Genomic DNA, 60360 nt, shown 5'->3' with positions numbered 1-60360 from the left:
CTGAACCAGATACATGAGTGCAGGTAAATTGTCTGCTGCTGGCTGAATAAAGCTTCAGCTTTGTGTAAATTTTGACTTCTATGGAAAGGAATGTTGCTTTGTAAGCAAACCTGACAGGAAGCTACTGCACTTTTTATGGTTTGTAAGGCAAAATATTGTGTGTGTGTGTGTGTGTGTGTGTGTGTGTGTGTGTGTCTTGCTTTTCTGTAAGAAGAGTTTCAAAAGTGTGTCTCCTGTGATTTGTTCTGCTTTTCTTGTAAAGGAAGGGTGGATGAATTAATGTGAAACAAGTAACCCTCTTGTTACACTTAGTAGAGCTTTTTTGTTTCTACATCTTTTAAGAAAGAAGCCAGGCTCTGATTTACTGAAGTGGGTAAGAAAAAAACTGAAACGTATTTTATAAACCCAATTCCCAAAGAGTGTTTCCATGTGCATGAAACAAATGCCAGCTAGTGGACTTTACAAGCACTCATCAGATAAGGTTTTCAGCAGATCATTTTACTGTGAGTTGTCAAATTTCTCAAAGAGTAACTGAATTTAAAAAATTATTTATAATAGTTATGGATTTGTTATAACTGAAATACAAGCACAGCCTGAGATATGAGTAAGTCTATCAAGCCTCCATATCTGCTACATATTCAGTCTGCACGATTCAGATCAAACATAGTATGAAATATTAACCTTAAAAGTGCAAAATCCCTGGTATTAATAGAATATCTAAGTGATGTCCAGAGGTCCCTTCCAACCCCTACCATTCTGTGATCTATGAGCAGAATTTCCTCATTATGGTGCATGAAGCTTGTGTTCTGAAAACAAAACCAGGGAATGTTTTGGGGTGAAAGATAACACTTGATAACAGTGAGATGTTGCCATGCTTTGATGTTGTTAGCTAAGTAACTCAGAGCCAAGCAGAGCTTCAAGATAGTGGGGACAAATGTGTCCTACCACAGAAGGGTAGTTTCTAAAGACACCATCAGTGGCTTGGCATCCCACTGCCAAGGGAAAGGTAGCAAACCCAAGCAAATAAGGATGTTGCTGGTTAAGGTTTAGAGATCACTGGCATTCTGTGACAACACTGCAGGTGTATATCAAACCCATGGTAGGAAAACCCGTCAGAGGTTATATGTACCAAGATGCTGTCTTCAGTTTGGGAAATCTCTGTTGAAATCCTTGGAGGCTGAGAGAGTAGCAGGGCAAATATTACACTGGGAACCTTGTTGTACACTCTGTCCTGGCTTCCATTACTGGCTGCTGTTTGAGACAGGCCATTTAGCAAAACTCATTCTCAGTTTGACCTGATACAGCTACTCACGTGCTCTGTGACGTATCTGAGAACAGAACTGCTCCATATAGTTCAACAAGGACGTTTGCTTCTGTTTAAAGGCAGGTTTGGTGCTGAAGGAGTTATCATCTGCCTTGTGCTACTGCACCTTGAAGTGTCACACTTGTTTCTGTTCTCCATCACCAGGCTGAGTAAGCTGGAGACCTTCCAGAAGATTGTTGTTGAAGAGCTTGCTAGCCTTGAGAAGGAAACTCAAATCTTGGCAAACATGGAAAAGGAAGCAATGGTATGTACAACTTCTCATGTGCCAGCCCACAAAGGTAGCCCTTCTCAAGTAATGGGGTTTTTCTTTGGGGCTCTCTTCAGGACTTCTGGAATGTGCAGTTGCTGAAACTGAATTCTTTCTGCAAGGAGCAAAAGCAAAGGTATGTCTTGCTCACAAGTCTTCTGATGCTCAAAGAGGGCACTAGTTAGGCTGGTGGTACCCTCACTGATATACCAGGAAGTGTTCTGAAGCCAGTATGGCATCTCCACTCAGTGTCCAGTGATGGAGCCTTTGCAGCCTCATGAGGGTTTGGAATTGGGAATAAGGTCCAATGAGGGAGTCCCTTCATGGGAAGTTGCACAGGACAAGCGCGTATCTCAGGAGATTTGGAACAGGATGCACCCTCTAGTCACCTCTTCATTGAGAAGTTAGAGGAAGTGGAAGGAGGTGATCCTTTCCTATATAAAAGATAGTGTTGGTACAAATGATGGCTAAAAAGCTGCAAAAGAAGGAATACTGAGGTTCATTTTCATTGGTAAATATTTCTGCATTTCATCAGTAAGTACTAACGCTTCAGAGACAAGCTCACTTTTCTTCCAGAATTCAGTCTGTTGACTCAGCCCTGGGTGAAACAGCAAAAAGTGTTGTGGATGCTATCCAAAATACAACGGTACGTGCAATACATGAACAGCTCTGAGCTGTGGTCTGACTGGTAAGTGTTTGAAGTGAAAAAGTGAAACTGAAAACCTGGGAAGAGAAACCTGCAGTTAGCTATCTATGGGGCTGGTTCTTTATAGGGCACCTGCTCCTGATACATGGAAAGCAACAAAAAGTAGTGTTTGACCTGCTAAGGACTAGGGAAAGTGGTCAAAAAGCACTTACCTAAGGCAGAATGTAAGGACAAAGACCATCAGTGATGCTTTTCCTGGATTTCATATCACAGGGAATCATTCATCCTGAGGCTTTCTGTATAGTTAGTTGACCTTTAATGTAGTTCTCTTCTGTCTCTTTGTCTCACTTGCCCTTAGAGTTGTGCATCCATGACATCCTGTGGCTTAGAGCTCTGCAGTCTAATAACACCTTTCTTGCTTTCTCTCATCTGCTTTTTGGGTCTGACAACATCTAGCCTTGATGACTCCAAGTTTGATTTCTAATGAATTTCAAACTTATTCATTTACCTTGGATCCCAGTTAAATATTATGTTAAGCTCTTAAACTCTTCAGAGTCTAGTCACTAACTTTGTCCTCATTTTAATTAGTATCTTAAGAATAATAATCTGTTAACTTTGATACAGCGGTTAATTTACATCTTGTCCATCCCACCACATGTACCTGCACATGTAAATTTGCTACTGGCACTGTTCCAGCTTTTTTTGAACAGACCTGGTGGCTTTGGAGTTTTAATAAGATTGGAGTATTGCTGTGATGTGTGTGATGTTGTGTGTCTGCGCAGAGCTGAAGAAAGCTCCCTGTGTCGAAGGGACAGCCATGTCTGTGATCACCACAGTAGACTGGGCCTGATTTTAGAAAAGGTGCTGAAAATTGATCTTGTTTCCCTTAATTGTTAAAGCTGAGCCTTTCTAGAGGGAAAAATTTCCATTAGGAGCACTGAGTTGCTTGGGGACACTGGTCTTGCTGTTACCACCAGTGTACCCAATGAAGGACACCTTTAAAGACGGGCAGGGTTGAGGAAGGAGCAAATGTATAATGGGAGCTGCTTGTCCTGCAGCACCTTGTTCCAGGCTGGGTGCTTGAAAATTGAAAGCTGAATCTAAATGTGCTCCTAGGGTCTCTACAGTTCCTTTCTTTTTTTTTTTTTTTTAATTGAATATAAATGTTTGTATAATGTGTTGAAATGTTTTTCATTATCTTTTTTCTTTTCCTGCAGCATGAACACCCAAAGGAGAAGACAGTAGAAAACAATGTGTTCATTGTTCCTTCTGACTAGCAAACTCTGAATTCATTACAGCTCTTAACGTTTGGTCACCTTATGCAGCATAGAGAAGACTGTCCTGTGAAGCATGTTAATCCATTTTAAATGGAATGAAAATAAAAAAGAGAGGAAAATAACATTGATATTGAGCCTTTTTTGCTTAAAAAGAATATACACGGCTGAGTCGTCCAGATTTTACTCCTGTGTTGATAACATAAATCTTTTCTGTAAATCTGCAAGGGGGTCCATTAAATATCAAAGAAACAGACAATTAACTAAATACCATGATTTAGCCACCAAACTGATGCATATACTGGCTTTGAGTATTCTGTTAATACCTTTATCAAATGTAAAAGCATTTAATAATTGATTCAAAGTAAAATCTTGTTTGTATAGGATAACAATCTCCTAATTTCTTTTGGATTGATAGACTGTGCATGTCTGTAAAGGTACTCCAGATTCTTGTATACCCTACATGAAATGTGTTAGGAGTAGGTTTTCTTGTATGCATGCAGCAGTGTGGGAGCTGCTGGCTTGAAAGCAGAGCCACTCAATTCTGGATTGCAGAGGTGAAAGCACAGAGGGATCTACTGAATATTGGCCAGATGCCTGCTACTAAACTGGAGACTGTGGAGGGCAAGCAACTTGGAGCATTGCACAGCAAATGACAAGAAGCTGGAGAAATTATTTTGAAAACCAGTGACTATTGGCTTCTAGGAGAGCTCAAAGTTAGGATGAACAATGTTATTATTAGATAAACTAGCATCAAAGTGAGCTCTTGAAAGCGAGCAGCAGATAAACTATGCTATTTAACATCATCTTCTGCTTTGACAGAGTTCCCTAAATCATGGTTGCTCTTCACAATCTGCCTGTAATGCTGTGACAGGCTTCACACATGCTAGTGCATCATAATGAATTTGTGGGAATGTGTTTCCAAGCTCTGTGTTTCTATCTACTTACCTTATAAAACCAGCTTCAGCTTGCTGTGTGGGTTGGAGTGGGGAGAATCACACTCTGCACACAGTGTACCTTCATGACAAAAGATCAGTTCTGCCAGGGTTTGTTTCACCACTGAATGTCTTCTGGGGGGCTCAAACTGTTCATTCTTGAGAAGATCATGCAGGGTAGTGCTAGTGCAGAGAACAGTGAGAAGCTGCTGTTGCCATGACTTAAAAATTTTCTGGAGATTATGCTAATAACTTTAAGTAGTCCTGCCTAGAGTTGACAGGAGTTACGACTCTACCTTCATCCACGTCAAGGGACAGTTGGCTCTTTCCTTCTGGGTTGGCTTAAAAGAAAAGACCTTTTCAGCCCTGCCCTTCCCAAAGCTTCAGATTCACTAGTCTGCCCTCTCCTATGCACAACACAAAGGGCTGAATTGATTATTTCATATCCTCTAGCTTGTACTTATTTTTTTGAAGGCTGACCCAGCTGATCTGACTACACTGCATCCTCCTGTGGCTCTTCAGTGTCTTCCCAGCTGCCATTTGAATCCAGTCTCTCAAAGTACTCAGCTGAAGTGGCTGTGTCTTTTGGGACATGAAGCTGTAAACCTCTGTGAACAGCTCTGCTTGTGCTTGGTAAGGCTGTTTAGTTTTGCAGCCCAGTAACAGAGTTCTCAGTATGCTTTTTGTCCCAGTGATGTGGTGCTATGCTGTGGTTGCACCAGCAGTGTCATTAACCAAAACAGGCTTTAAGATATAAGCCCGAGTAATCTGAGCATCCCTCCCTATTGCCTAAATGTACCAAACGTGTCATGATTTAGGCCCAGTGCATAACTGAGCACCATGATGCCCCCAAAAAAGGGCTAGTCAAAATAAGGACTGGGAGGCTTCTCACCACAGCTCACAGGCAAAAGATAGACTCATCAAAAGGAATAAAAAACAAAACAATTTTAATTTGTTACCAACATCAGAGTAGAACAATGGGAGATACAACCAGATCTTAAAATCAAAACACTTTCCCCACACCACTCCCTTCTTCCCAGGCTCAGCTTTTGTTCCCAGTTTCTCCACCTTCCCCCTCCCCCTTTGCCTTCAGGCGCAGGAAGATGGGAGTGGGGGGGTTTGCGGTAGGTCTTCCGCAACGTGCTTCTCAGGAGTAGGAAAATAACTCAGCCCAGTGTCTCTTTCTCTGCTTCTACGTGGCCCCCTTTCTATAGGGGAAAAGTCCACTATGGGTCTGCCCACAGCTACAGTTTCCCTCACACACAAACTGCTTCAGCCCAAGTCCACAAAACTCTAATCTGGGTCTGCCCATGGTCATAGTTCCCTCACACATGACCAGTCGACCCGGTTCCTGCTGCAGGCTGCAAAGGGGAAACCTGGGTTCTACATCCTCCTTCCTCTCCTTTCTTTTCTTCAAACCGACCTTGGTGTTCTTCAAAGCTGTTCTCCTCAGGCCCCACTCCTTTCTCTGCTGCAGGTCTCCTTAGGGGGACCCTGCCCCTCTCCCTCTCTTTTTTTTTTTTTCCGGGATGAAGCTGCAGCAGGGCTTAAGCTTAAGTTGTGATTGGGTCTGGCCAAGCCCAGCTGGGCAAGGCCGGGGCCATGCCACCCGCACCTGGGGCCATGCTGGTCAGGGCTGGTGCCAGAGAGAGAGCGAGGCATGCCCTGCACCCCCCTTAAATACTTTAATTCGCAGGGGTGCTGATTGGCTTGGTCAGAGGTGGGTCTGACAAAGGAAAAGGGGGAGCTTTTCAGGTAGCTTCTTAAAGGGCCATCTCCATAGCCCTTCCCCTATTACCAAAGACACAACCAAAAACCCCTCACAGAAAACCCAATACACAAGTGCAAAATAGAAAACCATTTAAGGCTTTTGTTACCTGAGTAGTAATGCAAAGTCCTGGGCCTAGGAGCATGGTAAGGGCTTGAACTGCCCTGATTCTTCTTCTTGTAACCCAGAGTTCACACTAGGGAATGTGAAGGGAAGCTTTGTGCAGTGCTGCTCCCAGTTCTACGTACCAAGGTAAGCATTCTAGTAGTTCCCGGGTAAATGCCTACATCCTGTGGTTTTATTCCCTGTGACCTGGCCAGATGTGATGATGCAACCAAGCCTAACAAGGTGCTTGATGTGCCAAGAATTGAGAGGAGCTTTCCATACTGCAGCTGATCTTGTATACTGAATTCTGCAAAGCCACAGAAACAGTGTTGATAACCTGCATCAATGGGGTATGTGTCATCTCCTTCAGGGTGGATGTTGCCATGACTGGTTTAGCCTTGCTTACCCCATCTCCAAGGACTTTACTGCCCAGAGGGAAGATTTGAAATAGGAAGAGAATGAGATGCAATGCCTCTTTAAGGTTTAAGGATTTTTTTTTTTCAAACCACAACAATAACTGTTGATCTTTCATTATGATTTGTTGTTTGATGGCTTCATTGGTCTCAAAGTTAAAGCTGGCAAGCATTTAAGCTGTGTCAGCACAATAAAGTAGGTGTGTAGCAAGTCTTATTTCCCTTTATCTTCGACCCTTCATGTGTGTTGTCAGAATGCACTCTTGATGTCTCTCATGACAAAAAATTTAAAAACCGTTTTCATCCAAGTATCTTTGCTAGATAATTTACAGAATTACAGAAGCCTCATGTACACTGTATCTCTTACTGTTGAATCCTCATGTAACATGTCACTACAAGGCTTGGAAGGTGAATGTTGAGCACTTCAGAGGGCATGAATAAAAAAGAAATCAGAATCTCTTGCATACAATATTATGATAATTTTTAGTAAATATCTACACTTGCCTTTATCTGTTTTATTGTAAAAGCCTGAACTGTAAAAGGCTGTTTCCAGTGATAGGTACAGAAGAGCAGAAAGAGATGTCATACAGCTTAGATGTCTCTTGCACTCTCTTGCACTTCTATTTTCTGTCCCTTCATATAAGACACTTTACCTATTGAGGAGCTCAGTGAGTTCTAGTTTGGTAACCTGTGAACTGCCTAAGCTGGGAGGACATGCTGAAAGTTTTGGTCATTCCATCTGTAGTCAGTAGCAGTTGTGTTTAGAGACAGTGTCTGGGGCAGGAATGACTTTTCTGACCTTGGACAGCCCATCTCAAACCACTTCTGTACTGTCAGGTCAGCTCAATATGTTTGAGTTGAAACCACTTTAAGGTCTCGAGTCCATTTGCCTTCTACAGATGCTATCTTGGCAACACAGACCTGTAACTGGGTTATCCTAATGTTTCCTTTCGGAAGGTAGGTAGTCGACTATTGGCATGTTTCCTTTGGCTGCTCACTTACACTCTTTTAAGTGTTGTTTATCTAGCTATTTCTTTTATTTTCTTCCTTTCAGTGTAAATAGAAAAGCTCAATTTTCAACCCGTTCTTCTGAGTCAGAAAAACAAAGATGATGTGGGTGCTGAAGTGCAAAAACCATGTATCGGTACTCAGAAAAAGAAATGGGAAATGCAAAGTGCAAGTTGAGGACAGCTGTTTCGTGCATTTTAAGTTCTTTAATGGGGTTTAATATTAAACTCTGTTATAACCCCTGCTATCTTTATGCCCTGTCTCTTTCAGGGGATAATGCTTTGCCAAGTGCTCGTTTACCTATGTGTTTTGTATCAATACAGTGGTCTATCCAAGGTCTAGAGGGCTACTGTTACCCAGTAACATGGCTACCTGAAGGCTGTACAATGCCAGTGGGAGGGATGTTCTCTGTGGCAGAAAATGGGCAGAGTGACCAGAGGAACTAAGTGTGTGTGTTTGCCCTGTGGGGGCGGCTCGCCCTGCTCTCAATAAGGTGTGCTGATGTGTGCTGGAGCATGTTGGGACAGGTCCTGCTTCTAGAAGTGGTAGGACTGCGTCTAAAAGAATGGGCCACTGGAAGAATAAACAGATTTTCAGGAACAGCTGAGAGATGATGTATGTTGGAAACAAACACAGCAGCAGAGCCTTTCTCAGTCATATACTGTAGAGTGTTTATTGTGAGCAAGAGTTGAGAAAGCATTGCTTATAGCCAGACTGTGAAAGGAAGCCTTATAAAGTTGAACCTGGGAAGGCATCAGCAGCCTGATTTTTCTCCTTTAATTCCAATGTTCATGGAAGAGCCTTAGTAAAGCTCATTCCTTCCTCTTCATCCCTTGGGAGGCAACTAACATAAAAAACCAGTGAATCAAACTCAGTCTCTTTCTCTCTTCAAATTTACTTCTCCGTCCTCCTGCACATACCCTCTGGTAAGCTCAGAACAACAGGGTCAAATGTTTGCACATCTTCACCTCTCTTTGTGTTGTCAATTTTGAAATAAACTATATTTTTGAGATTTGATTTCTCTATTGTCTCTCCTCTTAGTTTTCTACCATCAGATTCCAACTGAGAATCAAATAATGACTTGATGGGAAAGTACATGCTTTGAATGAACAAGTTATTGCAATATTAGCTTTGTTCAAAAACCAGTTTTTTTAACAGGTAGTGCAGATATGTAGTTCCCAGCTACATTGCTGTGTAATAGAGAAAACAAAACAAAACAAAAAGCAACCAAAAAAACCCCACATCAAAGCACACTAATTGACTTGGTAGTTAAGTTCTCTTTAAAGTTAAGTCAGGAGAGATACCATGTGTATGGCATTTCAATGGTACCATATATAAGTTTAGAAAGTGTGAATTGTTCAGGGGTATGAGTGTTAGTTAAATTCAACTCCCCAAGGCTCTGGTATCTTGTTGGAGAACAGCTCTAGTTCCTGATAATCTTAACTCTTTGCAGTGGTAACTAGTTAGGTGTTAGACTGTGAAGCTGTCATTCTTGTGCTGCAGCTTCTGATATTGCAGTCTTTACAGAAAATGCTAGCTATCAGCCAGCCTGCCTCACCTGAAGGAGCAGACCTACCTTGGAGCCCACTACAGTGGCAGAGATATTTTGTGATGAGTGTCTTATTCTGCAATAAATGAGTTGGAAATATTTTCAAATCTTGTTCTGGTGTACATTTGACTGTTTCAGCTTTCACTTACAAGGGTAGGAAGTGCTGCTGAACTTGTGTTTCATGCTGATTATTTGTGGCTGAAGGAAGCTTAAAGCTGCAGTATCTGGTCCTTTCATCAGTTCATGATCTCTGCTTGGCTGCTGTTGACACCTAACCAAGGGACTCATTTATCTGAGAGTCTTTAGGCCTGCCATGGGTTTGAGCACCTTTTCTAGGTTTGGGTGCTCTGTAGGACAGAGGAGCTGCTGGCAGCATAAAACTCTTGTTGTGTCTGTTCAGAGGAGAGGCAATGTCCTGAAAGCACATTAGAAAGGTGATTGGTGCTGCCCATTGGTTTAATTTTTCTTGCAGTTCAAGTGGCATGTGGAAAAACCTGATTTCCATTCTCTTCTCTGGTGAAACAAACTAAACCCTGTTTCTTCTGTCTTTCAGGATAGTGGCTAACTACTAGTCTAGTGTGTTCGTGTGCATCAGCACGAGCATGATATGCAGAAATGCCACCTGCCCAGTCAGTAAACAGGGCAGAGCACAGTCAACAACCATGCAAAAACCACTCGTGAGCTTTGTATCAACACCAGTGCAGCTGGTGTGTAATGTCATGGCAATTGTTTCTCAGTCTGAGAAATGTTTTTAAGAGCTTTCTGAAAAAGTTTCACAACAAAAGTGGTCTCAGATGGCCACTTCCCAGGAATTCAATACCTTAAATAAAGGAGAGTGGAGACAGCCTGATAGTAAAATTTCTTTATTTACAGTGTTATGTATTACAGGAAAATCGGTTTAAAAAGTCAATGCTTCTCTTTCTTCAAAGTTGCAGCATTTTTTAAGATGTTAAGACAGATCTGAAGAATTTAAAACACCTGATTCCAGCCTTCCTGGCTGGTCTGGATCTGCAAAGTGAGACCTTCTTGGTTTTTTCCTTATTTTTTTTTCTTATCCTTTTTTATTTTTTTCCCCCCAGCCCTTTGAGTTTCAAGTAAGGCATTCATTTATTTATTTTTTCTTTTTAAATGAGGATACAGAAAAACAAAAGACAGTATTTGTGGGTTTGGTTGCAGTAGTAGTCTTGAACACTTAGCATGCTGACATTGTCTACCTCGATAGTCAAATGCATGCCTTGCCGTCAGAAAGGTCATGGACTCTGCTCAGCCTAAAATCCATGCTGGGCCACATGACTACTTTGTTGCCTACCTTAGATAAATGGATAATTTAGTTGCCTTGTGAGCTACCTTGTCAGCTCTTCCAGTTCCTTCTGTATTTACCCTGGTTTCCTGTGTCAAACTAACATCTGCAGAGCTCTGAAGCTCTGTTGTTACTTAGACTCATATACAACTCCTTCAGTCGTACCTGCTAATTTCTTAGGACTTGTGAATTTTGCAGCATAAACCAGAAAGATCTATAAAGTTTCTGGAAGGCCTAGTGATATCTAGTATACACACACAGTCTAGGCTTTGTAACTTTTTTGTAGGTTTTCTCCTGTTGTTTTTGTGTTTGCATGTTTGTAGCTGCCTTCACTCCTTATCAAATGTTAAATAAAGCAAAACACTTTTGTTGTGCCCAGCTTCCTGAAGCACAAGCAAATGTGTATTAACACCAGTTAGTTGTATGACTGTGCTGGTTGTGTTAGTGTTCAAAAATTGCAGTTATTTTGGTCACCCAGTTCATGATTACACAGCTTAGCAGCCAAGCTGTTCAGTTGTACTGCCTGTGCTGCAGCGTTGTGGGGATTTCAGTTTTCTGCTGGAGCAGAAAGGTTTTGTCCACATTGTATTGGAGCAGGAACTGGAACTATCTGGAGACAGGTGGGATCCAATAGGACTTTCAAGCACAAATTTGTACTGAACTTTGATTCACGCCACTTTCTCCTCTTGCTTTTGCTGGACAAACCCATCTGATCTTCCCTCATCTTGTACCACTTTCTCAGCCCTTCCCCCATCTTGTACCACTTCCTCAGCCCCTTTCCTTCCTATCTGTGAGCCCTTGTGGCTATAGTCTCTCAGGCTGCTCCCAGCTAGGCTGGCTGCTCTGCATCCATCCTGGGACAAACTTTCCTGCCTCTGCACCTGCAGCATCCAGGACCCACTGATGACACATCATCTAGAGAGGATAAGTGACCCAGGAGATGTGAAGAACTGGAGGAGCAGGATTTGGGACAGCTTCCTCTCTCTGTAGGCCCTCTACAGCTGCTTGGTCCCTCTGTGCTGGCTGCACACTTGGTTTGTCCCTGGGGCTCCATGGGCTGATGGATGGGAGAGCTCTAGATGGGTCCCTTTACAGAACTGCTTAGGTCTGGGGGTCTTGATGGGCTAGGGTGACTCCGAGAGGAGTTTTTATTGAGGAAATTTGTACACATGAGATTGGAAGAGACCTGAACCAGAAGAAGAGAGGGCAAAAAGCCCATGTCCACTTTTAGTAGAGATTTTGAAGGGGGTTAAATTAGAAAAGAATGAGGGCAGGTCTCCAAAGCTAACCTTGGGTGTTCTTAATTTCTAATCATTTGAGTGGGAGGTAAACCCAGCTAACTCGAGCCGTGAAAATGGTGACTAGTCTTGGTATGACACACACTATTACAGCTGCAGACAGCATCTACTTGGTTTGCCTGCAGAGGATCATGCTGCAATCCCATCTGTTTCTCCAGTCAGAGACCAGTCTGAATAAGACCAACCTAGCACAGAAATTCCTATATAATGTACATTGCCCATTGCTGAATTTGCTTATATTTGCTTTTTTTTCCTGCATCTTCCAGTCTATTAATGTTTGGCATGTCAGTTTGCTTCAAATTAGCAGTGTTTGTATAGGATTAACTTTGTGTGCATTTATACTCAAAGGATTTATCTTCATTAAGTTGCTGAGCTCCCGTTTCTTTGAAAATTTAGTTAGTCAGAAGTCCTATTAGTTTAGCACATCCAAAGTATCTTGTTTTGCTCTAAGTAGAGCTCAAAACCCCATGTAATCATGTAATATAATGTATTCTAAATACCATACCGGGCAGCCCCAGCTCCCTGAAGTAGCAAGCTCCTGACAGCCTTCGTGGTGTCTGAGTCAGGTTGCACATACATCAAGTGAGTGAGCACCTGGGCCCTGCTCTGTTATGTCCTTCCTCAGGGCTCCCAAGTGACAAAAAGGATGGCTGCATCTCACTGGTGTCCACAGAAGGTAATGTGTTTGGGGAGTTGCTGGGAAGAAGCAGAGAGGGGTATAGTGATGGAAAAGGTATGGCTCTCTTACCCCCTCCTTCCTTTTTCTGACCTTGGCCACAGTTTAGCTGAGTGTGTTGGGTGCACTGTGAAATCTTGTCTCTCATGTGCACAGTGTTCAGCTCATTAGTCTGAACAGAGTTCCAACCTTTTGAAGGCATTGATGGATTTATCCATCAAGTGTATTATAAGGCGTTTTTGTGTCAGCATTGGAGATCAGAAAGATTTTCTTTTTCATATGAGAAAGATCTTGGCCTTCTTGTTCCAATGGTGATCTTTGACAGGACAAGTAATTCTGTTTGTTTTGTTAAAACCTAAATAGCAGTACATTAATAAGTGTCTGGTACAAAGAACTGATAAATGTAATCAAATAGGTCTTAAGCTAAAGCTTGTAATTCAGTCTTTTTTCTTCTTGGAAAAAAACATAGGAAATATTATACTTATTGTGCTTTCTTATTGTTCAGGAATCCATTGGCAGCAGCAAAGTAGTCCTTATGGAAACCATTCTTGATTTCTGCTGTGATATGGGTTTCCTTTGTAGCTGTTCTTGAAGGTGCTTTCCTGTATGTCTGTGAAAGCAAAATCCAAAGTAAATACTTACATTTATTTAGTGCCCCCCAAACACTATTTATGGTTGACTGTAAAATGGAGGTTTCTGGTGTTTGTTGAGGCAGATGTACGTATTTGTTTCAGACTGCATTAAGGGAACTGTATTATTGTTACTTCCAAGGGTGATATTACTTTACTAGTATTACTGTAATACTTCTTGGTGTCAAAAGAGATTTTTAAGCCTTTTTCACTAGAAGCTTTATGTTTGCAGGCAGGCTGGAGCAGTCCTTGCAAAAAAAGGTTGAAATAAACACTGCAGAGGCAGAGCTGCCTGTTTCTTTTTTCCAAGGAGAGGGAGGAAGACTCAAAAATTTGCCCAACAGAACAAATTCAGGCCTTTTAAGTTCTGAATGTGGTATCTGACTGATATACTAGTGCAGAAGAGCTGAGCTGCAATGAGGAGGTCAAAATTACTGAATAACTGTCTCTTGCAGACATTACTCATCTATAATTCTTAACTGACATGTATATTTTAATACAAACATATTTTAAGCACTAATACTTGTTCTACACATGAGTTCATCAAGACTGCTGATGAACCAAAAAGTTATTTTGTTTTTTCCCCCCACCCTTGTCAGAATGCTGTTGGAAGACTGTTTACCTTAACATAGAAGTTTACGAAGAGAATGACCAGTGTGGCCATGTAGGAGGACTGGAACATGAGGCAGCCAAATGGAAATCCACATGGCTTCACAGCTGCGCTAAGTGTGTGCACAATAGTGAGCAGAAACTGGATCTAGGGAGGAAAGATCTTGCATGAATATTTGCTGAGAAAGTGTCAGTGCAAGCTAAATCAGATATAACAATGTCACCTAGTTCTGCTCTTTAAAAGTCTAAGTACTTTTGAAAAATATCCCTTTCTGAACCTGTGAATGTATTGTGAGGGTTAAGTTAAAACAGCACTCTTATGAAATTATAAAAAACCTAAGGGATCAGAGACTTGTAAAAATATGGATTTATAGGCCTAGTTGGCAAAATGAAAGCTCTTTTATTTTAATAGAGGTTGTTCTAACTTCCAGACCATGTCGTGCCAGCTACAATTTTATTACTGGTCAGAAACTCAAGATAACTCTGAAGACTCAAGGCAATAGCTTCAGAAGTCTGAACTGAATGTGGAAATCTCCTAGGCCCGAAGAGAAGTTCAAGTATGCTGGCGTTTGCATTAACGGAGTTAAGATGACAAGGCGACAAATGAAGCAAAAATGAGCTAAAGAAGAAATTGCAGAAGGCTGGCTGTATTTAGGACTGCTAACCACAGCCCACACTGGTGCATCTGATTTTTCCCACTCCACTGAGGTCACCCTTGGTCCAGTGTGCTGGGGTGCATTTCCAGCAGAGCAATGAGTTTCAACTGCAGGGATTGTCTCAGCTCAGAGAAAAGAAGCTTTTGCTAAACATTTCTACACAGGTGTTTTTAAGCTCACTGCAAACAGCTGAACTCCCGAATAATATGAAAGGGCCCTAAAAGTTTAAAACAAAAACAAAAACAAAAGCAAAAGCAAAACCAAACAAAAACAAAAAAAAACCACACAAGAGAGAAAGAAACTTTATTCCACATCAAGCCTTATCTTGTTGGTAGAAGCTATTGATGTAGCTCACCTCTTCAGGTGTAACAACTGCTGGAGTGGACTTCTGGAATTCAGACAACCTCTGTCTTGTCTAAGAATTTGCTTACATAATTTTGCATTTTATAGCTGGACCATGGTGTGGTGGGTTAACCTTGGTTGGCTGCAAGGTGCCCACCCAGCTGCTTTCTCACTTCCTCTCTTCAGTGGAGTAGGAAGAGAAAACAAGATGAAAAACTTTGTGGTTTGAGATAAGGCCAGGGAGGGTAATTGATAACATTTACTGTCACAGACAACACAGACTTGACTTCAGGAAGATTAATTTAGTTTATTGCCAATTAATAATAATGAGGAGGATAGTGAGGAATAAACCTAAACCAATAAGCCAAAACCACCTTCCCCTAAGCCCCTGTTTCTTCACAGGCTCAACTTCACTTCTGACTCTTCTACTTCCTTCTCCCAAGTGGTGCAGGGGAGTGGGGACTGCAGTCAGTCCACATTGCTTTGGATCTGCTGCTTCTTCCTCCTCACACTCTTCTTCTGCTCTAGAGAGGGGCTCCTCCCACAGGAGATAGTCATCCATGACCTGCTCTAATGTGGGTTTTTTCCACGGGGTGCAGTCCTACAGAGACAGACTGCTCCAGTGTGGGTCCCTCACAGGTTCTGCCAGGAGACTGATTCTGTGTGGGGTCTTCTGTGGGCTGCAGCGTGGATATCTACTTCACTGTGATCTTCCATGGGCTGCAGGGGCATAGCCTGCCTGACTGTGGTCTTCTCCAGGGGCTGCAGGGGAATCTCTGCCCCTCTTCCCCTCCTTCTGCTCTGACCTTGTCAGAGGTCTGTAGGGTTGTTTCTCTCCCTTTCTCACTCTTTTCTCACAGCTGCTCTGCAGCATTTTTTACACTTTATCATATGATATCACAGAAGTGCCCTCCACTTTGTTGATGGGCTCAGCTTTGGCCAGTGGTGGGTCCATGTTGGAGCTGGCCCTGTCAGTTTTTGTAATTTTTTTAATCTGTCTATTTGCCATGATTAAGCAGTGTCCATTTTCTACACAAGAGATCAAAAATAATGGAGATTTATGGACTGCAGAGTTTCTGCTGTATTGTGGAAAATATGTCTGAGCATCATTTTCTTTATTAAGTTATACCAAGCTGTACTAGTGACTTATTCTGTGTGATAGCTTTGTTATATTTTAATTCTAACTGGCTTAACTCTGCAAATGACAATATTTATCTATCATTCATTTTGTCCTCTCTGGCATTTTGAAGGATTTCTGGTAATTAAAAATGAGGTTACAATAGATACATACCAATTGTGCCTGAGTGAGGTATTTCTTCCACCACAGATACTTGCGCATAGAAGGGATGACTGACAGTCCATAATAAGAATACATGAGCACGTGGATAAAGCTATTCAAAGTGGGTCCAAAGAAACCTATAAAAATCCAACCAGAGAAACGTTGTATATACTAACCACTAAAAAGTGAGAGAAGATAATACTGTTGGCAATGTTTCCTGCATATGATAGGACTTCCCTCTGTGCCTATCCTTTGCTAAAGACATTCCTTACGTGAAAAGATGCTGTTCTAGGTACAGACAAACTGGGTTTTTTTCATGCTGAATATTGTGTTTTCATCATGTATTTTTCATTTTCTCCACTTTATTTTTCTATTCTGTAGTTTACAGGTTATTGCTCTTGTTCTCCTCCCAAATGTGTCTCCATTATTGCTGTAAGCTTTAGACGCTGCTGATACCGTATCTTAGCTCCCTGGGAGACACCTGATCTGCTCCTTGAAGCAGTAGCAAGGGCTTTACTCTGAATTAAACTAACCTCGTGTGACTGTGAGCACCACTCTCATTTTCTTCAGTGATTCTTCTGCTAGATGCAAATTTCCAGAATTTCACCCCAGATAATACCATGTCACTCTAAATAGCTATACTTAATAAATACTAATTCTAGAGCAAATGAATTACCCTCTGTACCTTTCATACTACTGAGAAGCAGCAGCACTGCTTTTACCTGCTGTATGCTCACGTATTTGATGGCAGTGCTTGACAACTACAAGATGGTCTCACCAATTGTTTAGATTTTTAAATTGATTAATTACTTAATTACTGAATAATTACTTATCTATTGCTTTTTTCACTCTGTTTATTATAGTAGAGCAAAGCTAGTGCAACATGTAGGGAATCTGTTCTGACACAATAGAAAACACGAACGCCCACTAAATTGTTTACGCCTCTGTAGAAATAGCTCCTAACTGCCATGAAATCCTTGATCTCTGCTTCTATCTATAACAGTGATTTACTTCGATTTTGTGCTGTCCATAACAAGTGACAACAAAGGTGATTTCTTTTCTTTTTGTTTCAAAAAATGCCTGCAACAAGTTGCTTTACAAAATATTACAGTGGACTGAGGTGACTCCCTTTACTAGCTCAATGTAAGAAAACGGATTTTTTTTTTCCTCAACTCTGATAAGTGTCACAGGAAGCCTCCCTCTGGATGTATGATGCCCTGGAAAAGCATGCATGTTGTCAGACACCTGCAGTAGTTCTCTGCTGCTTGGACTTGGAATACAAATACCAAAGGACCAGCCTGTGTCACTGTACATCTTCCCCACCTCAACAGAGGAGATGATGACAATTATAATATCCTCCTAAGAGCCAAGTTGTTTAGAGATTTCTATTGTGAAATATATTGAACCCAAAATAGAATAAAGCAAATGATGCTGCTGCTTCTGCTATTTCAATGTGAAATGTAAGACCATATCAATCGGTTCTGGCTGTCCGGTAGTTCTACTACTTGAATGAGATGCATTCTCATTTAAAACAAGACAAACTTGAACTGTTATTTTAATACCATTCTCCCACAGCATCCTTCTGGAGAAGCTGTCTGGGCATGGCTTGGACAAACATACATTTTGCTGGGTTAAAAACTGGCTGGATGGCTGAGCACAGAGAGTTATGGTGAATGTTTTTGTGTTCCTGTGTGACCTAGTCTAGGTGATTCTGCTCTGGCAGGGGGGTTGGACTGGATGATCTTTGGAGGTCCCTTCCAACTCCTAATATTCTGTGATTCTGTAATTAGCAATTATACAAGTAAATTATCTTTTTAAAGCAGAATGTCAGATTGATGCATACAGGAGTCAAACTTGTAAAAATGTTTCTGAGTTCATTTGTCATTATTTCCTCCTACATCTGCTTTTGGAGCAAATCTTGTATGTGGTCACTCTTGTGTACTACTCAGTAGTGTTATCCTGCCTAAAAGTGGTTTGAAGAGCAGTAAATACAAGAGATTGTGGCAGCCAAGTGGAAAATCTATGACTTAACACTCAGTTATTTTTGGCCTGAACTTCTAACTGTACTTTTAATTTTACTGTAGCCTGCAGATGTTCAGCAGTTCTGAAAGGTTATGAACCTTAAAGGTGCTGTCATATGGCAGAGTGACAAACTTGCTTTGCATGGTGATATGATGCCCCTCCAGCAGCAGGTGACTTATACCCCAGGTGATGAAACGAACAGAGACTTACTTTGCCCACAAGGTATCCAGTTCAGAACACACCACCAAATGTTGAACATAGTGGCATGGTGATACACATGGAGGAAGGTGATCTGGCTGGTTTTCTTTCTCAGTACAAAGAAGATAGTGTCCATGAATTCAATTACTTTGGAAAAATAATACCACCACAGCACCTTGGCTACCTGTACAAGCAAGAACAAAGGAGCAGGAGATCAATATCTGTCCACAAAAAGGCTTAAATATTGCTGTACTCCTTCAGTCCCTAGGCATGCAACTTCCCAAAAGGCATTAACGTCCTATTGAAGGAGAAGCACAAACTCTGGCTTCAATTTTACTTCCCTTTCAAATGAATCGCATCATTGTTAATGCGTTTGTATAAATATTTAATTATCTAAATATAATTTAAGAAATATAAACTTACAAGAAAGGTTTTCTAATTGTTCTACAATTGATACAGTTTTGTGGCAATTTTTGTGGGTTTGCTATCTTTTCTTTTTATGGTGTGGTGTATCTCCTGGCACTGAACACATTTTGCTGGCAGCAGTACTCCAAATTTGACATTCAAAACAATGGAGCAGACCTTCTTCTAGAGTTGAAGACACTTGATCAGAGCTCAGGATATGTCCCAGGACAGCCAAAGACAGTTAGATAAAACAGAATGGGGAAAGATATCTTGTTGATGGGAAAAGGTATTTAATTGACCAGTCTTTCTGCCCTTGAACTCTAATGTTATCTGGAAAGCAATCCTGATGTGGGGGATGACACAGTGTTAATATATGGAATTGCTGTGGTGCAGAAATAAAGGTTGAAACTAGAGATGAGCCAAGCCAGCACGTGTCTGTCTCTGCAGTTTTTCAAAGTCTTAAGTTGGGCTTAAATCAGTTTCAAGTTAGATCCTAACAAGTGTTACATTTTAGATGACTGATTTTTCTCCCAATTTCTTAAATAATCCATGTTCTCTATTGTAATACTTGGACAACACTGTTTGGATCACAGATCTTGGTCTATGGCTTTTCAAAATATTCCCTGTTGTGCTTTCTACAGAAAGGATGCATCTGCATTGAATCAGAAAGGTAAAACTTCTTGTTTGCTACCAACTGCTATGCAAGTTGATTAAAGCTCTCATGTTTAAAGATGTCATTGTTAACACCCTTCTAGCTGCCGTGAACACAGAAGCATTGCACTAGGGATGTGGAGGGCGGGACTGCCGTGGATGCTGGGGACTGAGCTGTTGCTGTCTCTCACCCGGATGTCGGCCTCCCCTGCGTCGTGGAGATTCTGGCACTGCAAGTTGTATCCTCCTTCCCATGTGGCAAGGATGAGCTGGAACAGAAAACACCGCAATTATGTTTACGAACAGATGTAGCAAGTTTTACCCCTCTGGTTGTTCTGCTGTTATTGAAAGAAGCAGAATGGAAGTATGGTAGGTTCCCATTCCTTCCGTAAACTGATGCTCTTAAATTGGAGAACTTGCTAAGATCTTCTATTTTGAAATGGGAAAGGCATCAGGTTGTGTTGGGGATATACACTGAAATGATGTAACTTTTAAATTTCTCTGGCTTTACAGTCTTTGAGGCATCCATGGAAATCTCTTGTTACTTAGTGCAGTGATCCTCGCCCCAGAGCTCACACATTAGTATTGTATCTCTACCCTGAAGCAGTGTCAAGAGAGCTTAACACAGCTGCTTGTACAAAACAGTCCTTGAGAAGAATTCCCCAATGCCAAGGTAGCAAACAGAAGGCAAATCCAAAGTAGCGCAATGGGAGAAATATTTCCCAACTTCATACATATGTCTCTTTATCCCACACTCTTAAATGCAGAAGGAAGCAAAAGAGAGAGTGCAGTGCTGAATAGAGAAATGAACAGACACACAAGGAATTTCCTAGATTTAGTGTGTGTCATACCGAGAAGCAGGCAAAGTATTGAAATGTCAGGCTACCACACCGTGATGGAGTGGAAGGTTTCTGGCAAGCCATGTGGTGGCTTTTGATGTGAATTGTTTATGTAGTGATGACCACCTAAAGCATTCATTAGCCCTTTTGGAATAGGGAGCGTAATTTGTTGTCTGTAAATGCAGGGTCCATTGATTTTAAAAAGGTCTTCCTTAGTCTTGAATGTGTAAGAAGTGGTTTTTGGGGCCAAATTGAACATTGCTATTTTATTTTTCTCAATCAATTATAATGAAATCCTCATTGGCTTCATTGGTTGGAACTAGTGGTAGTGGGACCATCTCTAGTCCCTGTGATTGCAGGGAGAGAAATAATGAACCACAAAACCTCAAAACCCTAAAAACAAATGAAGGAGAGGCAACTGATTTTTTCCCTTCTTGTACAAGGCAATGTCACAGACTAGGGAGGACCCTTTCATCAGATTTTACTGTGAAACTATAAACTGCAAATGCACTCTATTTTTTGTTAAGAGATAAAGTTTGGGGTTTGTTATATTAATATTTTACATGCTGATTTGTAACTTAGGTCTATGATATGATGTGCCTATAATGTGTTTTATCTACAGCTCTTAAACAATTTTATCTTATGAGAAAGATGTAATTTTAATAATTAGTCTTAGAACAAAATGAAAATAATTTTACCTGATGGATTCTATTGTATTCTATATCTGTACATTCATATCCTTCCTATGCTTAAATTGGTGAAACTTTTTCATTTCTCTTTTAATGCATCTTTGGGAATTTGTTTTTTTCAGAATCCAATGGCAGACACACTTTACTCTTTCAGTCTTTTTTCTCTTCTCTTAATAACAAACATTTTTTTGCTGTGCTGAAGATACCTAACTTCATAAAGCCCTCTGCTACAGTAGGTGAAATGTTAGTTCACAGAAGTTGGCTAGAAAAAAAAAGGTATTTTAAATCTATTCATTAGTCTTTTCACAAATGTTCTGATTTGTATATAATTACAACAGACTGATTTTTAAAAAATATATTTCTTATTTGTCTTGTGTTTTGTGTGCTACAGGTTTGGAAACTTTCCTGCTGGTGCTATATTTACCTGGCCTGCTCAGTTATATCGCCACGTTTTTCAAGGATTCTGTTCATAGCTCTTATGCTGGAAAATGAGATGAGAAAACCCTCAAAGGCTCAGAAATAAAACAACCAATTATTTCTTTTCAACATCACAAATTTTTAACTTGGCATTTGAGAAACCTGCAACTTTTCTCAATTGGTTGGCATGCAAATTGAGAGCAAGCTTTGGGGTAAGAACATCACTCTCTTTGACTGCAGGGTTTTCTTTCATTTCTTCTTTTGTTCATTCTTCCATGATTTTGTAAAATCCAGATTTGCAGATCACACTGTGTGCCTATTCCCCAATTGTTTGACTTGACAGAAGAGTTCCTTCTGGCTTTTGTCTGTGTTTCAAGAGCCACCAGCTTAGAGTGGCAATTTGTTTTGTTGGCCTTATCTTGCTCTTTCATGTCAGCTTTTCCATAGCTCAAAATTTCTCCTTTAGGGAGAAGAGGAGAATCTACTTTGAGTTTTGATTGTTCCACTTTGCAAGATAATTTTCAACTTATCTGATTAATTTCATAATAAAAAATTAGTGGGGAAACTTGGAAGACAGAGACTACTTTTGGGGGCATCCTGGTGGTGTTAGGCCATGACTTTTACGTTGACTATTGATGATCTGGAAATTAAGCAGCTTACCCAGTGGTACTAAATGAGACAGCTGCACATCTGGAACAGAAGCTGATACCCTGACACAAGACATTTGGTTACTGGATCCCTTTTTCTCTGATACCAAACTCATACACTACTTCTACTGTTTCAGTTATGTTCCCTTTCACAAACTGTGCACTCTCAAGAGTCTGCAAAGCTGCTGGTACTGTTAATCACGAAGAGATGGTGCAAGGGCAGGATGTATTAAAGAGATGAGAAGTACCCTCTCTCTGAAACTGCCAATTCTTTCTCTCCAGAAAACAATTCTTTGAATGCTTTGCATTCTTGGCAACCAATCTTGAAAATAATATTAATACATGCATTGTTTGAAGCTATTTAGAAAAACAGATCACGTAAAGAGGGAAATGCTGCCTCGTGAAAAAAATTTGTACTAAGTAGCAACATCCTGTCAGTTGAATTTTCATATTTTGCCGTTGCTCTAATGTTCTTAACAGATTTCAGTTGTTACACCAACGAATGACCTTTACTTATCTGGTAGAGGTGAAAGAGTGCAAGGATTTGCAGCAGTTGCCTCACTGCTGCCTTCTAAATCTTTCTTCTTTTTTTTTTTCTTTAATAGCAAATTACATTATTCAGGAATAGGAGCTAGTTCCTTTGTAAGAAGTCTCAGTGTGGAAGGAAGCAGAAGATGTCAAAGCCTCTCACCTTGCTGAGTAGCAGAAAAAGCACCAACAGCCTGGGCCCAGAGGCCTATGCCCTGCTCATTTCAAGCTTCCAGCTTCAAATCTCACAGGTATAGCTTGTTTCTGCATCTGTTCCCTACAGGTAGGCCAGAAAGGAAAGTTATGTGATTTTTCTGCATGGATATTCCTATTTCTACTGACTGCAGTTTCTCTGTGCTCTTTGAGCTGTGGTAAAAGCTCCATGCATGTTGGGCTTTCTCAGAAAGAAAATGTCTGGAGGCAGCAAAGTATTCCTCCTTGTCCTAGGATAGGAGAAAGTCAGAGGGTGAGGCACCAGCACCTGGAATATAAGCAAGGCTTGTATGGCCTTTGGGATATTTTCAGTTTACCTGGAGATATGGGTGGTGTTTGTAATCTCAGGGAAATGAACAGACCTTTCTCACCACACCCACCCTGCTAATACTTTAGTTCATTTATTTATGCTAGTATTTATCTCTCCATTTACTATATATTTTCACCGAGTGTTGAGCTCCTAGTTAGAATTCCAAAATCAACAGTTTAGCAAAGTTTTGTAGATACCGCTTTACCCTCCAGAAGGATCCCCTTTAATTTCTGGTTAATGATGGTAATCTCCAGATCGATCTGCCTTGATTTTTCGTTATCAGAGACATCCTAAATAAGCTCCTGAAACACCATGGTATCTGTGAAACAGTTCAGAAGGGAGGCAAAAAACAAATATTGGAATTAGTATTCAAATAACTGGATTTCCTCTGAAAAGTTCAGAGTGGGAGGTCTGTATGACACTCCTAGTCATATGGTTTAATTTTAGGTAATCCTGCAAGGAGCATAGAGTTGGACTGAATGATCCTTATGGATAGCTTCCAACTTGAGATATTTTATGATTCTATAATGAGCACTAGTGTCTTTCTTGTAGAAAAAATGAAGGAAGAAGCCCCTTATCATAAAATCACAGAATGGTTTGGATTGGAAGGGATCTTAAAGATCATCCAGACCAACCCCCCTGCCATGGACAGGGACACCTCCCACCAGACCAGGCTGCTCAAAGCCCCATCATTCTGTATATGATGTTTTATGTGGAACTCCAGCCTTCAGGTTGATGAAAACATCTTGATCTGATAACTTTCCTCAAGCAATGGAGGTCTTGCTATACTAAGGGCCTAATCTATATAGTGGAAAGAAATGTCTACCTTGCAGAGCTGTGAATCACCTATTTCCTTTGGCTGAGGGAGGCTTTTGTTAGTCCTTGTGAATAGCACCTCCCTGTTAGATCTCTAGACTTTGACAACATAATCCTAAAGCAGTTAGAAGCAGGTCAGTTTCCAAGGAAAAGGAGTCTAACCGAAGGCTCAGGTCAGTGTCTTATGAAGGAGAGAGAAATTACTTTGTTTTCTTTGTATTTTTTATTTTAACTGAATTTTAGAATGAAATGCCTCAGAAGATTATCAGTGTCTAAAAACAGAGGCTAGGTTTCCATCATCTCACCTAACTTTTCTTTTCCAGTTCTGAAAGGAGAAATCAGCTCCTTGACTGTAACATGGATCAATTCCAAAAGCATGCTGCATCTGAATTGTCTTTCTGTCCCCAGGAGGCTGGAACGAAGGCATTCTGCAATGCTACTGAGGCTTTTATGTAATAAGCAGATGAATAGAGGAAAGTACCATTAATAATCCTTGATTTATTATTTAAACAACCTTAAACAATACCTAAAAAGCTTTCAGATGGGTTTTCTGGCTAGGACATTCCATAGTAAAATAATCTGTGAATGGTGTTTGAAGAATATCTTTCTATATAGGCTATTTTTGGATAAGTCTCCAAGAATTGTGGTGTAAGCCCAGATTTTAAATGGATAGCTGAGATGCAGAACAGACTGTGCTTCCAGATTGCTCCTCTTGTGATCTGGAGATCCCAAACAAGCTGTAGTCTGGCAAGACCATAAGTCTCAGAGGAAAGCAGCATGGGCTAGATTGTTCAGCCCAGGACTGGAGGATTCCAGGAGCCTTATCTGACCCCTGCCACTTGATCAGTGCATCAGTTTCCCCAAATGTAGTGTTACTTACAGTGTTGTGCCAAACAAGAAATGGGTGCTAAAAAGGAAACACCCCACAAGATTGAAGCCAAGATATTTTTTTCTCATGTGGACAGAAACGGAAAGATCATGCTTTGGGCTACTCTTTGGTAAGGTTCTCTGTCTCTCTGTGGGTCTAGTTAGAGGTCCAACAATTACATGCATAGTGGCCCCAAAAGAAGATTGGCTAATTCTGTAATACACTGACTGGGCTTTGCTATTCTGACATGCAATATGTACAGCTGGGCTCCATGCTGTGTCTCTCACCCTGCCTGGACATCCTAACTAGTCCCATGCTTTATTCTTATTTTGAGGTCAGAAAGTTCATAGTTTTGATAAATGTCTGATTTTTTTTTTCTATCAACAAAAACTCTTTCAAATGTAAAGCCATGTTGTTGAGAAACTCCTAGCCAGTTCCATTTAATATGCCTTAAGTAAATGGGCGACTGCTAGAAGGATTAGTGAACTAATGACTTCAAAATTACTTGAACTTATGAATGTTGATTCTTTTGTGGTGCTGTTGTCTAGGATTGTGAAATAGGCTAAAACCAAATCCCTTACAGGCTTATTTTTCATCAGTCTTTGATTAAGTGGCCAAGTGGCCAAGAAGGCCAATGGCATCCTGGGATGTATCAGGAGGGGGGTGGTTAGTAGGTCGAGAGAGGTTCTCCTCCCCCTCTACTCTGCCCTGGTGAGACCGCATCTGGAATATTGTGTCCAGTTCTGGGCCCCTCAGTTCAAGAAGGACAGGGAACTGCTGGAGAGAGTCCAGCGTAGGGCTACAAAGATGATCAAGGGAGTGGAGCATCTCCCTTATGAGGAGCAGCTGAGGGAGCTGGGTCTCTTTAGTTTGCAGAAGAGGAGACTGACGGGAGACCTCATTCATGTTTATCAATATTTAAAGGGTGAGTGTCACGAGGATGGAGCCAGGCTCTTCTCGGTGACAAACAATGATAAGACAAGAGGTAATAGACACAAGCTGGAACACAGGAGGTTCCACTTAAATTTGAGAAGAAACTTCTTCTCAGTGAGGGTGACAGAGCACTGGAACAGCCTGCCCAGAGAGGTTGTGGAGTCTCCTTCTCTGGAGACATTCAAAACCCGCCTGGACGCCTTCCTGTGCAACCTCATCTAGGTGTTCCTGCTCCGGCAGGGGGATTGGACTAGATGATCTTTTGAGGTCCCTAACGTTCTGTGATTCTGTGATTCTGTGTAAGTGTCTTATTCTGAATAGCATCTATATATTACTTCGCAGTACCAGTGGTTGTATCAGAAGATTTGTACATGTGAAAAAAACTTCATAATATAAAATTGTACTCTTGATTTCCATTAAAGCTGTACTGAAATCTATTTGAATTGAGCAGGTCACATCCAGAGCACTGACTTTTTCATAAGCAGGCTAAATGTTTTGCTTAAATGCAGAGCTCAGAAAGGTCAGTAGAAAAGATACAGAGAACTTGGAGGACGAAAGCTGAGAAGTGAGGATACCATGTCAAGTTAGAATAACTGCAGGTGCGAACAGCAAAGTCAGCTCCTCAGTTCTCCTAACAAATTACCTGATTAAGGTCAAAGAACACCTGGGAAACTAAATCTAGCCAAAGTTCTTACTCAAAACAATATTTACTTTTGTCCTTACATTTCACCACTTTAGAGTGCAATCTGTGACCTCACTGACCTAGAATTACTCCTTGTTTCTCTGCTAAATTTACATCTGCTAACTTCAAGACAACTAATGAAGTACTAATTAATTTTTTACAATCATTTTTTTAAAAGAGAAAGCATTATTATGTTGAAGTTTAATTTCTATAGCAAAATTCCAGGATAGTCAAAGCACCTAGCATCTATGTCTTTTACTTTTCCTCATCACCTGAACTATTAAAATTTTACTTAGAATTTCTGCTACTAAAGCTCTATCTTTTTAACATGTGCACCATTAGGAAGCAAATTTTTCTCACATCAGCCTTTAGAATGATGGAATAAAACAGAATTGAAGTGCTCCTTCTGTGTTGGGTTTGTTCCTTTCATTTTGCCCACAGTTATCCCAAATCCAGGCATTATACAGGGCTTTCTAGCAGTTTGTGAGATGTTAACCCAGTTGCAATGGGTAGGACTAAAAATGATGTCTGGTGGTCCTGACCATGTGTGACCATTGTGCTTCTGACCTTTCCCTGCTATCAGAGGATAGAGAGAAAGTAATTAAGGTACTCCTGGAAATCCTCATGCCATCTTGGCACCTATGGATCTGCAAGACAAGATTTGTAGTAAGTCTGTGAAGCTACCTGGGGATAGAGGCAGCTTGAGACATCACGCCACCCCTATGCTAATGACACATATCTCTAGAACTCCTTTTTAATCTGACCCAGATGGTGACAGTGTCCTGGTTTTCTCAGTGCCTCATCAACAAAAGGACTTGAGTGAGAGCTTGATGACTGGATGAGATTTAATTTAAATAGTACAGAAGTGATACTGCTGGGGAAAGCTGCCTAAGATCATTCCTACTTTTCCTACTAATGAGAGTATTCTCACCTGAGTAATTTCACAATTCAGAGATCAGCATTGGTCTCCTTTGTATCCAGTTTTAATTTATCATTGGAGTTGTGACAGTTTTATCCTGCAGTGAACTTCAAAACCTTGGCCTTTGGTGCCTCAGGCTGCATCCCTGGAGTGTGATTTGTGAGTCAACTTGCACATGAAATAATATTAAAATATGCAAAGATCTGATTGCTTTTCACAGTAGGCTCAATTCCTGCTCGTAGTTGGCACTTTTAGGATCTTAGGCAGAGATTTGTGTAGAGGAAAGACATATTTTGATTCAGTGAAATTGCTATAAGTTTTGACATTTGTTAAAATAAAAAGGTGATGGTTGTTTTTCTTTATGCAGATTTTTGGCAATGTTACTGGAAATTGTAGGATCAGTAAACTTGATTTGGGCTTATAAACATTTAATGGTACAGAAGAGTAAGCAAACAATAAAAAACCTCTGATGCAGGTTTCTCTTGCAGTGGCGAGGGGGGAGGGAATTGTCTTCTGGCCCCTCAGCAGTGCACTCACAGCTTGTCTAAATTAAGCACAGTACTCGTGTCTAAGCTTCAGGTACTTGGAAAAAACACACTCTATAACAAACTGCCGTGCTTCTCCATTATATTGAATAGGAAGAGGTAAGTGCCTTTGGCTTCAAGAGGATCCACTTGCCTAACTAAGAAGTCTAAATTAAAGTCTAATAAACTGCCTTTCTGCTAGGCCTTCAAAGGCACCTAACTCTTCCTCAACACAAAACTTTTAAGACATCATAGTAGGATCAGGGCAGCTGGAAAGAGCTGTTTTTCTTTAGACCTTGTCCTCCAGGGATAATCGGTGTATCTGACCTTATGCTAAAGGCACATCTTAGTGTAGTCCCAGAGCAGTTCCTCCAAGGATTTTAGAGATTGGATGACCTCAAAGCTCATGGAGCTAAAATTGGCTCCCAGCTACTTCATGCCTATGGCACAGTGCAGGGAGCTCTTGCTCAGAAGAGGAATCTGTCCTTGGAGATTTAAAACCAGCCATTTTAGGAATCCTTGCTATTACCTTTGTATTTATGCCTTGAGGTTGTACAAATCGACTGTAGTAAAGAGATGGTGAAACTAGGTCAGGAGATAAAGGTAAGGAGACAAAGAATTGCAGCACAGGTACCCCCATCAGCTCTTTTGTCACATTTCTCATTAAAGCCATCATGTGGGACAGTCTGCCTTTGGAGATACACCCTTTCTTTTGAATGAGATATTTTTCTTTTGAATGAGAAGCACTCACTCCATTCTGGAGCTATCACAAGAAAAGGTGTGTGGCACCTTATAAACAAAACCAAGAAGCGATAAGAACAATAATGGAAATAACCAAGTGTGTGTGTGTGTGTGTGTGTGTGTGTGTGTGTGTGTGTGTTTGTAGTTTATCTCTATAATAGAGCTCACTATTATGTGATTTATCTCTATTGCAGAGACCAGAGGGTTTCAGGTGCAGTGGGAGGATAGAGGAATAAGACAACTGTTATAGATATCTTTAGAGATTAATCCTGAATCGTACTCACTGGAGGGATCAGTTGTGTTTACATAAGAAACCACTGTATTTGCATAAGAAACCACTGTGCAGGATGCTCTAAATATAGGTAACTCTTGCCTTAAAGAGCTTACTGTTCATAAAAGACAGAGAATAAGGGCCAGAGAGAAGCTGCAGAGATTAGACATTTTGAAATGTTGAGCCACCATAACTGCATTCAGTACTGGAGGTTATTTCTGCTTTCCCATCTGCCTGTTTTCCTTCAGCGGGGATGTGCAAGATACTTCAGGCAGGTCTGCAAGTCTCAACTTCCACCCTACTCCTTCACAGGAGAAACTGTGATAAGGATCAGGCAAATAGACCAAAAAATACAGAGCCACTATTATGGAACAGTGTTTTGTAACAGTGTAAAACCAGCCTGGCTGACAGTCCAGAACTAAGAGAGAAATCTGCAGTAAAACAGCTGGTAGTGTAGGTCAGTCATGATGTCCCCTGGGTTCCTGACAAATGTGGAATATGGAGCTATGAGCCACTGCCAGCTGTGCCTAGCTGCAGTCTGGGAGACATAAATCAGCAGCTTCCAGCTACAGAATCAAGGTCCAAAGGGTCAAATCTAAGGACTAATGCAACTCAGTGATCGTCTGCAGCAAATTTATCCTCAGGAAGGACAGGGCAGTGAGGGGAGCGTGAGCTGGCTGAACACAATTCCTATGAGGATATGAAGGTTGCAAAATCCAACTTAACTTCATTCAGGTAAGTGAAACCTGATGAAATTCTCTTTGTGTATTCATTTCCTTGTGGCACTCCAAACCAGTCTGCATGGGGTATAGAGCACTATTTTTGTTTTCTATTCAGTTAATATTTTTTGCTGATTCTTACTACTGAAGACAGTTATCTCTGTACCTTCAAGCAGACCAGGGATTTGAACATCAAAGTGCTGATTTACATCAAGGAGGAAAATCAGTATGGAGTCACCAAACCTTCCAGCAATTGTGCTCGCTTTCTCTTTGCTCTGGGTCTGATCCTGCACTCTCAGACACCCGCAGCAACTGCTGAAGCGAGCTGGAGCTTTGACCAGGACGAAGCTCTGTGTATGATCTGTGCACGATCAGTCCTTTGCACTAAGACACAAACCTAAACTGCTCTTCAGCCTTTTGATCAGAACAGTCACCTGGTGTTTAGGTCAACTTAATTTAAAACTGAAAATCTTTGGGATCCTGTTTGGCTTCTGCAAAGTTTCTTCTCTGACTGACAGAAAAGTTGGTCCTTGTTTTTTTTCATGGAAGCTGCTGCTGTGGCTGGGAGCCCAGGGAACAAGAAATGCCGTGAGGCTGTGCAGGCAAGGCAGCAATGTCAGCTCATGCCTCTGCAACTCACACCATGAAATCAAGCACATCCTTTCGCCAGGGCTTCTCACATCTGGGGCCACTTTTTAAGCCAAGGCAGAAACTGCTTTGTGGTGTTTGTCTTTTAGGGCTGCAAGTGATGGATGTTAAGGCTTAAATATTAAAGTACCTCTAATTATTGCAAGTCTGAGAATGGGCCAACTCCCATATAATATCAAAATAGTGACTTTTGGCTTCTGCTCCCCATTGGGGAGCTGAAAATGCATGTGTCTTTGCTGAGGAGCACTGTTTGAGTCCCTTGCTGCTGCAAAATCACCAGATACATTCAAGCCACCTTTCTGGCTATGAATGGATCCTGATTTCTGTGAGCATGTTCCTTCCTACTAAGTATTCAGGAAACAACCTGTGTGAGCATATTCAGCCTTCAAGTCCCCAGAGCACTTGCTTTTGGCTGAAATGGTAGGTTTTTATCATGTTTCTTACTTAATGTTTCTACTGCCTGACTCTGTGATGGAAGCCAGCTTTAGTCAGGAGAGTAGAAGAATAACATTCAATTGCCAATACCATGAATAAATCAGTACTTACATCTATAAATCTGTTCACATTTAAGCATGGCTATTTGCCTATGGAATGACTTTTTGCAGTCATACAATTAAAACTTAATCTGTGGGCATAATCATGGGTGCTGAAGAATGAGGTGTAGGCATGTTATTGCTGAGGAACTGCTGCAGGTTCGAGTTAATGCTTGTAGACGCTGTCCTGATAGCAGCCAACTGTACTCAGAAGTGGACTGTAGCTCAGGAAGGATCATTGAGAGATCTAAGCTGAGAAGGTAAAATTCACTATCCAATTGCTAAGTGTCTTTTCTTATCTTAAATGTACTTAACTATTGATGTTAAATTTCCTAGCAAAACTATCTGTTGTTAAGATAATTCTGGTAAACACTGTATATTGCTCACCTTTCTCAGCCACACTGCACTGAAGAACACTTACCTCTATAAGCATGTACAAGGAAAGCAGTGTAATCCCAAGGTTATACACGATGAGGTGAGCCCTGAGAGAGAAGGGAGGCCTGTCCTTCATGAACTTGTTGCCCAGCCATATGCAGAGTAGGTATGCTCCAGTAAGGAAAAATGTGGGAAGGTAAGAGTCCAAAAGGAACCATCCTCTAACCCTGGTATCTGAAAAGAAACACATGCAGCAGGCCATTAAGAAAGGCTACGATAAAGTATTGCTAAAATAAGGTAGATCTTTTCATCAAAAAGTCTGCTAAAAGCCTGAGAGGGAGTCTGCCATGCTCTGCTCACATTAAGAGCTCTATCCATTGCTTTTACCAACCCAAAACTGGATACTAATTCAGAGAATGTGTGGTGAAAACTACATGGAATTCCTTAATAATTTAAATCTCCTAATTTTAACAGAAAAGAGAAAATGAAAAGAAGAAAACATTCCTATATGCCTACTTAATTTAATAATTTAACTTAATTTTTAATTAAATCATCTTTTAATCTGCTCAATGACAGTTTGCAGCTACAAAGTATGTATGTCAAGTTGCCAGTTCATATAGTATTTTAATTCTGCATTCACCATATATGTTTAAAGGTATATAATATTTTCTACAAGACATTTATACAAAGGGAGGATTTTTCAAAAGCATTAAATATGAAAAACAAATGGCAAATGTTTACTTTGATGTTTACCAAATGTATTTGGTAAGGCAAGGGCTTGCTTTCTCATAGTTTCTGTCCCACTTGCCTGGTCCTGAAATGAAATATTAAGGTCAAATCCTGCTTGCCTTATTCACACAAGTAATCCCATTGGCAGTAATCAGATAGTTCAGTGTATATGAGCAACGCCTAATCCTATATGCCAATCTGGTGGCACTGCTTCCTTGTCCTATGAGCAACTGGATGTCAAAAGTGAAAGGAGTATGTTTTGGTTTCATTGTTTTGGGGTTTTTTGGTGTGTGCGGTTTTTTTGGTTGGGTTTTTTATTTTTTTCCCAAGATGGAGCAAAATTTAGAGTCAATTTTCCACAGCGATGATCTTCATTTATCTATGAAAAAAAAAAAGGTGTATGATGGCTAGGTTTTCTAAAAGGTTACTCTAAGTCTCTAGTGAGTTATAGAGTAAGTGAAGAAGTAAGTTAGTGAGAAGATACTGTGCAGGTTACAGTAGTTTTTCCTCCTCTTAGGAACTATTTTAAATTACTTAGTTTATTTTTCATAAAGACCAAGTTTATGTTAAAAATTGTAACAGAAGAAAAGGTATTCACAATGCATGAAAAAAACAATACTATTTTTCTATCTGTGTTGAGTCTGGAAAAAAAACTTGGCAATGGATGATGCACAAACCAAATGCACCCAAACATTTAACAATTACCTATCATCATTTTGCTTTACTGTATTCTTTCCAACTATGCTCTCCTCAGAAATATATACACACATGTATACCTAAAGTGATATTTTTATGTGAGTTAGAGTAATCTGCTTATGAACAGGTCAACTTTATTACTCATTACAGTCTTCTTCATCTTCCCACCAAGCTTCCACTGTAGTGGCTGTAACACTCAGCTGTTGGATTTGGGCTCCACATGGCATGTAAGCTCTTTTGCAGGAAAGACTTTCAACCAGACCTAAGTTAGCGTGGATGTCCAGTGCTCTTCTGGTTTTGACTTAAAAATCCACTTCCTCTTAAGGTTCACAAGCCTGAATGGATGTTTTTGAGGGGTTTCTACTCCTGTGGGTGCTCCAAACAGGTTCTCTTCCCATACAGGCTTTAAACAGGACACAGGAGTCATAGGACAGCTAAAGGTTTTGCATATATTTGTTGATCTAGTGTATGTTTTAGAAGCATACGGATTAAATTTATTTAGTTGGTATCCTAAATGAAGATGTAGAAAGCAGTCATATCAGCAAGGCTGCTATCTAAAGGTCTCCTTATCTGAGGATTGCAACACTGGGTACATAAAAGTTACTTGCACAAAGGCTAACTGATATCAGTAGATAACAAATCAGCTTGTTTGCTCAGAGAGGAAAAGTAATTGGAAGAGATGAGAATAAAAATTAAACTAAAGAGTGTTAAATGCTCCCCCAGTATGCCCTCAGAAAGTTTTCACTCTCCTATGAGTGGCCACAAGCGTGTGGGCTGATCCATGCAAAAGCAGAACTCATGTGCTTGTTCAGATCAGTGTTTTGAGTATTTTTAAGTTCTATAGATTTACATTTCAAGGTGAATTTTTTAAAACATGTACCCTTACTGATTATTTTCCACTCCAGCCTTGGTACCTTTAAGGGTTATTGGCAGAAAGTGATTTATAAATGGCAGCCAAGGAACGTGACTATTTTGTTTCCATTTACACTTATCCCTGAATGACAAGAAGAGGGAGTGTTTTGTTTGTCACAAAGGGAGAGGAAAGAGAGTGTATTTTAAAAAAAAGTTGTTGAAAGAACGAGAGATCAAAAGAATTTCTCTTGACTGATGGTTCAATCTCCTTGTTTAAGTACTATAAACCTACACTGTCAATAGGAGAGAGGATTATTTTTACAATGTTGAACCCACACAGCATCCAAATTTGAGACCAAGGCAGTGAATAAAGCCACAGAGTGAAAGCGCTGGACTACAGCAGGGGAAGGAGCAGGCCCCCACAAGCTCCAATTGCTCCGTGAATAAGATCATTCACGATCACTGGCCACGATGTGCCAGACCCTTGCGGTGAAATCTTGGCTCCTTTAAAATGAGTGGCAGGTCTCCCAGGCTCTTTAAAGGTATCAGGCTTTTATCAGTGAGGTTAGATACGTTTTGATTCAAGTTTCTGTAGATCTTTGGCCAGTTGGTGTCTGAGTAGATTCAGACCTTTTTAGGTGCAGAGGGCAGATGATTTTGTATCAATAGCTTGCTACCGCTTGTAATCAGTTAAGGAGAGGAGGAATGCTTATTACTTTATCATAACTTTATTGAAATATATCTATTCATGACTACCGCTGTTCCTTTCATAGATAAAACAACCAACCAATTTAAATAGATTTAGCTCCTGCAATTCAATATTCCTTAATTTTGCGTAACACCAAACAGTACTCTGCAGATGAAGATGACCCTGGAAAAATGCTCTCTTACAGAACAACATAGCTATTTCACTCTTTCTCATTTTGCCTTGAGCCTAGATAACTTCCCATCCAAAATAATATTGACCGATACCAAATTGTAAGACCACCTTTTATTAAGAGATACAATCGATGCGCATGTACCTGGCTCCTGTTCCCTGATCTAAAGGCCTTGGTCTGCTAGTTCAAAAGCAAGCAGTGAGGTAAATGTGTGTATAGAGTCCAGCCAACTCCAGTAAACAAAGGCACAAAATATGCCTAGATACAAATCAAATTCAGATCTTTGATGGTATGCCCCTTATTCTAGCAGCATAGTGCTGCATCTTGTGTTAACCTGGTACTACAAATGTGAGCAGAGATTGCCTCCAGGGACTAGTGCATGACTTTCTATCTCTTTTTGTGGCCTCAGCCACACCAGCAATGATGACTAAGACCAATACAGTCATACCAATAATTTGGGACTTACTACTTAGAATGTAAACCATAAATATGGGATTGATTTTAAAAGAACAAAGCGCTGGTGTCTATCTTTGTAAGCCATCTTTTTGTTGAATGAAGTGTGTACTGTGGATGAGAATTGGAGAGAAAGAAGAGGAATGGCTTGTTGGTTTTAGATACTTGGGGAAGTTCTCAAGAATTCATTAGATTTTCATTTGTGGGATCATTCTATCCAATTTCAACCTGTTTGCTGTTTATCATGAATTATTTATATGTGTATAAACACATTGCAGGGAGCTATGTTAGTAATGAAATGTATGATACTGTCTCATTATACCACCAGTTCAAATGAAAGATCATAGTGAAGAGGTACAGACCAATGTACCTCTTCAGCATTGATGTCTGGAGAGGGGTGGTAATATACTTGGCAAGTAAAACAGATAACACTTGTTTAACTAAAATGCTTTCTAAAAACCCAGAGGGATTTGTGTAGTATTCTGTGCTAGATTGACTACAGTTTGTTCCTTCAAACAATTTGTTCTGGACCAATGATGAAAGCAGAATGAAGAACAAAATCATGTCCATTTGAAAAAAAAATAGTAGTATTTTTACTCATATTTCTTTGTTAATGTTAAAATGCACTATTATAGAAGTAATGCATTACACTTATTCTGTTTTAATCACTTCTGTCAGAGCTCCCAAGCTGTTCCATGGTTTTAAGAATGCTACAGCTTCCTTTCCCTCATCCTCCTAATTAAGTAAGAACTGTTTCTGGGACCTGGAGGACATTATTGCAACAAAATGAGAGTACATAAGCATAGGTCTCTCCTCAAGGATAGCTGTCCTGTCCCAGCCCTATCAACAGCAAGGTAGCCTTACAGGGATCCTTGCTGAAGACTCTGTCTGCTAAGCTCTTGTCTTACCCCTTTCCTCTAGTTTCTTGGCTCTCTTAGGTCTAACTTTGATGCTCCATCCTCACCTTGCTGTAGCCTTTCTCTTTCTTTCTGTACTCCTACTTCAGCTGGATGTTTTGCTTGGTGGTTTGTTGGTTTTGGTTTTTTTACTACTACTTACAAAGCATGGGGCACCTCCAAGCTACAGTTATTCAAGTTATTCTTATCCAAACTGTTCTAGAAATCAACAATAGGAAATAGAAAGATGCACTTGTTCTCCCACCCAATCTATTGGTTTTATGAAATTTCGGGTGTGATCCTGCAGAGTGCTAAAAGCACTTTGTTGCTTTTGCACTGAGCATCCTTCTGAATTAGGTTATTTTATAGGTAGCTGGACCAAACAATAACTGGATTATGAAGGAGAATCAGTACCAAAACAGATCTTCCACTTTCAGAAAAATCCAGGGTTTCAATTTTTTAAAAAACTACATTAGGATGTAAAACTGAAATGCTTTGATATTCTTAGAAACAAAGGACTCTCAAATCTAGTCATATTTTTTTAAGTTTCAATAAAATCCCAAACCAGTTCCACTTCTTCTTTCACCTTCAGTATAATCTAAAATTAGTTTTAATTTGCATTATGGATAATAATATGTCAAACAGTCATAACAAAAATCTGTTGGCTTTCTATAAACGAAGTATATTGATAGATTTCCTACAATAATAATAATTTGTGTTCCTGCAAATACTGTGATTCCGCCTAGTCCATATTTTTCAATGAGACACTATTCAAAAAATTGTGACTGCTTCTATTTATTACAATATTTTTGAGTGGCAATCTGGTATTTCTTAAGACGCTATAGGTGGAGCAACTTACCTCGAGGTCCAAACATATAGTCCACAAATGCATTTACTTCTCGGTCAAAAGCTTTCAGGTGCTCCTAAAAAATATGAAAATGACATATGACAAAGACATCCAGAGTATGTAACATAATGTCTACTAAAAAAATCAACAAACCAAACAGCTCTTTAAAAATGAATTTAGGGCTGATTGTGGTCTAGATAACAATATAGGCCTTGTCACTGGAAACTATGCCAAAACCAGAAGTCTTTAGGAAGGGAAATTAAGGTTTTACAAATGAAAAAGAACAATTACGACAGCAAACCTGCCTGTGATGGGTATTATTTTCCCTCTAGCAAAGACTTCTTTTCTTTTGTTTTTGTCCTGCTTCCTCAACTGAATAAACTGTTTGTAGACAGATCCTGGCAATTCATTTGGTAAGCTTCACAAAGCTTTCTGGTTGTAGCCAGCCTAGTGACAGCACATCAGCTGAATATACAGGCTTTTCGCTTGAAGAAGGAAACCTTTGGGGTGGGCCAACTGCGATGTCTCTAAATCAGACACAGAGTTCCTAAAAAAAGCCTACAGGGGAACCCAGACCTCCAGTAATGAAGTTCAGGCCATGTAGGGTAGGGAGGGCTATGTTACAGAGACATGATGTTTCAAGGTCTTAGTCAATGAATCTGCTAAGTTGGCAAGCTTAGCAAGTTTGTGTCTGATAAAGCCTGAGTAGGGATCTAAGCCATGATCAACACAGTCCTTCCCTCAGCCAGATGTGATGAGCTCTCCAAAATACTTCTTCCCAGACTCTGGTTCTGGAAAGTGGCTTCTTGCATGATGGTGTCTGAACAACTCTTTGCCACAAGCCTGAGATCAGCCAGATCCTTCCTCTGCTTCTTCCAACCATGTCCTGCTGTGCCTGATAAATTAATTTCAGCACTGAGCAAATGCAGCTAAGCTGAAGAGGAAGACACAGAGTGTTGCTGAGCACCTCCACAGGGCAAGAGCTGCCAAGGGCTGTGTGCACCCTTGAATGCCAGATATCTCCGCACCAGCCTGGGCTGCAGGCACCATTAGCAGATCTATCTCATGAAGAACCACATTTGCACCCTGGCAGGTCTAGCCCTGGCCTCTTCATTCCCTTGCTGGGGCTGGGTTGTGGTCTGGGCAGGGAGAAGCTCCTGGCACTCTCAAGACTCTTGTGTTTATTCCCCTCTTGCATTTTGGTTGTTAGGATGTTCAAAGTGGACAGATTTTATTTGAATATGTAGCAGCAAGAGGTTTTGCAGCATTTCAGGCTGTAAAGGTCTCTCCCTGCAAGATGCTGCTGTGTTCATCTCATCTTAAAAAAAAGCAACACAACAAAATCCCCCAAATTAAAAGTATATATATTTTTAACAAAGAAATAAAGGACTTGCCCTGAAAAAGGAGATAATGAAACTGATCACTCACACAAAAAGATTTCTCATACTTTGCAGTACTAAGGAAACTAAACTAGCTTTTAGGAAAGGGTCATGGCTACTGCCCCTGGAGAAAGGCATTGTCTCAATTTCAAGCAATTTCCTCAGCAGTCTTAGGATGACTTCTGCCATAGGAGGTGGCTCCATTTCCAGGTGTGGGATCTGTGCAAAAGATATGCTTCATTTTTACATCTTTGAGCTATGCAGTATTTCTGCTGTTATTTAATGACAAAGGTTCTGCCATCTGGGGAATGCCACACTGCTATTTGTCTGTGGTGTGCCCACCTGCTGCTTTAATTTGAAACAGAGCTACTCTTGTGCTTGATGGCTTTTTGGTTAGACTTAACAGACTGCTTTGGAAAAAGTACTTTAATAGATTGAAGTGACTTGTAGGAATGAGCATGCAAAGCTACTTGCTCTCATGTTTACATTATATAAACAAATTTTACATGTCAAGAACAAAATAACAAACCATGTATATTCATTTTATCTTAAAATACTGTAGACAAATCTACTCTCCAAATTATTCTAAGAGTTAGATTGAGGATTTAGAATTGTAGAATATTTATTAAGGATAAAGAGCAGAATGAAGACTTAAAAAAAATAGAATTATAGAATTATTTAGGTTGGAAAAGGCTCTTAAGATTGAGTCCAACCATTAACCTAGCACTGCCAAGTCCACCACTAAACCATGTCCCTAACCATCATGTCTACATGTCTTTTAAATGCTTCCAAGGATGATGACTCAACCACCTCCCTGGGCAGCCCATTCCCATGCTTGATAACCATTTCAGTGAAAAAAATGATCCCTCTGTAGAGCCTTCCTACCCTCAAGCAGATCAACATTCCCACCCAACCTGGTGTTGTCTGCAAGAAATACCAAGATTGCTTTTTGCATAGGTCACTGTTTTCATTGATCCAACTTGTGACAATTGACCTGGCTAGGAGGAACCGGCCTAAAAATAAATCTACCTCCTTATGAATGTGCTTAATTGACACAGAGGGGACTTGTACCAGCTCCTGCTTCTGTCTATCTTAATTACCAGTAGATCTATTTGGTGCCTGGTTTGCTTTCATTGGTAGTTTGAGAGTAGAAATTTTTCTAGGAGGTGCAGCGAAAGAAACAAATATACTTCTTAAGACTGTCCCAGCATTTGCCTCCCTTTTATCTTGTTCACAGCTTATCTTAATTTACAGGAACAAAAATATAGATTGACAAGATATAGTTTTACAAGGCCATTAATACATTTTTATTATATACCTAATACTAGTACTAATAGTGTGGGGGAAAAAAATCTTTCTTTAAAAAAAGTAGGTCATTTTGTGTTACAAATCTTGTGACCTTTTTGTCAACACAGCTACAAGAGACCACACTGTATTTCTGGGTTTTAGAGCATGTCCTTAATAGCGTCTCTGGGCAGATTAGATGCAAATATCTTGCTCAACATGATAGGTTGTATTTCTAAAGAAAAGCAAATAAAACCAGCCTGAACAAAACCACATACTCAGACAACTCACTTCCCTCTAGCAAATCACTGTAACAGCCTTTATCAACAGAGATATTTGAGTTACAAGGCTAAAGATTAATGTGTATTTCACGTTTTTCCTTCTGTTTCACAGGGCATTGCTCTGGGCACTGGCAGTGCTAGCAGTTTGGCAGAATTTCGGACAGATTTGTAGAAGATATATTTACCTACATCTACAAAAAAGACATTAGATTATCTGGCAAATCAAATCATCCACATGGAAAGATGGGGAGGAAGCATAAAGCCAGTGATAATAAAGCAACATAGAGCTCTCTAATGATTTAAAATATTTTTGCAACAGAAATGAAAACACGTGAATAAGTAGCATGGTGTGCATATGTGAATTACTGTTTTCATGCTGATTGCACTCAAAACACTATTTCAAGGTCAGCAGGTATGGGAAAAAAATCACTTCTCATTCTATGCTTATGTATCTTTGTTAGTGTTGGTCTTCACTGAGAGAGCAATGTCTATTGGTTTCCAAATAGTTTTAGTAAAAGTGTAGTGTAAGCTATACAAGAATTATGTACATGCTATCTAAACAGTACAAGTATCAAAATACCTTTGATTTGTGCAAAATGCCTTTGATATCTCAAAATACCAATAAACTGTCTTTAGGCAGAATCTACTGCCTGCTGAAAACACTGCCTCGAAGTTTCCCTTTATATAGCTATAAAAACCAGGCTACCTGGATCCAATATAAATGTGATAAAACTCCTTTCTTTTACAGAAGCAAGCGGATGCTTGTCCCAGTCAGCTATTATGACAATCTTCAAAAATCGCCCTTTTGTAATAGTAGGTTTTTCTCATGAAAAATGTCATTCAGTATCTCAAAAATGCAAGATAATTTGTTGCTTGTTGTTACACAGCCATACAGGAGTTATAATACTCTATATACAAAGAGATCTCAATTCAGGCTTCAAACAAAAAGTAGAAATAGGTGCCAGTCTCTGCTGTCTGTTACAGCTATTGGAAGTAAATGTGAAGTCTGAAACATAGAAAATACATATATTAACTATATAATGATTTTTATTATTTAGATAGCAACTTTTCCTTAATCCCCAGAAGTTTTCTGATTCATAAATTGTTAGTAACTAAGCAGTAATGGAATTAATAGGAATTTATCAGCATGTTTAAAGAAACTAATTTTAGATGCCTGCACATATTTCAATATACAAATACTAAAGAAGTATTGGAAAACTGTAGTGGTGGTTCCAGAATATCTGAAACAGGGGATGAAATGAAGCAAAGTCAAAGTTAAATCTCAGGACTGTGATGTAACTGATCAAAAAATTAATTTTTTAGCTTTTTACTCTTTGAAGTAACGTATCGTAACGCAACGCAATGCAACGCAACGCAACGTAACGTAACGTAACGTAAATCTGGAACAAAGATGTACAGTGGGGAACAATTTTTCATCAACAGATTGATTCAGACCACTTTTCGGGTCTTTGGCATCTTTACTGCCTATGATTTGTGTATTACGTCTGTAGGGGAAATATGTGTATAATAATCCTTAAAGAAAGCACTTCTTTAGGGACTATTATACATAAACAGCAGAGATAGATGGAGCTGAAGGCAGAAAGGTGAGCCAGGGGCTGTCATGTACTGTGTCACGATAACAAGAGGGATATGCAATGAAATTGGGAAGACAAAAAGAAGTTGATAATAAACTGTTGCTTTATGCAATTTATAATTAATATATGGAACTCACTGCTAGATAATCTCACTGAGAGTAGGAACAAGCTGAAGTAAGCTCAAGAGAGCACCAGACAGGTAGCTGAGGGATGAGACTGCTGCTACATCCCATGGAAGCACAGGGAGAGAGGGAGGGAGGGAAGTAAAAAAATAGCTAGAAGGGACATTATCTTAGATCTTCTTTTTCAGCATTTCAGATTAATCATTTCAAGTGTCAGAAACCAGACTCCGTATTTGACATAGTAATTTCTGTGTCCCATGTTCTGGAACATTCTTTCAACTCTGAAAGGGCTGAAGCACCTCTCCTACAAAGATAGGCTGAGAGGTTGTTCAGCCTGGAGAAGATAACACTCCTGGGGGACCTTATAGCGACCTTCCAATACCTGAAGGGTGCATACAAGAGGGAAGAGCTGTTCACTATGGCATGTAGTGATAGGATGAGGGATAATGGTTTTAAATTAGAAAAAGGTAGATTTAGGTTGGATATTAGGAAAAAGTTTTTCAATATGAGAGTGCTAGATCACTGGAACAGGTTGCCCAGAGAGGTGGTGAAGGCCCCATCCCTGGAGATATTCAAGGTCAGGCTTGATGGGGCTCTGGGCAACATGATCTAGTAACATTGTCCCTGCTCACTGCAGGGGGGTTGGACTAGAGGACCTTTAAAGGTCCCTTTCAATCCAATACATTCTATGATTCTATGATGGCTGACCAAAATTAGGGCCTAGCTCTGTTACAAAGCCTTCATCAGCACAGCTGTATTGCCAGAGGTCCCAGCAGAAGCACAGCCCCCTGTCTGTGGTAAACTGGGCTGGCTAAGGGGCTCTTTTGCCTATGTAAGATGCACCCATGCAGGGTGTTTTTGCTCATGTAGCGGTCTCACTGCCCATTTCCTTCCTAACAAGTGGCATTGCAAAGCCAGAAGAATTTTGTAAGTAGATCTGTCCTACAAAAGCAGGTAATTTGATGTGACAGAAGTGACCGGAGCTAACCAGTACTGCAGCAAGGGAAGTTCTGCCAGTGGTCTGGATCCCATGAGCTGCCCACATAATATGTGAATAATGTTCGGTAATGCTCCTATTTTGCACAAAACAACCAAGAATAGCTATTAAAAAGAACTACTGATGATTCCATCTAAAGTTATAGTTATCCTTTCAGAGTTCCAAGAAAAGAGAAATCTGTATCTTTGTTTTGGAAATGCAAGTTGTGTAATACATTTTAATTTAATGCAAAAATATCTGAAAAGTTTGGTATGGTGGGGAAAAAAAACAAAAGAAGGCTGTTCCAGCTTCAGCACAGGAAATGCTATTTCCTTTCCTCTAAAGGCTTTCACATTACATTGTAAAATGTTGTTAATGTGGTCAGTAAATTATTTAAAAGACTTCAAGAGCAGCTTTGAAGGGAACAAAGAATTACACTGCTTATACTTGAGAAACATACAGTATTCCTAAAAGATTTCAGTAAGAGCCATCTTTTGTTTGAAAATAATTTATTTGAATTTCAATATTTTTCAACTAGATTATATTTTATTCCTATTATTTTCTTATACTATGCAATGTATGCTCCATTCCACTGCTAAAGCTTGCATGCATATGGGCAAATGTCTGGACGTTTTCCAGTTAATATTACCAAATCCAGCACTCTTTGTGACAAAAAGGGCAATATCTTTGCAGCTGAGGGCTATTTTTGCACGTATTTGGAAATTACTGACTGCAGTTTGGCATCCTACAGGCCTGCCTACTATCTGATAGAGTAAGTCGGTGGGGGAGCTGATTCATCAAAGAGGCTGGTTTTCTCTAAAAGGGATTGAGAACAGCTGTTTGAACAGTGATTACAGTGAAAAAATGCTGAACACCTTCTCCTGTGCTGATTTAGTCACTGCAGAGAAAGCTGAGAAGAGGATGGTGTTCCTGAGGGTGAAGAGATAAGAGGAAGGTGGCTGCAAAGGAAAGGGAGGTTTGCAATGCCTCTTTAGCTGCTTGGGTTAAGCTACCTGCAAGAAAATGCTATGTTTTTCAGTGGCTTCCTCAGGAATGAGACCAGCTAGCAATTTCTGATATGAAAAATGAATGGAAGGATGTAAAGTTTGGTAAGCTTGAAAAGACACAGCTAAATATAGCCACAGGTTTTATTTTTGGCAGTTATTGCATCTGGGCTGTGTAGCGGGGTTGTCTTTGATCAATAGATAAGATTATTTTTTAATTTTTTTTTCTACAATATATAGTTTCTCCTCTGTCCTATGTTCTAGTAATTTTGAAGTGAGGTCACTTGTGTCTAAAGGTTCTCTTCTTTTATTGTTATTCAGAGAAATTCACCATGTGGTTTAACAATGCCTGCAGGAATGGAGTAGGCTGCCTGCAATATCTGCATGAAGCTTAAAGCAGAACATTTGACTTGCCTAAGTTACCAGGAGCATGCTAAAATATGATACTTAGACATGAAAACTGAATTTCTTCAGTTTCATCTTTAATTTTAGCTCTGTGTTCTCTCTACTCAAACGTATCTTGCAAGGAAGAGTTAAATCTTCAAGGAAGTCTGGGGTGTAGTGTTGTGACCTGTTCCAGTGTCTCACCACCCCAACAGTAAAGAATTTCTTTCTAATGCCTAATCTAAATCTATCCCCTTCCAGTTTAAAGCCGTTACTATTACTACATGCCCTTGTCAACAGTTCCTCCCCAGCTTTCTTGTAAGTCCCCTTCAGGCACTGAAAGGCTGCAATAAGGTCTCTCTGTAGCCTTGTCTTTTCCAAGCTGAACAACCCCAACTCTTTCAGCTGGTCCTCACAGGAGAGGAGCTCCAGCCTTCTGATCATCTTTATGGTGCTCCTCTGGACTTGGTCCAACAGCTCCATGTTCTTCTTGTGTTGAGGACTTCAGAACTGGACACGGTATTCTAGGTAGGATCTTGCAAGAGCAGAGTAGAGGAGAATCACCTCCCTTGACCTGCTGGCTGACAAGGATGTTAAACAGCACCAGCCTCAATACTGAATCATGAGGAATGCCACTTGTCTCCACTTGAACACCGAGCTGTTGATTGCAACCATTTGAGTGTGACCATACAGTCAATTCCTTATCCACTGAGTGGCCCATCCATCAGATCTGTCTCTCTACAATTTAGACTGTACAGGACAGTGTTGAACACTTTGCACAAGTTCAAGTAGATGGCGTCAGCTGCTCTTCCCTTATCCACCAGTGCTGTAACACAATCATAAATGGCCACCAAATTTTTCAGGCATGATTTGCCCTTCGTGAAGTCATGTTGGTTGCCACCAATCACCTCCTGATTTTCTGTGTGCTCCATGATCTTGCCAGGCACAGAAGGGAGATTCACTGGCTTGTAGTCTCTAGGTCTTCCTTTTTTCCCTTTTTGAAAATGAGTGTTATGTTTCCCCTTGTCCAGTCACTTGGACTGGACTTCCATGATTTTTCAAATGATGTCAGTGGGCCTTAAGCTTGCATCCTCCATCCGTCCTGGGCCTTAGACTAGCAGTTAACTCTGGAATTTCTTTTTCTTCATTTCTTCTACTGCAGCTCTTTTCTCCCTAAGAAATACTTCAGTATATGTCTGAACACAGACTAAAATCCGAATGTTGAGATTAATTACTTCAGTTCCAATGCTAGTGATGGCTGACTATGGTCAGAAATTTAGGGGGATGTGACAGCCCAAGTGGTTAGGAAAGTCATAAGAAGATGTGAAATACGAGTTCAAGTTAGGCAGAAGAGCAGTTTGAAGCTTGGTCTCCCACAAAACAGTTGAGGGATGCATGCATTGAATTAATGGGAATGATAAGGTAGTGAGCTTGGTGGTATCACAAGTGCTAGTTTTGGTCTGTATGTGGCTATCTCAAATCTAGGTTTAGAAAACCATGACCCACAGAGGAAGGAGGGCAAGGAAGGCATGGCTCAAGAATGCTCATGGCTCTTAGGCCAGACCAGTATAGTTATATACAGAAACACAGAAATACCTAAACTAGGTCTGCATGTATCTCTGGTGAATGTCACCTTTATGCTGTTCCACTTGTGCTGATGGTACTTTTTGTGGGTTTTCCCAAACCACACTGGAATATTAAAGCAATAGCAACTGTGGCCGTGGGAAACATCCTTCCTTGTTGCCCAGAGTGGAGAAACCACAAAGTCTCAAACCAACAGCTCCCATGGGCAGATCTAGAGGCTTCCACAGAAAAGAGTAAGACCAGAAGGGGCTTACCCCAGACCTGCCCTAAGTTAATTTCCATTTCTGCTAAAGCGGATAGCAGCATAAAAAGAATCACATGCTGCAGTACTTGTTACTGTGTTATCTTCAATATTTTAAATAAAAGTGCTTTCCTTCTGGTGAAAAGGAAGCAAGCAACTTTGTGACTTAAAGGCTGAGAAACTTCTACATTCCTCCTCTGTGGAGCATGAGTTTGGGTGGCCTACATAAGAGTCAGAGGACATGGCTCTCTTAACTCCCTGCTTAGGCATCGTATGGCTCTCAGGGTATTATTCACAGAGAGCAATAATAGAAACAGTGGTCTACTAAAGGCAGAGCCTTCGCTGTGTCACCCACGTGGCACTTGTACCCTCTCACGCCGAGGAAGCAGACCCTTTTGGTGAGGTTGCTCATTGCCCCTCAAAACATTGTATGCTGTGCTGATTCTCCCTTTTTTCCACGTGGGCTAAAATGGGTGCCTGGTGTGATTTGCTGTCAGTAGTGGTGCACCTTCATCACTGAGTTTACCATCCGTCAGGAATGGACGGGGGTGCTAGGAGCAGAAGAGGGCTTAGTGATGGGAAAGGCAGCACATTTCCCCGTCTCACTTCTGCATCTTGGCCCAGTTTCCAGCAACGTTTAAGTCAGTCATAGTGGAAAAATACACACACAGAGCTGTGCAGCTACAGCATTTCCTCCGTCGGAGGAGTTTAAAATACAGCACCAACCACAGGGCCCAGGTTAATCTGCTGAATGCTGACAAAATGCTAGCAGTACAAACCAAAACCAAGTTGAGCTCATGCTTCTTCCAGAGGTTCAATACCTACACCTTTGATTTCTGTGCAACAGAGACATCTTCTTACTGATAGTCATTGGTGAACCTGCCCTTTCTGAGATTCACATCTGATGGAGCAGAAAGGAAAGCCCCTCTTGGGCTTGTCTTTGCTGCCTGCAGTGGTTGATCCTGGAGCAGAATGGGGCACACACTTGCTTCAGGAGGTTTCTGTGCTCCAGGCAAGGCTTCAGGCTGGGAGACTGACACAAGGAGACCAACTCTGCATGGTCTTTCACACAACATGCCTGTACTCCAGATGCACTGCTCACAGCTGTAACCACAGTGCAGATGCACTGCTCAGATCAGCTGTTGTCAGTCTCATTCTTGCCTATAGCTACAATACCCACCCTCAGTGCTGACTTTTTATTGGTTTTCACAGATATGAATCTATAGACAACCCTTGCTGCTGCTGCGTTGCTTCTCTAAAACAAAAGTTTACGGAATATTAAAAGTTTCTTGTTCATGAGGAGATTTTGGGAAATGCAATGGATGAAAACCCAATGCAATGAAAGGAAAAAAATATAATTTACTTTTGGGCTTCCCCAACATTCATCTTCCTAAAAATTGTCTTATAATGTGAAGATCAAACTGTAAAAACTTTGTGTGTGTGTGTGTTTTCATTCTTTCCTTCTAACTAACAAAATATACCCTGTTTTTTTTTTATTGCCCCCTTCAAAAGACTGGGTTTAAACTCTTGATACCATAAGGCTTTACAAACTGTCACAGTTCTTATGTCTCTCTGAAAATGCAAGGTTCAAGCTGCAGTAAAGCAGAATAGCAAGTTCTGCCATGTACTGCTAAATTTATAATAATACATGAAGGAAAACTAAAACTCAGCATGTATTGCTTTAGTATGGTTGTATTTGCAGAGCAAGTTGTGCAGCATTTTACTTGGTGTAAAACTCCTGAGACCAGAGTCCTTGGCTTTGGGGGTTGCCATCAGAAGTGGGCACTTTGTGAGCTCCTCAGTCCTGCACAACAAGCCCTCACAGTCAGAAGGCTCTGGAGAAACACTCTCCTCTCAAGCTTTATCACTTGGACATTGATGGTTGATGTGCCCCGTAGGAAAAGGGACTTCAAGCTCTTTTTCAGCTCAGGAGCCAATATACTCCAGGCTTTGCACTTCTGGGGAAGTGGTACTAATATTTAGGCTCTTTCTGCTTGGAGATTTTTAGTTCTGTTTAACAAGAGGTCTCTTGTCACTTAGTTTTGTAGTCCTGCTCAGTGCTGCACATGCTCATTCCACACATGGGAATATGGACCTATGTGGAGAAATATCTGCTTTATGGCTTCTGTCAGGGCTTAAATCAGGCTGCAGCACCACCAGCGTCAAAGGCAATCCCTAAGAGGCAGACCAGTTTTTCTTAATAACATTGTAAGTAATTGCGTTATTTCAGACATTAATCTTTTTTTTCTGGACTATTCAACCTGCTAGGAATCATAGAAAATATTAATTTCTCCCATAAAATAAGGTAAGCCTTATTTAACCAGCCAGAGTACTGTCAGATTATATATCATTATCAGACAAATCGTTCTTACAAAATTAATCAGGTGTTTATTTTTTTTAAGTGTGAGGAAAAGGAATTTGGAAGTAGTTTTCCACTACAGTTTCATGGAATGGTATGAACGTGATTTAAGAACCAATTAATATTTACTTGGTTTTCAAAAATCTATTTATAATTTACGTCCTTGAAAGTATTCAGACTATTACAGATTTTTCATTGTTTTATCTTGTAAAAGTCTGAGTGGTTGTCTCCAAGATGAAAAATTACCTTTCTAGACTCACTGCTTGCAGGATTTTCCTTCTGCAGTTTCCTAATTTTTTTTGCTCTGTTCTTTATAATCATATTAAGTAATCCCTAAAATAAAATACGGGAATGGCAATTTTCAAAATAGAACTTGTCTGGCCTTCAAAGAATAGCAGAAAGGAAGAGTGCCTGCTGTGGCCCAATTTGCAGTATGTGTCAGCCGTGCACACTTCCAAGAATGGTATCTTTATAATCCATCCTTTTGCTTGTAATCAGAATTTCAAAATGAAACTGTCACCAAAGCAGATCAGTGCAATCCTTTTAAAAGTAATCCTGCTCAGTTCTACCTGCTACACAGGGGAACATCAGCTTAACTTGTAATTAAAGAAGATTTCTCTAGGGAGACCTTAGATGTGGCCTGTCAGTTCCCAAGAAAATGGTAGCAATTACTGACCTCGTTTTTCCTTTGCTCTAACAATCTGATTTAAAATGACAGTATGACCTGAGACAGAGCGTAATTCCCATCAGTGGCGATGTGACAAGACTGTATGACTGCGACGGAATAAACAAAAAGAAATAAGTCAAAAATGAAAGGGTAGATAAAAGATTCTGCCTTCTCCTAATAGAACGAGTGAATAAATCCCTTTCTCAATCAACACAAGAACCCTTGGGAACCAGCCCTGGCTTGAATAAGAGAAAGTTTCCTTTGGAGCACGAAGTTAAGGACTTAAGTTACAAGCACAGAACTCAAATGAGTTTATTAGAGAGAGATTAATTCTGCAACAGCTGCTTCCTTAATGGTCTGTTCAGCTCTTGTTGATTTTACAAGGCACCGGGAAGACAGATCAGTATCAGAATTAATTTCACACTAGCAATACTAAAGCCTGCCCAGCTTAACATACCTGATTCCAAACAACTGGACTTGGTAAAGGATGCCTAACCAAACCATGTAATGAAGCAGCAGTGTATCACGTCTCATTATATAGGAGCTAGATGGCCAGCTGCACTTTGAGAAGCATGGGAAACTAATTCCACAAAAGCAAGGAAGGGTAATTACTGTTTTAAGGCTTTGGATTTACCCGATGATTTGGTTTTGGAACAGAATATTCCCCAAAGATGTGCTTGGATATACAGTGTCTGCCCAACATGTGCCATGTGCGCAACTACACAGTTTTTGCAGCAAAAAGCTTGCATCCTAAATTTAGACCCATACAATGAATAAACATTGTTTATTCAGGCCAGAGAGCAAATGAAACAGTAGGGAAGAATTACAGCAACAAGTTTCCAAGACAGCTCAGTGTTCTGATAATTGTGATATTTTTGTTTTCCTCTCTATTTGCAGACAGATTCTGTCACTGCTGAGAAGCTGATTTTGAGAGTTAGTGTAATGCATGCAGGGCTTTATTTTGTATTAGGTGAACACGTTTAGCCATTTTTCTGGAGAAAGCAACAGGGACAAACAGACAACATATCCTTTCTAGTACTGTGAATATCTTTTTCTGCTGTAACAAACTTCAAGACCTAAGATGAATAGAAGATCCTAAGCCTCTGCACAGGATCTCATGCGTTGTTGGACAATGAACCTTGGAAAAAAACCCAACCCCAAAAGCAAGAGCTCTGGTTTTCCCACAATCCTGGCAGTGCAGTAAGACAAAGGGCACTTTATGCTGAAGAAATAGGTTTCTTGGTTGCTGTCCCAGATGTCTGCAACATAACACTGTGTCCCCACACTGGGGATTAATGTGCAAGGGACTGCCTGCCCCTCCTGTTATGAGCAGGGAGGATCAAAAAGGATTTTCTAAAATGTGTTCCCTGACTGGAGCTCTCCCAGACTGAACGGTTTTGCTTGAGTTTCTTGAACAGCTCGTACTAGTGCTGCAGGGGGGATTAAGGCAGGAGTGTTTGAAAACCCACGTGGGTAGCATTTCTAGTTCCTCTAAGCAGACTTAAAAGTAGGGCTGTGTAGTTCTCACTTTAAAATGCAATAAATTGGAGTAAAATATAAAAATATAAACATATAAAGAAGAAAATAATGCCTTCATTTATTTCTTTGCATCTTACACTCTTTGAAAGACAGTTGTCAGCAGCCCTTCAGAAAACTGTAAGTCAGAAACTCAACTTGTAAAATATTAACTAATTAATTGCTTAATTAAGACTTTTTCCTGCAATGCTAATTCCCTTTAGACACACTTTTGCTAAGGACAACAGCGGTAGAAGGCTGTGAAGCATGTAACAAAAAAGACTCTAAGAGCTGTTGGAAAAACTGACAGCTATATACATATAAGTAATTAATACCTGTTTCAAACCAATCACAAATTCACCTAGTCAGGATGTACATGGTAAAATGGGCTTCTAATATATATAACATTAAAGGTACTATAGATAAGAATGTTAATGAAATGCAGCACATTTTGTTTGCATTACTTAACTGGATGCTGTATTTATAATATAGTCAATGTATTATGAATTTCTGAAGTTCACTACTATTCATTTCATGCTCCTAAAGTATTTTAAAATTGCCATAGCTACTGAATGTGTACAGAAGAATGTTTTTTCAAGTGTAAAACCTTTTAGGAGCAAATAGACAATTACAGCGTAAGATACCTTAGTTTTTGAGAAAAAAAATAACGGTCCTGAAAATATTTTCTGCCTCATGAGTGAAACCATCTCCACTTGATGCAGTTATTATCATAGAATCATAGAATGGTTTGGGTTGGAAGGGACCTTAAAGATCATCCAGTCCAACCCTCCTGTCATGGGCAGAGACACCTCCCACTAGACCAGGTTGCTCAAAGCCCTGTCCAACCTGGCCTTGAACACTTCCAGGGAGGGGGCATCCACAACTTCCTGAGCAACCTGTGCCAGTGTCTCACCACCCTCACAGTAAAGAATTTCTTCCTAATATCTAGTTCAAATCTACCCTCTTTCAGTTTAAAACCATTCCCTCTCATTCAATCGCTACATGCCCTTGTAAAAAGTCCCTCCTTGCTTTCTTGTAAGTATATGTAAATTAAGATTATTACTGACTTCAGTAAAGTCAGAAAACTCAGGAAGGAACTAAGTGTTATTACAGCCCACAAAAACATATCTATAATAATGCTTCTGTGTTTGCTCTGCTTCCCAGAACCTCTACTGAATGTCTTATTTAATCCTCATGTAAAGCTACTGAGATGAATTCTGCCCGGTTGTATTTGCTTTGTGCAAAATCATACCTATAAACATAGAGTCGAACTGCGCTAACTGCCTTCCCAAGGGCACAATTCTTCAAAATCTACCCATCAAAATTACTACCCTGTGTAACCTGCTCAAGTTACTGAATTATAGGAAGTATAAATCAGGACATATTCCCCTTCTCTTGCCATGTGGGAACAGACCTGGAAGAAGTAGGAGATTTATGAGTGGGTGTGTTCACTGCATAATTATAACCCAAGGTGTGTAGGTAAATGTTGTGCTGGCTGCTGAAGAGACCAGTAAAGCTCCACATGGGTACCATGGTCCACTTGGCCAGACTCACCAGACCTGCTGCCAGGAGGGGAGCCTTTGTATTTTAATTTCTCTTTAAAACTTGTAATGAAGGAATTTGGCAAAGTAGCTTAGTGCTGCAGGTTAATTAATGTGTATGTGTGTTGTTATAGCCTGGGTGAAGGAAATCCACTTGTGTTTATTTGTCCATTAGAGAAACGGGTTGTTCTTGTTTTGCAGTCATTTGCTACACCACTTCTTGCCTATTTGCTGCCCAGATGCATAGACCCTTTCCTGAACTATTTATAGGGATGTAAGTGGAAAAAAAGAGAAGGAAAAGAGTGGAAGAGGAGGAGGTGTCTGTAGCATGCTGCTGTGGATTAGTGTCCAGATCCCAGCTTCGAACATTTCAGCCTTAATCTCCCAACACATGCAAAGCCTTTCAATTTCACTTCGAGGTCATTACCCACATACAGAACAGTCTGACTGCTATGTGAGGAACACAGGTACAAAACTCAGTACGGGAAGTTTTTCAGTTAAGTAGTTATGAGGATAGTTCACTCTGGTAAAGAAACTTGAGGTTTTAGGTCAAAATATCGCCTTATAAAATCTGTACATTAAATTCAAATAGATTTCAAGCTTATGAGTTTTAATAGACATTTCTCTTCCAATTTATCATTTGATGCTACATATCATTTACAACTAACTACTGATTTAAAGAAGACAAATAAAACCAGAAAAATTCTAAAGGATGAGAATGTCACAATATCTAATATTGTGGAAAGAAAACAGGACTGGAGGACACTCAGAGCTTCAGGGGGTATGCTGGTCCTGCAATATAATTTGTGTCTTTGTGATTATGTCCAGTATTAGAAGATTGGCTTTCTCGGCAGAGGCTTTTCACACAGATTTCTTCATCATTCAAGGAGATCACCTGACAGGATCAGCCTAAGCTGACCTGTACAATCAAGTGTCATCAAAGTTGGGAATTTCCATGTGACATAACATTTGCAGGAGAATGCTGCACCACAGCAACTGCCACACCTGCCTCAATCGATTTAACTATTGATTAATTCAGCCATTATAGAAATCATGTGGAAAAGCATTGGTTCCCTCGATGGCTGAGTATCGATGAGATTCAGCACTGGTCTATAGGGGACAGATAGCAGACAAGAGGAAAACAGAGTTGCTGGCAAGGTCAGCTTGAACTGCCTGAGACCTGATATACATCACAGGCACTGATCGGGTACCTCTTTCCAGAAAACAAATATCCTCACGAGCTCAAGTTTCCAACAAGTGAAGCAGATGCTCTAAGTGTCTTTAGTTTTACTACTGTTTCAAAGAAAAAGCATCACTTCTTACTTTGCATTAAATGTGTGTTGTTGAGAACAACTATTTGAAGAGATGACAATTTCTTACATGTAAATGCAGTGAATATATTTGGTTTACAGGACAAGTTGGAAGTAGTGTTGATGGCACCTGCAGCTGATTTAAGTTAACGCTAGAGATATCCTTAAAGACAGATAAAATAGGAAGTTTCTATCCTCAAAACTTCCACAAAAAAATAAGGAAAGTAAAACTAACTAGCAGACACAGAATAATTATTTGCCAGCAAAATGTGTTGTCTGACAGCAGTGGCAAAGGTAATGATGGTAAATCTAGTTATTAACTAGCATAGAGAGTTAAGGTATTACAGAAAAAAAGCAGCAACAAGATACCTTCCCCTGGAAAACAGACTGTAGCAAGAAATACACATCTCTGTTTAAGTCTGTGCAATCTGTGAATGTAGTGTGTGAGCAAATGTGCAATAGCCATGACAGTTAAGTAAGCAAGTAAAATTAAATAAATGCAACTATTGCTACTTTTTAAGAAAATCTACCTACTGGAAATTATTTCTTTTAGCAAGATGATAAGAAAGAAGCCTGGAGGTGATGTCTGAAGATGCCCTTTGGTACTCTTCCCAGCTAGGTCTGAGCACTGTGTTATTTGAAGGCTCTGATTGAATTGAGTGCCTCCTTCATTCTGACTATGCATATTTCTCCTTCATAATTCAGGCTCAGTTACCTGCAGGATTAATCCAAAGATCTGATCAACAAAATGCTGATCAAAATATATCCCAAACTGGCTTATTGAGTCAAGTGCAAGATCATTTCAGGTAACAAATTCTCAAACCTCTTACTCTGGACTGATGAATGAAGCATTACAGATGTTTAATGATCTCACTTTGCCTTCTGCAACACAGGTGCCCATGTTGCAGTGAGTGCTTTGTTATTTAGCTCAGTATTGTTAATTGACATTACATCACTATTTCAACAATATTGTATCTTCATTTAATAACATGCTGCATCAAATGAGAATTGCTGAGATGCATCAGCATCTTATCAATGTCATTCATATTTGGAGCAGGAGCCTTGAGGGGTAGCCTTTGTAAAATAAACAAGAGCACATGAACCCCCAGATTTGCTAAAGATCAAGAGACTGGTATGGGTTTCTTGTTTTCAGCTGATCAGGATGTTCCTTATCCTTCTGAGTGCTCAGGAGTTGTCATGTATTTTTCAGTGTTTGCAGGAGGCATACTGAGTTTCAGTAAAACCTAAGGTTTAATGAGCCAGAATTTCGAAAAGCTTGCACTCCTTTAAGCTCATGAAAACACACCTGGAGGCAAAATGGGATTGTACTGTGTTTCTCCCTTCTACACCTGTCCTCATGACCTTGCTCTCTGGCTTGGCTTTCAACTTTGCACCTTTCCATCAGAACACTCTCTGATCTGAATTCTGCCTTCTCCCAAAGGGATCTGGCAAACAGAAGGAAAGGACTTCCCACTTGATGAAAATAAATTCTGTGGGAAAAAAAAGTATTAAATGTAGTCCTTGAGGGGACATATCAGTGATACCTAATTTGAAATAACATTATGCTGGTAATATAGTAAATGTAAAGGGGAAAAAAGGTGGTGGTTTTCCCTCTAGGGTAAACTATGGGGGATATTTTTTGTATTTTTCTTTTAGTCATTGCAAACAAAATAACTCTCATCTAGTCTTTTATCCTTCAAGGTTTTTGCACATTCTATTAAAATGCAAGCTTACAAAGTCTCCAGCAGCAAGGAATAACTGCCTTAAAAACATAATATTCTCAATATTGCTTTTTACTAAAATGGAAAGCTACTGATATTTTGCAGAGGACTAAAGCTAAATGCTGCCTTTTCTATTTCCCTGCACAAATTCCCTATTTTCTGAACCAAGCTGCAAATGTGTTTCAGCTTCAAGAAATCACAAGCTGTATCTCAGCTCTCAAAGGGGAGCAAGAACATCCTGTGATGCTTTTGACACATATCAGAAAAAAAAATCCCAGAAAGAATATGTAACTAGCCTTCTGCTAGGAAAGAGAGCTCTGAAAATTGAAGAGAATGCCATAAAATTAGAGACACAATATACTTTGGCTTGTTTGGTTTTGGGGATGGACCGACGCAGTGCTACATTCTCATGGCTCTTAATCATCAAGCTTTCAGATAAAGCCAGTAGCTCCTGTATTTGAAGATGCAAAATTTCTAAGGGTACTTTAGAGGGTGGATCCAGAGTCTTCTAATACCTTTTTCAATGGAAGGACTTGATTTCTGAGAGGAGATTTGGATTTCTTAAGTAACTCATAAAATAAGATGTCTACTTTGGAGAGTGATGATAACTGCTGAAATTGATAACTACCTGCATACTGGCAGGTTGGAGGAGAACTCTCATTTCTGCTTTCAGCAATATTGGAAGGTGGGAAGAAGAAAGGAACCTAAAAACACTTTGTAAATCTGAACTTTTTTTTATAAGTGTGCTTTCTGTTGTCTTTGATTTTTCTTTTTCTTTCATAAAGAGAATGAAAATATGAGGTTTTTGTCTGGCTTCATGCACAGCCTTCTGTCAATATTAAAAGCTGCATCTCAGAAAGAAGTCTAGTCAAGGTAAGACGGTACTTTTAGCTAAGGAGGGCTGATTTTAAGCAATAGTTCAGCTTCTGGTGTAACAGCAAAGTAACACTGAAATGCTGCTTTAAGAAGCAATGTAATCCCAACAGCTGAGAGGAAAGGTGCAGCTGTTCCTAGAAGCGTTGCACAGGACATGTTTTCACACTACAAAAGCTTCTGAATTTAGGGAGAGGGGTAATTTTGAGCAGCCAATCAGTAGTGCAAATTGATTAAGCTGCTCAGTACACAAAGAAATTTGAATAATAGATTGACAAGCATATAAATATGAAAATAGATTTCATGGTTTATTTCCCTAGAACTACATGGACTATTGACAAACACTGAGAAAAATGAAACTGTGCCCATAATAAAACAATGTTCTGCCACAAATACCAGCTTCTAGTAGATGCAGAATTTGCACCTTACCTTTTAAACTGCAATAGAAGTAACTGGGCTGGCTGCAGCCAGCAATCACAGAGGAAGCGGGTGTGGATGGTGTTATTCAGAACTGCCTTACCAAAAGATGTGCCAATTCCCTGACACGGAAATCACCCTCAGCAACTTTGCCAACCATTTATTCCCTGCCAGTTTGAAGGCACTTTGCTTTTAGGAATGGTTTTATCCATGCTCACAGCAAAATGGAAGAAACAAAGTATTTTTTTACTTCAAGCTGGCTGTGAAAATGCATGTGTAATATAAGGAAACGAAACAGAATCTGATGCCTGTTTTCCAAAGTGTCACTTGAGAACACAAAACAACATTTGAAGAGGAAAATATCTTCTTGTTCTGTTAACTGGTCCTTAACTTTGTTTTCCTCCGTTTCTCCCTTAAATCCCGGAGGGCAAAAATCTGGATTTCAAATGCTAATTCATGCTTTGGACTTCAATCATGATTAAAGAGTTTGAGCGAGGAGAGGAAAGGAAATGACAGTTGGTTTTCAAGTTTAATAAGGAAGACAAAAAAAAAAAGTATGGAAGTTCTCTTATCCATCCTCCTCCAAAACAGTTCTAAATTTATCTCTTTTAAAACCCTAAATCAGGTTAATGAACTTCTTAAAAGCGTATGGACCCCAAATAATAGAGCACAGTCTACTGTCACAGGATAAGAGGGGGCACAACATAATTAGCTCCCTTCCTCTGTTAACCCTGACAGTACGTATCCTAGAGTTTAATCCACGTATAACTGGAACTTGAAAGCCCAGACCTCTTAAACCCATTATACCATGGAAAACCCCAAACTGACACTTCTTTCAAACCAAAATGAAAATACTAATGACTCTGCTGTGTGGTAAGGTCCTAATGACACAAAATGTCTGTAAACTGTATCAGTTATTGTCACAGAGGGAAAATAATAAACTACCGTAGACTTCTATTCCTGTGTGTAAGTTACTCACCCCGTGTTAGGTTGCTGTACCACATTGTTTTTGCTAGCTACAAAGCATCATGAATGTAAATACTGTCTAGCATACTTTAGGGGGCCTTCAAGAACTGGGGAAAAAATGGTTTTGTTGGTTTTCCTTATGCTTGGTCTTAGGATATTTACTCAAAAATTGGCCACCCTACTTCCAACTTTCATTTCTTGTTGTGTTTACCTTTCAAATAAAGACATAGAATATGAAGTACTTTTTACTTGTTTCATTTGTATATCTATTTTTCATATGGGAAAAAAGCAAAATGTCTCTCTTTTCTAATTACACATATTTATATAGCAATTTCTGCCACATGATGCTTAATTTCCTTCAGTTTGGAACATCTGACATTTACTGTTTCATCATGGTCAGTTTTGACTCAGGAAGAGGAAATGCAAGGCAGTTTAAAGTCATTAGCTGAAGAACTTTAACATTTTTTAAAAGTCAATCAGTTGTTGTTAGATAGGCATCTAACCAAAGCACTTTCAGTATTCATGCCAATATAAAGTTAATTATATTCTTGAAGATGTAGGATGTAAAGTGTTCCCTCTTACCTTCGTAGATCTGAGCATAACTAGACCTCAAAAACTAAAGTGGTTTTTGCTGTTTCATAGGCAGATAAGAAGCTCCACAGAATAAATAAATATTAACTTTATTTCATCTTGAACTTGACTTGTCAGCTGTGCAGCAGTCCTGTGGGTAAAGATGCAGTCACTCAGATACTGTGGCCCATGCATTTAGCATATGATAAGGCAAGCCATGGCGGTGTATGCAGATAATGGATTTATAAGCTCAGCTGTTACCAAGTGCTTACAAATTGGCTGATAAATTTGATATGCTTGAAGTCTGAAGCACGGCACTTATAATGCAGGAGAGTTAGATTCTCACAAGGTGCTGCTTTGTTGCAGCTGGGGAACCCTTCTCATGCCCTTCTATGATTCCCTTACAAGGAAGACTCATCCCAACAACTTTCTGGATCCAAGCAGCCAGTGGTTCACTTAGTCTCATCCTCCCAGTTTCCCTCCCTTCTCCTTCACCTTCTTTAATTACAAGTCAGGCTGCACTTGTGACATACTGCTTTATCACTGAATATGGACTTCAGACTCCATTTGTATAAGATTTGTTTCTGAATGCCTGTCAATGCCTCAGTTTTACAACCAGTGATTAACAAAAACTCTCTTGTAGCATGGCATGCAAACATCAGGCAACATTCCTATCTGATGTGATTCTGTTGATTTACACTTGAAGCTGGCTTAAATCAAGCAATAAGCCAGTCCTTTATATTTAGATTAATCTGGAGTTTACAAATACCTAAAGAAAACACTACTGCAGGGTTTTGGGTTTCTTTTTCTCCCTCAACTTCTGAGTCAGAGGTTCAATTTAAAGCTTTTGCACCTGATTAACCTTTTTTCAAAATAAAATCAAGAGATGCTATTAAATAAAATGAATGCAAAATCAAGTGCCTGATGAACAACAGGAGACTGTTTCTTTTCACAGGTCAGAATGCTTGTGATGAAGATACAGTGACCAGTCTTGAAGAATCAAAGGATCTTTCCAGAGATGAAAGGAATCCACACCAAGGTCAGCACGCCAGTTTTGATGAGCAGGTATCTATAAGTAACTATTCAAATGAAACACTGGACTCTTACTTCAGGTCCTGGAGGTTTTTTCTAACCAATCCCTTGTTAATGTGCAAATAGCTTCAGTGCATTTTCTTTTTTTTTGAAGTTTCTATGCAAGCACTTATGTCCCTTTGTCTGTTCTATATGCAGTTTCTAAGCACGTTTTCTCATAGCTTATTAATTCTGTGTCAGCTGACACAACCCTGGCTTGCTGCTGTGGTTCTGGATGGCAGGACTGCTGAGCTCTGCTGCCTTTTCATCCTGGTGGAGCTGGAGAGATCTTGCTGGCAGCGGGTGCTGCAGCACTGGCTTCTGTGTCAGTCACGGATTTGTGCTGGATCGATCTCTGTCTACAGAAAATCTTCTTTTGCAGTTTGTGTGTCAGTGTTCAGGGGCTCGAACATTTTTCAGGAGGTGCTCAGGGCAATTAACAAGTACTAATGGATGATGAGGCAATGGGTGGGTTTTTTGGTTACCACTAACAAAGATGAGATTTGTTGCAGTCTAGGGCCCTTTCTGTATGTCCTCAATGGCATCAGTGTATGCCCACATCAAGCATCATACCTGATACGGTGACCATGGTGCTTATGAATGCTTAGAAGAGTTAGGCGTCTGTCTTCATTGATTTCAGATTGCACTGGTTATCAAAGTCTCTTAGGGAATTTAAAAAATATTCTAGATTCTGTCTATATAAGCTCTCTCAAACTGAATAATGGTAAAGGTACAGATACTTCAACCTGTTAAATACGGCTTTGCACCATCCTCATGTTTATGCCTACCTTAGTGTTACCTAGCCTTTTTGTAAGAATTCGTTGCCGTGCACTGTGCAAGGTTATGCACTCTCTTAGTCTGTAAAAGTGGGGTTTGACCCCATGGTAAATACACTGACAAATCAAAATTTGTAATCGGTTTAAAGTTCAAGGGTGCAGCCAAATCCTGAGCCAATATAATTTGACCTAGATTCACTGAAGTAAGTAGAGCTGCAATGGAAGACATTGCAGTGGCTGGTAGTAACTTAGGCTTTGTGCAGTTATGGTAATTTAGTAATATATTTTGTATTTATGTCCCACCCTACAAGATAAGAAATAGAAATTCAGTAATGTAGTTGCAAGTCATTCTGGGGGTCCTAGACAGCATAAACGAGTGCACCATTTCTGGTCTTTTTCCATAGCATATCTTTCTATTTATCATCCCATGTTTGTGTTGATTGCAACCACAACAAATAGGAGAAATAGATTCAAACTGACAGCAGATGGATATATGACTGTTAGGAAGAGGACTCAAGTTAATTCATGGAAAGACTATTTGAATATTATTCATGTCTGAACTGGGGGAAAAAACCCTGTTGTTATATTCTATGAAAGAAAAACTAGGTTCTGTTGTTAATCATCCCAAGCTTCTGATACAAGCTTAGACAAGTTATTCAGCCCCACTATACCTCAGACTTTAAGGCTGCAAGAAACCTGTATGATACTGTCCTACCTTGTAAGGTCAGGGTAACATGCATTACTGTTTATAAACAGGATGAGGTCCCTTAGGGAAGTTGTTATGACTGCAAAGACACAGTGTGCTACAGGGAAATGGTCCCACTTGCTAAATAGGTGACTACATTGTCCCACTTTAACTCTCTTAAATGCTAACCTGGAATCTAAAACTCTGTTGTTAATTCATTATATGGAAAAAAAAAAGAAAAAAAGAAGAAAAGAGTTCCACTAGAGATTGTATGACTTACACAAGAGCTTCTATTAGCATACCGTCGGCAATCGTCTGTTTATGTAATGCGCTCAAGCGCACCTCAAAATAGAGAGAAATGCACCTGCTTGGAGCGGGGATGGGCGCTCCCGCACGCGGTCTGGGGACTGCATGCAGGGGGGGCTGCACAGCGCTTACTCCCACCCACGATCCCCTTCCCCCCTGTGGTTGTCTCCGCACGCCACCCGGCTCCCTGCCTTGCAAGGCTGCGAACGGGGCTCCCTCCCACCCCTCTGTCACCCCCCGTGGGGTGGAGGGACCCCGAAAAAGCGCGTCCCAAATCTGACCCATAGGAGCAGGGGAAGCAGTGCCCGAGAGGGAGAGGCCCCAGAGGAAAGGGGTGCAGGAAGGACAGAGGAGCAGCGGCGCCCCGTTCGCAGCC

The 60360-nt window shown here is 40.2% G+C and overlaps 1 protein-coding gene across 1 annotated transcript; it reads right to left on the bottom strand.

Annotated features, from left to right (window-relative positions):
* Nucleotides 1-12987: 12987 nt before the first annotated feature.
* ELOVL2 (ELOVL fatty acid elongase 2) lies at nt 12988-36428 on the bottom strand. The gene is made up of 7 exons (XM_010186489.1): nt 36370-36428; nt 31053-31240; nt 19526-19603; nt 18291-18462; nt 16071-16195; nt 13795-13929; nt 12988-13153 (listed from the first exon to the last, which is right to left on the bottom strand). Exons 1-7 carry the CDS (start codon nt 36383-36385, stop codon nt 13025-13027), a joined length of 843 nt encoding a protein of 280 aa, XP_010184791.1. The 5' UTR covers nt 36386-36428; the 3' UTR covers nt 12988-13024.
* Between the last annotated feature and the right edge of the window lie 23932 nt (nt 36429-60360).

This window comes from Mesitornis unicolor, unplaced genomic scaffold (assembly GCF_000695765.1).
Source record: "Mesitornis unicolor isolate BGI_N332 unplaced genomic scaffold, ASM69576v1 scaffold25336, whole genome shotgun sequence".
Taxonomy (NCBI): Eukaryota; Metazoa; Chordata; class Aves; order Mesitornithiformes; family Mesitornithidae; genus Mesitornis; species Mesitornis unicolor.
Note: the sequence above shows the minus strand (reverse complement) of the source record. Positions and strands in the feature narration are given on the sequence as shown.

Bases quoted from the DNA above. Each gene is read 5' to 3' on its own strand.
- ELOVL2 (XM_010186489.1), bottom strand. The intron at 19,604-31,052 runs GTAAGTGTTCTT...TTTCTGTTCCAG, and splicing joins CCTTGTACATGCTTATAGAG to CTCATCCTTGCCACATGGGA. The intron at 13,154-13,794 runs GTAAACAGTCTT...TTGCTTTCACAG, and splicing joins TCGTAAACTTCTATGTTAAG to ACATACAGGAAAGCACCTTC.